The 60,948-nt window shown below is 33.4% G+C and overlaps 2 protein-coding genes and 1 long non-coding RNA gene across 4 annotated transcripts; 2 read left to right on the top strand and 1 right to left on the bottom strand.

The window, feature by feature from the left end:
* The first annotated feature begins 6,664 nt into the window (after nucleotides 1–6,664).
* On the top strand, nucleotides 6,665–15,049 carry LOC108483327 (AP-4 complex subunit epsilon-like). Its single transcript, XM_017786664.2, has 11 exons — nucleotides 6,665–7,524; nucleotides 8,216–8,401; nucleotides 8,502–8,717; nucleotides 8,847–8,957; nucleotides 10,285–10,482; nucleotides 10,559–10,690; nucleotides 11,314–11,370; nucleotides 11,476–11,592; nucleotides 11,755–11,832; nucleotides 12,710–12,853; nucleotides 13,513–15,049. The coding sequence occupies exons 1-11, from the start codon at nucleotides 6,958–6,960 to the stop codon at nucleotides 14,575–14,577; spliced, it is 2,871 nt and encodes a 956-aa protein (XP_017642153.1). The 5' UTR covers nucleotides 6,665–6,957; the 3' UTR covers nucleotides 14,578–15,049.
* A 277-nt stretch (nucleotides 15,050–15,326) lies between these two features.
* Nucleotides 15,327–17,570, top strand: LOC108483653 (uncharacterized). Of its 2 annotated transcripts, XR_008269613.1 has the most exons (5): nucleotides 15,330–15,646; nucleotides 15,767–15,834; nucleotides 16,037–16,129; nucleotides 16,635–16,755; nucleotides 17,342–17,570. It is a non-coding gene; the product is annotated as an uncharacterized LOC108483653 (long non-coding RNA). The 2 variants fall into 2 exon arrangements; XR_001871134.2 differs by having other exon boundaries at nucleotides 15,327–15,646; nucleotides 15,767–16,129.
* A 3,019-nt stretch (nucleotides 17,571–20,589) lies between these two features.
* LOC108483651 (abscisic acid 8'-hydroxylase CYP707A2) lies at nucleotides 20,590–23,150 on the bottom strand. The gene is made up of 7 exons (XM_017787161.2): nucleotides 22,888–23,150; nucleotides 22,476–22,794; nucleotides 21,980–22,366; nucleotides 21,717–21,891; nucleotides 21,398–21,504; nucleotides 21,162–21,280; nucleotides 20,590–21,032 (listed from the first exon to the last, which is right to left on the bottom strand). The coding sequence occupies exons 1-7, from the start codon at nucleotides 23,085–23,087 to the stop codon at nucleotides 20,939–20,941; spliced, it is 1,401 nt and encodes a 466-aa protein (XP_017642650.1). The 5' UTR covers nucleotides 23,088–23,150; the 3' UTR covers nucleotides 20,590–20,938.
* Between the last annotated feature and the right edge of the window lie 37,798 nt (nucleotides 23,151–60,948).

Below are 60,948 nucleotides of genomic sequence, written 5' to 3'. Positions count from 1 at the left end.
CATAATTTTGTAAAAGTATGAATTTTGGAATGAATTGAATAGAATGAATATTAAATGAGTTAATTTTGCTTATTTAGATCAAGTTAAGCTTCATATGGATCTAGATTGAAGGAAAGATAAAGTCTCGAACTAGTTGATTCTATTTTGTCGTCTTTGTATTCGAGGTAAGTTCGTATGTTTAAATAGCGTTTTAATGTTATTTGATTCAAATGCTATTATGCTATTCATCATATCATGTCACGACGAAAATCCAACGCCGTTACAACAACTATCGAGTCCTGTTTGAACTTTAAGAATATATAGGATATAAATGGCATGCCATTAGGGTTACCATGTTTTGGGTACTGGTCCTGAATGTCCTACCAATGGTTGAGTTTCAGAATTTGTTGTGGATACTTATCAGCTTGTGTGAGCAGCATCGTGTAGTTACATTTCGATCGTCAACTTGTGTGAGCAAACCCATTTATGACTCGAGTGAGCATCAATGTAAAGGAAACAAGTGGGATGTTATCCCTTGGGTAACAAATTACCCATATTTCAACATCTGGTGGCATATGTTGGAGCAATAGAATTTGAATAAGTTTAGAAGATTAGAAGTTCGTAAAGAAGGTATAAGTTGGAGTAACATTTGTTAAAAAAAAAAGCATAAACATTGATTTTTCATGTTAATATTTATTTGAAGCATTATATTTTTTGCATAATGTTTTTGTTTCTAACTTCTCTTGACAGATAATTTAGTCAAAAATGAGTGGACGAATTAGTGCTATTATTTATTACGATGGTGAGGTCTGAGACACCTAAAACGACGTGGCTTTTTTATATGAGAACATAATGCGACTGGTTTTTAACCAGAACATAGAGTTATCAGAGTTTCAGAAAAGAATTAGGCGAAAAATCATCAGATCTACGAAAATAAAAGTATCATCTATTAAGTATTGATTTTGTGCTTCGATCGATCCTATGAGATATGATACATTCAATAACAAAGGTGCTCGGGGCTTGAAGGCGATGGTGTAGATGCACCTTGACAGTGGATCACTGTTTCTTGAATTATATTTGGAATTTTCAAGGCCAGATGAAAAACTTGCAACTTCAACATCTCTTCCTGTTTGAGAGGCAAAAACAGTTGAAAATGTCGATAGGCCAACCATTTTGTTTCTCATTATATATTTTGGAATCATCAATAGGAAGACACTCATCTGTCTCGGCCTTAGATTTTAATCATGAGAGGTAGAACACTGAACTATCGGGTTTTGATGGTAGAACGGAATACACGACCTCTTTACGACACTCAGTTAGTGGATGGGATATAAACCTCGGTGGGTCGATGTCTAACAGTGGGAATACTTACTGGGGAATGGCAGCAACTTCCAGTGGTTGGCAATCGACATGTAATCTTGGACGTTACGACACGTACACGAGAATGGATGATGTATTCCTTACGACGTCTATTAGCGAGGGGACCTCTAATATGGCAGATGTTGGTGGGTCTGAGAATAAAGATGGCAATGAATCCCCTTGGGAACCCGGTGCCAGTGGTTCAAAAGTTGCATTATTTTTTTAACGAGAGCTTGTTCCAATTGAATCTGAAAATAGTGAAGGGGATGAAGATGAAGAAGAAGAAGAATATCCACGATTCATGGCGTACTTGCCTCTAGCCGACATACATAAGGTCGATCTATCGGTAAAGGATGAATTGGAGTTTGCAGAACTACCACACAAGAGGCTTGGCAATACAAGTCATTCATTGGATTCGGGTGATTTGGAAGAAGGCTGGGAGTTTTCTAATAAAGATTATTTTCTCGCTACATTGAGCAATATAACATTAAGAATGGGGTTAACTTCCACATGATTAAATCCAAATCTGAGAGGTTTGAGGCCAAGTGTGCAATGCGAGATGATAGATGCGCATGAAAAATCATGGCTTCTGTTAAGAAGAAGATGAGATTATGGACGATAAAAAAGTTCATCGGTCCGCATACTGTATTGCCTCTAGTAAAGTATCATGGGGTTTTAAGGTTTTATTAATTAGGATTTTACATACTCGTGTGGTTGTAAGTGCTTCATAGGATCATTCGAAGTTGGATTCAAATATGATCGCGGACATAATACTACCGATGGTGAAAGCAGATCCAAGGATTGTCGTGTCAGTTTTAATTGCAAATATTCAGAGCCAATTAAACTACACGTATTCGTACCGCAAAGTGTGGATAGCAAAGTAGAAGGCCTTGAAGAAGATGCACAGTGGGTAGGACACGTCATTCAATGAGGTATGGCAGTAGTGTCAGGTGCTGGAGAGGTACGTCTCAGGTTGTGTAACAAATCTTGAAATGGAGCCCGCCTACCACAATGATCACTTACTCCATAGATGCCGAGTCTTCTATTGTTTGTTTTGGACTTTCAAGTAATGCTTTCAAGCATTCCAATACTACAAGTACAAATAGACGGCACCTTTATGTATGGTAGATATACCCATCGGTTGTTGTTCGCTATGGTACAGGATGGTAATAGAAGAATCCTTCCAATTGCGTTTGCAATAACACCAAGGGAGAAAGCAGACAACTGGGATTTATTTCTGTCTAGGTTGATTTGGCATGTCTTCCCCTAACCTGATATATGCGTAATCTTGGATCAGGGAACTGGAATATTATCTACAATTGAACAACAAGGAAGCCTCTAGGACAACACACATCATCAGTATTGTCTAAGACACGTTGCGTCTAACTACTCCAGTAATATCCCTCTACCGTTGAGCAATCACAAGTGACTAATAGGGGTATGTAATCACCACCAATATTATTTGGTTTGTAATATTTCATTTGTTTTTTTATATTCTTTGCTATGTAATCGTTACTATCAACTTCTACTGGCAGGGTACGAGATCCATTTTTATGAGATATTGGAAATCTTACGGTTAACTAACTCAGCGGGGTACGGCACCTCTTTAACATACCCTTTGATCAGTAGATACAATCCTACGACAATGGTCTACAATATAGTCACATGACCTCAAACTTGGCGGGATACATCAATTCTATTTTAAAAAGAACGTGTCATTTGTCGATAACCTGGGTTGTCAAAGAGATATACTTTTGTTTGGTAGAACTATTACCAAAGCAGCGACAAGTTATGTTGGGAAATTGTAAGGAGGCCATGTATGGTGCCCAACAGTACCGGAACAAATTAAGAAGGGTAAGGCACGAGTAAACTACATGTCTTTAGTTTGTCACTCGCGTGATGATCTATGGTTTTGGGTAACGGAGTTCGATAGACCGAACCAAGGTATTGCCAGAGGATAATACCATGTACACTTGAGAAATAAGACTTGTGACTGTGGGAGATTTGACGCACTTCGTTTCCATGCGCTCATGTAATTGCAGCCTGTATCAATCTCCGTTTAGGTCCCATGAGTTTTGTCAACGAAGTGTACAAATTAGAAAAATTGTACAATGTATGGAGACATGATGCGGTCATTGAGAGCACCAAAAATATCCTATCTCTATAAAATAATAAAAATAATAATATAAGGGAAGTAGGGTTAAATCCTTAGGGACCGGATTTGCACAATTATTTGTTCCTCAGAAACCTGGTCAGAATCGTGCCCAAGAAAACCTACATACCTAGAAAAGAAATAAAAAAAATAGAATTAAAAGTTTTGATCTGGAAAAATAAAATAAAAATAGAATTAAAAGTTTTGATCAAAATTTTAAAAATTAAAAATAATAGAAATAAATAAATTGAGGAAAAGGTGTTCTTATAGAGAGATTCCAGCATCCGGTTGTCTCGATCCGCCTTAGGTTCTATCCTCAGCTTTTAGGTGATCCTTCTCAAACAGAATAAGTCAGTTATAGTGGAAGAGGACGCTTACGACCACCAGCTCCAAGAATTTAGACTTACAATTTAGTGAAACCTTGACTCTAGCCAATAATTGCTTCTGTGGGATCGTCTTATGCTATATCATCACTTCTCAATGGCGAATCCTATGCCATTTTGTCTCTTGGGCTCGCCAACCTCTGTGCAACCTTCCTAAAATATACAAAACGGTCGTCTTTGCACACGTTGAAAAGATCACCTTTTAAAGGACATGGATGAAAGCATCAGTCCCGTAATGCGGAGAAACGATGAATCTTCGTCGAGAAGGCTAAGTACAGATTCTAAGCCTTAAGAACCCTTTTTGGAGAATTTTGACAACCTTTGGCTAGATAGATTTAATGGCTCGTGATTTTTGGAGAAAAACAAATAAATATAATGGGAATGGAATTTTTATTGAAAGAAAATATGGAAAGAACAAAAAGGTTAAACTTTATGGAGGAGAGTGTGTTTACAGCAAAAGATGTTGTGAAACTTATGTTACTCCATCCCTTAGTTATAGTACTAGGAAAGATAATCTAGTCCTACTTAAATTCTAAAAGATAAATATAAATAATTAAAGATAAATAAAGATAAATAAAAATAAATCCTAAAATTGAATCTAAATAATTATCCTTAATAATTATCCTAATATAATTGGAATTAAAATAGAGTCTTGTGATATAAAATCTTTTATTTTGCACTTTAGCCCTTATGTCGTCCATGCTTGCATTTTTGGCACCATCTTTTTTTCTATGTTGCATGTTGGCCCATTTTATCTTCAAATTTCCTTTTTCCTCCAATTTAGTCCCTGAAAGATAAAAGACCATAAATAGCTCAAATTAGTAGGGTCATACTCAAAATACATATGCAATTAGCACATAAAAATATGTCGTTCTAGAGTATTATCAAGACACGTATTCCCACCAGTCCTAAATGAACGTAAGTGGCCGCCTATATTGCTTGCTCCATTTAAGTTGTTACTCAATAGAATATTACGTTGCAAACCAAAAGGTCGACCCACGTTGACTTGAATACACGACAACATGGATATTCGGGACAGGTCAAATCAACTGAGGTTATGCGAATGGTGTAAGAACCCAAGCCATACAATGCCACCATGTCCACATCGAAATAACTAAGCAAACTAGAAAACATATGTCAATTCCATTATAATATGTAAACGCACGGTTCAGTGGAATAATAACAAATATTAGACTTTCATGTTGTGAAATTATAACAAATTACAACGTTAATTAACTTTTGTTTACCTCATTTTACATTTTACTCACTTATGTTTGAAATGTTATGTTTTAGTTACTTATGTTAATGTGTTGTAACATTTTAGTCATTGAGCCGTTAATTATCGTTAACGGTGTAATGATAAGCTAATGTGGCACGTTAAATCATCATTTTAAACAAAAATTTTATGTTAAATTATACAATTGGTCCCCATATTTTTTAGTTTTGAGCAATTTAATTTTTTTCTTTTATATTCTTTTAATTTTTTTCTTTTTTCTTTTTCATTCTCTTCTGTTTCTCCCTTTCTTTGTCGATCTTCCCAATTTAAATTGTTGAAAAAAATAAAAGTATAAGGACTAGTTTAACAAATAGAAAATATAAAAAAAAAATTATGTTAAAAGAAATAGAAAATGGTGGAAAACAGAGGAGAAGGAGAAGGGAATGGAAAATAAAGAAAAAAAAGAGAGGAAAGTTCAAAGAAAATAAAAGAAAAAATAAATAGCTCAAAATGAAAAAAATATAGAGACCAATTGTATAATTTAACCTAAAATTTTCATTTGAAATAATGAGTTAATGTAACACGTCAGCTTATTGTTACATCGTTAACAACAATTAATGCTCAGTGACTAAAATGTTGCAACACGATAATGTAAGTGACTAAAATGCAATATTTCAAACATAAATGACAAAAATGTAACATGAGACAAATAAAAATGACAATTTTTATAGTTTACCCAAAGTTATTTTATTTTTCATCCATTCCCTTATCTTTATTCTTTAAAGTTATAATTATATCATATATTTGAATTAAAAATTAATTATTATAAGCACAAAAAACTAATTTAACTCAAGTTAAAAACTAATTTAACTCAAGCTAATTAATTAAATAGAATAAATATAAGAGATAAAAGTATTTTTTAATCCTTAAAATTGACAAAATTTTTCAACTTGATCTCTATTTTTTTCACATTAATCTTAAAACTAAACAATTTTTTCTTGATTTGATCCTTAAATTTTGATTATTCTAAGGTATGATGACATTAGAGTGTCACATCATCATGTGTAATTTTAAAAATTATATAAATCTAAAAGATACAAATATATATAAATTATAAAGAAATTATAAATTGTTAAAGAAAATTTTAAAATTTTTACAATTTCTAAGCACAACATCTTCACACTTATTATTGACCAAATTAGGAAAGATATGCTAAATTTCTAAATTAATGTGAAAACAAAAACATATTATTTTACCCTTAAACATAAATAAGGGATAAATATAAAATTACACAAATTTTTGTTTCATGTGCAATATTATATATTAATTTTAATTTTTGTAATTTTATATATGAAATTTTACTTTTGATATCAACATTATCTACGATACTTTTATATATTTCAGATACAAATAATTATATGAAATCAATATAAAATAAATAGAATTTATTTTTTAAAAGGTGTACAATCGAATAAAAATAAAATATAATGTTACATCAAATCCTTTAAAAATACATTAAATTAAAAATCAGAATTCAGTTTATATAATAAAAATAAAAATAAAAATTTTGGAAACTTATTAGGATTGAGCGAAACCAGAAAATGTTTATGTTGTTGGTTATTGCTGTTGTGGTTTAATAAATTAAAAATAAAAAGGCCTAATACTAAATATACTGTTAGTAAGAAAACAGGATTCTTTTTCCTCTCTAGGTCTCGTATTTGTATTGTCTGTAAAACATAAGAGAAACATTCCTCGATATTATCTGATTTCTGGGTGTAGATCTAATCTCAACGCCAAACGGAAAAAAGTGATCGAGGTACAGAGTTGCCAAGCTGGAGCAATTGAAGACGATTGGTAGGGAGCTCACCATGGGCTCCCAGGGCGGATTCTACCAATCCAAAGAATTTCTGGATCTGGTGAAGTCCATTGGCGAGGCTCGATCCAAGGCCGAAGAGGACCGAATTGTTCTCAGCGAGATCGAGACTCTCAAACGCCGCATCTCCGAGCCCGACACACCCAAGCGCAAGATGAAAGAGTACATCATCAGATTGGTTTACGTCGAGATGCTCGGTCACGACGCTTCCTTCGGTTACATTCACGCCGTTAAGATGACTCACGATGATAGCCTCCTCGTCAAACGGACCGGTTACTTGGCCGTTACGCTCTTCTTAAACGAAGATCATGATTTGATCATTTTGATTGTCAATACCATCCAGAAAGATTTGAAGTCTGACAATTACTTGGTGGTCTGCGTCGCCTTGAATGCCGTTTGCAAGTTGATCAATGAGGAGACAATTCCTGCCGTCTTGCCGCAGATTGTGGAGTTGCTCGCACATCCTAAGGAGGCTGTACGGAAGAAGGCCATCATGGCTCTCCATCGGTTTTATCAGAAATCCCCTTCTTCTGTTTCGCATCTCGTCTCCAATTTTCGCAAGGTAGGTCTTCCCATTTACCTTATTCCATTTCAATGCTTTAATCTATTTTTAATATTTTCACCATTCCAAATGAATGTGTTGATGCATTTTAATTTTAACCAGCTTTCAACCATGTCTATGAGTATTTACCCATGGGAAATGGGGAAAGCGTCTTGTTTCTGTGCATGCATGTTAGCGATGTGCTAAATGAATGCTACAATTTTCCAAAGTCGCGCCTTTTCTTCATTTTAATTTTAATCAGTGTACAACCATGTCTACGTGTTTTTATCCATGGGAAATGGGGAAAGCATCTTGTTTCTGTGCATGCATGTTAGTGATGTGCTAAATGAATGCTACAATTTTCCAAAGTTGCGCCTTTTCTTCTTCATTTAGGGTAGTGTTTTTTTAATGACCAACTTGTACGAGTTTCACAACTAAAACCATAAATTTCAGGTACCTTCTATCCTCGAATGACCTCCTTTGAAGGAAGAATTAGCACCACAATGGGGAACTAAGGTTTCCATTTTAATAGATATGCCTTGACTTGAGAAGTTGAAATGCTCATTCTAAAAATGTTGAATTTAATCTTGATATATTAGATATTTTGATGCGTCTCCCAAAATTTTTTACTCAGTGATGATTTATACAATGTGGCTTCACCGTACGTTATCTTATTTATCTATTTATGCAATGTGGCTTCCTTTTGTTTCAGAGACTTTGTGATAATGATCCTGGAGTTATGGGTGCAACCCTTTGCCCACTTTTTGATCTTATAACAAATGATGTTAATTCTTACAAAGATTTGGTCATCAGCTTTGTAAGCATTCTTAAACAAGTTGCTGAACGCAGACTACCTAAGGCTTATGATTACCATCAGATGCCAGCTCCATTTATTCAGGTATTGCTTATTTTTAGGTTTAACTTAAAAAGCTTTATTGGATGATTTTTTTTTTAATTGAAATTATAGGTCATATGAAAATCATAGTTGCATTCTGCAGATCAAATTGTTGAAAATTCTGGCATTGCTTGGAAGCGGTGACAAGCAAGCAAGTGAAATAATGTATACCGTAGTGGGAGACATATTCAGAAAATGTGATTCATCAAGTAATATAGGAAATGCTGTACTCTATGAGTGCATATGCTGTGTTTCCTCTATATATCCCAATCCCAAGTTATTAGCGTCTGCAGCGGATGCTATATCCAGATTTTTAAAGGTATATCACATGTAGCTGGTGTCTACTTTGTGGAAGTGCAGAGAGCTATTCTTCAAGAAGATTATTGAGTTTTTTTTCTTTCTTTTTTTTTTTTTTTTCTAATTTACCAACTCTTGTTTCTTGTTGCAGAGTGACAGTCATAACCTAAAATACATGGGCATTGATGCTCTTGGCCGATTAATAAAGATAAGTCCAGAGATTGCTGAGCAACATCAGTTGGCTGTTATTGATTGCTTAGAGGTAAGAAGTGTCTATGTTTATTTCACATTTTTACTTGAATGTTATTTGCTAACTAGCCTCAGGCTAGATTAACATAATATATATCCTGTGGGGGCTGGCAGTTATTTAGGTGTGAGCAAAACTCAATTCGACTCAAAAAATCGAAAAAATTTTCAAATTTCAAGTTAATCGAATCAGGTTATTTGGTTTTTTTGAGTCAACTTGAATAAGTAGTTCGAGTTTCAGTTTCGAGTCGAGTTGAATTTTACAATTTGAATAACTTGAATAATTCAAATAACTCAAATAAGATATTGGTGTAAATACCCATTTGGTCCCTTTCAATTTTGAAAATGAGCAAATTGGTCTATTACAAAAAATTCAAAATAATTAAAAATTTCAATTTTTTAAAATATAAAACTAAAATTCTAAAACATTCTAAAGAATATAAAAAGCTAAAAATTTTAAAACTTCTAAAATAATAATTTTGGACCTAAATAAGTAAATTAATGATTTTGAAAGAGTTTTCAAACATATATGGTTTCAAATTTATATACTTTGACATGGAATTAGTTATATTGGAACAAGATTTTAATTTGACATATTTAATTTTTAATTTAAATCAAAACAATTTCACTCGATTCCACTTGACTCGAATTTCATTTCACTCGATTCGATCTGAAAAAAAATTTCAAATCGAGTTAGGATGATAAAATGGGACTTGTACTTGACTAACTCGAAAAATTTTCATTTGATTCGATCAAACGCTCACTCCTAGAGATATTTATCTATTTTCATATAAATTGCTCTATATGGTCTAGTAGAATGTTTACTTGGTTCTTAAATGCGGAAGAGGGAAGAAGCAGTAGCGTTTAAGATTGATGGATGAGCTTTAGAGGAAAATAGGGAGAATGCTCTTTGTAAGTTGTAATGTAGGTTTCTCCCAGTGTCATAAAATGTTATACAGGGATCTGTTGCTAGAGAAGTGAGGAACAAGCAGTTTAAATCATTATAATCAAAAGTTTTTCTTGAATACTCTTTAATGATTTGATAATTTGAGAGTGGATTTACAAGACTCCAGTGGTCTAATCTAACACTACTGAGCACTCGGTCCTTATTTGTGGTTTAAGACTCGAGAGTGATTAGTTCAAAATGTCCTTTCAATACATACTTAAATGCGAATGATGCACTTATGCATGTTATAGCAGAGTTTAATCTAACACTACTGTAAATGCCTTTTTTGGTTTGGCTTCAAATTTCTTAGTGAATAATTATCCTTCTTAATTATGCTATCTTCCATGCAACTATCATTCTTTTTCTTGCAATTATTTAACTTGAGGGCACCAAACAGGACCCAGATGATACTCTGAAGAGAAAAACCTTTGAACTACTGTACAAAATGACCAAGTCTACAAATGTGGAGGTTATTGTTGATCGCATGATTGATTACATGATTAGCATTAATGACAATCATTATAAAACTGAAATAGCATCTCGATGCGTTGAACTTGCGGAGCAATTTGCACCGAGCAATCAATGGTTCATTCAGGTAATATTTTACCTTCCGCTGAGGAATTAGGTTCTTAGCTTAGAATGTAGCCATTCCTGATAATTTGACTTGGCAGACCATGAATAAAGTTTTTGAGCATGCGGGAGATCTGGTCAATATTAAGGTAGCTCACAATTTGATGCGGTTGATTGCTGAGGGATTTGGAGAGGATGATAATACTGCAGACAGTCAACTGAGATCATCTGCTGTAAGTTTTTTCACTTATTTTGATGATTGCCTTTCATGTGCGGTGCTTAGAGCCCATTATGTGTTGCTGCATGTCAAATTCAGGCATCATTTGAATTTATTACTTATTTACATATTGCATCTTGTTTAATAATCTTCTTTATCTATGTTTTAATTAATAGCGTCTCAATTCGAATCTGAATAAAGAAATTTTCTCCTGAAAGCTTGAAACCTTGAAACCTTGGATTTTGTGATACCTTGTGCTTTGTCTATTTTGTTAATGACATTAATTGAATTTCTTATTGATACATACAGTCACTTCAATTAATTTTGAAGTCAAGCTTAGCCCTTGAAAATCTTTTAATTTTATACAGGCAATTAGCAAAATACGACTGGCTTAAATGGTATTATTTGATGCTTAAAGATGAGATATAGCATGGGCGTAACATTTCTTTTTAATGGGATATGCCATGCATTAAGTTTTATGAACCTATAAGTATAATGGGATTTAATAATGAGTTTTAACATTATTCTGGAAATCATTTTACCTCCTAAAGAACTGATAATTTTATAGAAAAAGGCTGGAGCTTAAGGACTAGATCTGATAATGCACCAAAAGAGTGACTTTTTTTTGTTTTGATGCAGGTGGAGTCATACTTGTACATTCTTGGTGAACCAAAGCTGCCATCCGTTTTTCTTCAAGTATGTTTTGTGCTAGAGTAACCTTTGCATCTTTTTTTTATGCATGCAGGAAGTACTAAAATTTTGAGTATTATCTTAATTGTGACTTGTGAGTTTTGGTTGCAGGTAATTTGCTGGGTCTTAGGGGAATATGGAACAGCTGATGGAAAGTACTCTGCTTCTTATATTACTGGGAAGTTATGTGATGTGGCAGAGGCATATTCGAACGATGAGACTGTTAAGGTATCAATTAATATGGTTTAATGTTTCTTAAAGTTATTACTATATTTTTATGCAGTTGAACAACATGTTTGTATATTTCACTCTTATAGTTCTCTGAAAATCGATGCATGGTTCTTATATTCATTGTCTGAAAATGTGACTATCCTTCACATATTTTTGAAGGCATATGCAGTTACAGCCCTCATGAAAATATATGCATTTGAAATAGCAGCGGGGAGGATGGTAGATATGCTGCCTGAGGTTGGTTTCCAAGCACTTGATTACAAATTTATTCTATGCAAATGCATACTCATTGCTGTATTTGATGTGGTTGACTATTTAAATCTCTTGGTAATTTTATGTTAGATTGCATGTCTTTAGTGCAACATTGTGAAAATAATTTAAAACTAGCATGGTTAGCTTTTCATGCATCTGATTGATGCTGAACAACATAATTTGCAAATAGTTCTTACGGATTTGCATTATTTTCAAGAACTCAAGTTGGAGGTTTGTATTTTGTAAGTTTGATAATAATCTTATAGACTACATTTTAGAAAGGTTTGGTTTTGGGGTTGTTTGGTTGCCTAAAACAGAAAATGTTAGCACTATAATTCTCTCAACATTAGCTAGTAAGGCTGTGTTTGTTTCATTGAAAACAATTTTCTGAAAAATGATATTTGGAAAATGGATTAATTTTCTGGAAAAACTGATATTTTCTAGTGTTTAGATGATTTTATATAAAATATTTTTCGTTGTTTTAGTAAATTTTCATGAAATCATTTTTTGAAAGTTGTTTTCAGGGAAACAAACACAACATTAATTATATTTGTGACAAAATATTATAGGGATATCTTTTGACAACTACAATTTACTTTATGATACGATAATTAATATCTTATATAGACTTAATAATAATCAATGACTAATTAAAACATAATAGATTAATAAATATTTATTATTAAATATTTATAAATTGCAATATATTTATTATTAAAATAGTAATATAAATATTTTCAATAAATATTAAGAATATTATTTAATATTTAAAATTGTTATTAATGTTAAAATTTATTATTAAAATAAAATTGTGATTGTGACAAAATTTGTGGACTGAGTTCTCTGTCCTCTGTCGGTGCAGTGTCATTCTTTAATGGAAGAATTTTTGGCTTCTCACTCGACAGATTTGCAGCATCGCGCTTATGAATTGCAAGCTGTGATTGGCCTTGATGCTCATGCTGTTGAGAGTATTATGCCATCAGATGCAAGTTGTGAAGATATTGAGGTGCTTTATTTTGGATTTTATGTACATATTTTCACTTTATGAACTTTGAAACTCGGGGCCCTGTTTTAAAAATCTATTTCTTTATAGTTTGAGTTCCTAAATTCCTCAAAGTCTTATGTTCCATATTGAAGCTTCCATGGCCTAAAATTCAGTTTTATAGAGTGTTCAGGACTTAAAACCTATGATTGATGTGTTATTTAAATGCTTTGACATCTGCCCTTTAGTTTTTGGTAAGTGTTATCTCTCCTTGCTTTCTCAAATATTATGTGCTACATCTTTTAATTTTGAAATTTTCCTTGAGGAAAGAGTAATGCCATAGCCTCCTGCATCAGTCTTCCGTTATTGCATTGAATTGACCTACATGTATGCTGGATAATTCTTTTCAAACATGCCCAATACTGGAGCGTCACAAGATTGTGAATATATCTGTGCCAGATTAAGTGGTTGATGTTTAAAGCCCCTACATTTCTATGAAAACCATAGTCCAGATATGTTCAGGTTAAGATTGTTCAGCCATTAAACTATTTTTGGGTACTTAGGGCTATTTGTCATTTTAGTTCCTTGTTTGTTCTGTTAACTGCATCTTGGTGGAATATTGTTTGCTAAATATATATTTTATTTTCATGCAACAGTAGATCACTTTTAGTCCTCTCTTGCAGGTTGATAAAGCCCTTTCCTTCCTTAATGGTTATATCCAAGAGTCAATTGAAAAAGGTGCTCAGCCTTATATTCCTGAGAGTGAACGCTCTGGAATGTTAAATATCAGCAATTTTAGGAATCAAGATCACCATGAAGCTTCGTCACATGGTCTCAGGTTTGAGGCATATGAGCTTCCAAAGCAAACAGTGCAAGCAAGGATTCCTCCTGCATCACTTGCTTCAACTGAACTTGTTCCAGTGCCAGAGCCAGTGTATCCTAGGGAAAGCTACCAGACTACTACTGTGCCATCTGTATCATCAGATGCAGCATCAACAGAGCTCAAGCTACGACTAGATGGAGTCCAAAAAAAGTGGGGTAGGCAAACACACTTTCCCTCAACATCTACCTCAAATTCCACATCCCAGAAAACAGTTAATGGTATCACGCAAGTTGATGGGTCAAATACTGCAAATTCAAGAACACGTGAAACCTATGATTCTGGGAAACAAGTAGAAATTTCTCCAGAAAAGCAGAAACTGGCTGCTTCGCTGTTTGGAGGTCCATCAAAAACAGAAAAGAAGTCAGCTACTGGTCATAAGAGTTCAAAGCCAAGCAGCCACATGGTGAAGTCTCATGCGCCGAAGTCTAGTATGGAAGTTGCTTCAGAAAAGACATCTCCTGTTCAACAACCTCCGGACTTGCTTGATTTTGGAGAACCAACTGTCAAAAGTACTGCTCCTTCACCAGATCCATTTAAAGATCTGGAGGGTCTTCTTGAGCCAACAACTCAAGTTTCTTCAGCAGTGAATCATAGTTCAACTGCTGCTGTTACGAAGCCCCCTGATATAATGGGATTGTACACAGAGACACCTGCTGGCGCACACCATAAAGACAGTGATATTTTATCTGGCTTGTCAAATTCGCCAATGACAAATATGGTTGGTGGTACTACAACCATGCAAGTAGCTCAAAGTAGTAAGAGCCCCAACCTTAAAGATTCATTGGAAAAGGATGCACTGGTTAGGCAGATGGGTGTTACTCCATCGAGTCAGAATCCAAACTTGTTTAAAGATCTACTCGGGTGAAGTATATTGGGAAGGAAGGATTGACATGACTTACAGCAATGGGGTTTCATTATGGTTTTACTTCCATACAGCTAGCAACTGGGCAGTTGATAGGTGAACCATACGAGCAATGAGGTATCATGAGCACAGATATGCAGAGATTGTGGTATTAATTTGATTCAGCCGCCTCGAATGGGGTTTAATAGTCAGGTACGGGTCTGTAGTTGTTGGACAGTAAAGAGTTTTCTTTTTTTTTTTTGGAATATTATTTCTTTTTTTCCATTTTTGGGTCGTAGGCAAATAGCACAACACAGCGGTGTTCTTTGTAGTGAATTTGAGTTCTCGTGGCTGTTCCAACTGCAAGGATTTTTTTATATGGCTGGCTCAATCTGAAAAAGGAAAACGGGTTTTTGCATTGTATGATGTTGAGTCTTTGTTGTGATGACAAATAATAATGCTTCAAAGTGGTATAATAAGTATAAGTTTAGATGAACGGTGTGTTGTGAGATTAAATATTTTAACTTAGAGATAAAAAATCTGTTGGTGTGTTTGTTAAATATATATATATATATGCGCATATTTGCTTTGTATTAATATTATAGGTAATTTTACCAAATTTCATCAGATTATATTATTAAAATTTTAGTATTAATCTTTTCGTTGATAAAATTCTAGTATAATTTTTATGAGAAAATTTAGCTCAAATATATTAATAATTAACTTTCAGTGATATCATCTAATAAAATTAAAGAATTATATATATTTTATAAAATTTAATATTAAATTAGGTTACTCTGTAAATATCCGTACATGAACGGCTCCTAAATGTATCTCTACTGCTTGCTCGAGGCGAAATTGGAGAAATTCTAAATTTTAACGTTGAATTGATTGGGAAATAGGAAGCATACTCTGTACACTTCAATTTTGGGTTGTCTTTGGTTGTTTGTATTGTATTTTATCCAAAAAGAAGATGGGTAGCAGAAATGGCGGTGGAGCTCCTACGATGATAAAGAAGAAGACAATCCGATTTTAAAATGTCCTTCAACCTCGCTCTTCGCTCCCTTCTCACTACCTGTTCTAAAGAGGCTAGGTCACCTTTTTTTCCTTTTTATTCTTGAGATTTTTCTTTTTTTTTCTCTTGTAAGTTTTTCTCAAACCTGGATCACAATGTGCTTACTTTTAAATGGTTTTCTCTATTGTAATTATGAAGGATTTGAGTAAAGAATTTCCAAATTTTACAAGTACAGAGCAAGAACGTCTCTACCAGCATTTATTCGGGTTCATTCTTTTTTCCCCCTTCAATTGCCATATAAATAGTTCACTTTCGCATGCAATTCGTATTCCAGGAATATCTTCTTATTATTTATGTTCTCTCGATCCTTAATAGAAGTATTCCTACTTCTCAAAAATAATAAATCTAAAAGAGGAAAAAGTAATATATATTTCAACACTATCTGGAACGAGTTTTTTTTTTTCTTAGATTTTAACAGCGAGCTCCTTTTTGTCCAATCCTTTAACCAATGGCGCTACGGATCATATTCCGGTCATTACCACTTTGCATGGGAGTATAAAGGTATACCGTATATATTACCCTTTGCTTTCATAACTCTTAAATTACGTTTGTTAGTGTTCTAATTATCTGTCCCCTTTATCTCTTTAAATTAGTTACAACACTCGCACCTATCAAGTGTTTGTAGTTAAGTGGTTTGCTATATTATAAGAAAACTTTTCTCTACTCTGTTGCTTCCTTTGAATTGATTCTTAGGTTTTCTCTACTACTTTATGGAATTACGTAGCTGAATAGTATGAATCCTGATGGAAACAGAACAATCTCTAAATAGAAGTTATTGCAGCTTTCAGCGATAATTTAAGTAGCATCCGTATCACTACTTTTAGGTGCTACGCTGAGTAACAATGCAGCCAAGATGATTGCGTTATGTTCATCTGTTGTTCCACTTAGTTCTTCTAAACATTTTAGTATGAACCCTTTTATTACTGTTCTGGTTATTTCATTGATATCTGTTTATTAAACAACTGATCTATTTTGTTTTATCATTTGGATGTGTACACAAATCAAGGTAAAATATGGGGGAGGGATACGACCATTTAGATTCTGGAGGTCATATCATTCCTTGAGCTGTAATTATCTAGAAGTTTCACGAAGATTTTTGGATTAATAATGTGTCCTGAAAGACCCAGGTATAAATTATTGGCAAAAGATGAGTTTTTGAAAGCACTTATGTCAAGTCTATAACATTAACTAAGCCTAATTAGTTAAAGCTAGTCAGGGTATGTTTTAGCACCACTTGAGATGGGCAATTCCATTGAAAATAAAAAATGTGTTGGAAAAGGTTAGGGAAACGCCTCCCCAACTCTCCTCTGTCTTTTCCAAACTAATTAGCCTAAATGTTTTATTTGGAATCAATGAGTTTGTTCAGGCAATTCTGGGAGGTTTTGTTGAAACTTGAGTTTTTCAAAGAGGGTTAAATTAGATTCACAGGTTCATATCTGATACCACAATCTTATACCATGAGCGCAGTCTTGTACCATTCAGAAACAAACTAATTGTGTGGACAACAAAACGCCAAATGGAGATACTGATTTAGAGATAAAGCCACGATAAATCCCCAAATAAAACCAACTGGGACAACCCTCCGTAGCATACATGATTCTCTATATTGCATTCAAGTTGCTGACCATATTATTGCATTTAATTTGTGTCCAGCATCTATTGTATCAGTTCTGTACGCGTGACTTTGGATTTTTAAATTTCTGTGTTTTGCAGGTAGGAACTGCCCTTGATACTGTGGGACAGCTTGTGGAAGAACAATGTCTTGACCCTTTCTTTTCTGATAAGTAGGTATCTATCTGGTTTCTAACATTGTCTGAATGTTGGGTGCTTAACTGATAACAGTGGATAACATTTTTTTAGTTCAATCCTATTTCAACATTTGCTGTTTCAGATTGAATTGTCAAAGAACTGTTATATTAGCTTCTTATTCTGGATGTTAGAACTTAAATTCTGGTTTTGTGCCAATCTTCTATTGTCAAGTTGTGTCTTTTCTCCTTGAATCAAACATCCCAATAGTGTTCAAAGTTCAAATAAATTAATTTAGGTCTTATAAATAAGGACATTCTTTACTCTAAAAATATCTTGCACTCTAGGCTAATGAGTATAGGCTTAAGTAAATGAGCTGAGAGTGGAAAACATAAAGAATTTTATTTCTATTTGTTTGCAACCATTAAACGCCACAGATTTCTGTCAGTTGTTGCCTGTCTAAACAAGTACTTGCTTCTGCCGTGTCATGTATTTAACGCCTGTTGAGTTTTGGATCCACAGTTTGATATGAAGATTAGGGGAGCAAGCTGGTGCTGACTGATTTCACATAAGTTGGGAAATTGTTATTGGTTCTGTTGTTTACTGGAATGAACCTTGAGATCCAGAAGTGGTCCTAAACATGTATTTTAGTTTTTTTTTTCCTGGAAAGAAATGCTAAATGGAGACAAGTTAGATTTTTGTTTGCTTTTGGGCTGCAATAATATCCAAAAGCTGCAGAGAACCTCAGATTTCTGAAAGACTACGCTTTATACCAAAACAAGAATGCTTTACAGTGAACACGTTAAGTTATGCAGTGATTATTGTTCCTTCCTTTGTTTGAAATGCTGAGAATTGAATGTAGGACTAATGTAATGGATGCAGTGCACAATCTGTCTACAGCAAAGAAAGCTGAGATCCAGTATTTAAGGAACCTGCTAGAAAGGGTAGGAAATGAACTGGTGAAGTTTGTGTTGCAAAGTTGTCCTCGTCTCTTTATGCATGATTTTGCAATCATTTTTGAGCTTTAAAGTATGAACAGAGCTATGTAAGTGGTCAAAATAGTCATGAAAAAACTTTGAACTGTTCATAAAGAAGTAGAATTCTGTGTTCTTGGGATTTACAGACTTGATTTCCAGTTTGGCTGAAATTAGGTGTTAGGCGTCTACCCTATTGATTATGCTTTGTTCTAACTGATATACTGGGAAGTTATGGCAGTCATATTATTTCCAATTTGTTAATAGGCTGAAGAACAAAACCGCCTCATCCAAGCTCAGGTTGAGCTACATAAGAATAAAGAAGTCACGGGCATGAAAGATGTTGAGGTGTGTATTTCTGATTGTGAATATTTCCTCTCTTTTCCCAAACAATTTGGTTCATGAAAAATGAGTTTGATAGCTATTTTAAGTTGGGGAAATCTTAATCTCATTTGACTGATGCAACTTTTGCTGTTAATGGGCGACATTTTTAAGTTGCTGGGAGCATAAGATTTCTGGCTTTTAATAAACTGCATTTTGTGGGCTAATATGTGGTTCTTGACTGAATGGAATGAGTATTACCTTTTGAATCTGACGGACCGTTGTAAATCAGACTACTGGAGTTTGTCTGAAACAAAAAAGAGGAGCAGTTGGTTGTGAAATTGTCTTATTTTTCATAGGGACTAAGGTTGAACAGTGGTTCTTAAAGTCGTGAGTTGACAACCCTTTTATCCTTGGTAGGCAGGGCCAGGTGAGATTTGTATAACCAAACTTGTTCTTCGAAGGATGTGAAGATAATAATAGATTGGATAAGAAGACAAAGAATGAAGCAAAAAAATAAAATGAATTATAGGTGGCAGTGGCAGTGGTGAGTTGGATGGATATGACATCTTCGCCTGTCTTGTCTTTGTCTTTCTGTTGGTTGGATGATGTAGGCATAAATCACGATGACAATGTGGGAAGAATAACAATATAAATGAATGAATGAATAATTGAGATTGGGGACCTTTTTGTCTTGGGTTTGAATTTAAATGACTCTGTAAGGCCGGCGTTCCTTGCTATCGGCAGCAGGGGAAGTTAAATACTGGGGAGAAGGCACCCAAATATTTCAACTCTTTGGTTTTACTGTTTGTTAATAATAATAATAATAATAATTTAATTTCTCCAACTCATTCATCAGGAGGCGGCCGAAGCTAATAGTTACATTACATAAAATTCTTAACCTAATTTGTTGGACTTGGGCGATTCAAATGCAAATTAGTCAAATATTAATATCGGAGATCATAATTCATGAAAGAACGACACGTGGTTGAATTTTTTTACGAGAAACAGAGATCCCAAAGTCAAAAGATTTTTTCTTTTTCTTTTTCATTTTCATTTTCGCTTTCAAGTCATGAATGATAGGTGAGTCAAAAGGGGGAGGAGCTAGCTGTTGCCGCTTCTTCATTCTTGTAATTATATAATTGAAGTTGACTTTTTTGAAATTGTTAACAAAAAAGAAAAAAAAGAAAAAAAAAAGAAATTAGTGCCGTGATTATCTTAATTTCAGGGTTCTTCTTTCTTTATCAGAAAACCTGTTCAGGTTTGAATCCGCTTTGGTGTTGCTAAGTTGACAAGAAATTCTATTATTGTGAATGGAAGAAATGCAGAGTTGCACCTGCATGCAGCAGATAAAGCAAAACCCAGTAATCATTTTCTCCTTCTCTACTAACAACTAAAACAGAGATGCTTGAATTTATCAGTTTTTAGCGGATCAATAACCAAGAACAATCAATGGGTTTTTGTTAGTTTCATCATCACTAGTCCATGCAATGCATGCACGTAGAAGCACTTAAAAGTTCTTGTTTCCATTCATTTTCATTTTTTCTTTAAATTATAGCTGCTCCAAATAAACAACTAGCTTGGTTGGCAACGAGTAAAAGGAAAGGGAAGAGCTGAAAATTAGGTTATATATTTCATAGCTAGAGCAAATTAAGAGTTGATATAATATATAGGTATTGTGAACGATAGCTAGCTAGTTAGCTGTCTCGTTGAACCCAAACATTAACAGTGATTGAAGGCATAAACTATGAAACCAATTAATAAATGGATGATTGGAAAGAGATAAAAGAAACGTAGGGCAGGCCATTTGAAGAAGTTTCATTGATTAGTGAGGATTTATGTGCTCACATTGAAGTTTGAAGCATTCTTAATCTCAATCAAATTCATTGCTGGAAATATTCTGTCAATAAGTAATCAAAGTCAACCAAATCAACACGATGTATAAAATTTTCAATAATTCATATAAATATGAATAATATATATATATTTTGCCTTGCGGACTTCATTTAAATTAAGAAAACTTACAAAAGACACTCCCTTCCATTTTTTGTTATTCTTTGCTATGAGTTGGAGAAAGAATAAACAGGAAACTGTTTGCAGATTTTGCTTTTCTTTTCTGTACAGTTTGGGGACTTGGTTTTTTTTTCTTTCCATTTTTGTTATTTATGATCTCAAGTTTCTTCATTTGTCCAAAAAGCTCTTTGTTGGAACTGTCTTTGCCTTTGCATTCTTTGCTTCATACTCTAAAATTAAGAAATTGAGTGCATGCCTATGATTTTCTGATTAATCTGATGGGCAAACCATTCTGGGGAAGAGCAAAAGGACCATACTGAATTCCACTATTTGTACCCACCACAGACCACCTGCAAAAAAATCACATATTCATATGTCATGTTTTATTTTATATTTCTATTAATAGAAACAATCAGATCATAAAAATCCCACAAACTGAGAAAAAGAAAAAAGGAAGAGATTGAAAGGCTGTCGGTTACCTGTACTTCGTGGTCAGATGATGGAGAAGGACCATGATTTCCAGCTTGGCTAACTCATTCCCTGGACATGAATGTGTTCCATTGCCAAATGGCATAAATGTATTGGGTTTTGGAACAAACTGTTCAATCATTGAGCAAAAGTATGCTTTAGGTGATTGCTACTTACTCTCTCTCCTTTTTTTTTTTTAATTTAAAAGAAAAAAAATTGAAAACAACTAAACTCTGCATAAGTCTACCTCAAATCTTGAAGGATCAAACTTTTCAGGATCTGGGAAGATTTCTGGGCTGTGATGAATGTTTCTAAAAAGTGGTAAAACTTTCCATCCTTTTGGTATAAGATACCCTGTATAATATTTTTCACAACAAAAAGACAAGTTAGGCTATTTGAACCAAAAAGGCAAACGTAGTAGCATTATACTCTTAACAGTTATATAGATTGAATTATCTGTATTGAAATGTGGACCGATCAAGATTTCAAATCAAATGAAATCTTTTATCACTAAAGAGTGACTTAGTATGTGTATATATATTGACAGAGGTTGTGGTGCAACTGACCTTCATATTCAACATCAGCCACTGCTTCTCTGAAGGTAAAAGATAAAATCGAAGCAACCCTAAGTGTCTCCTGAATCACTCTTGAAGTTATGGGCATCTTCTTGGTATCTGCCCAGCTCAGAGTTTGCTCCTCACCGCATTTCTCTTTACCTTTCATTATGGCCTCTTGTTCATCCTGTAAAACACCACAAGAAACAACCAAGTCAGTGTGTCTATGGTGGAGTTTTCTTAGACTAGTCCCATAGGAGGAGCAATAAACTTACCGTGACAGCTTGAAGAACGCTGGGGTTTTCTCCAAGGTACTTAATTATCCAAGTGAGTACACTAGCGGTGGTGTCACGAGCAGCAAAGATTACACCAATGATGTTATCAGCGATTTGTTCATCGGTGAGGCCTTCTTTATCACCCATGAAAGAACCCAACAAGTCATTGTACTCCTGCTTCGTTTCTCTCCTGGTCGATATGATTTTGGCCAGGATCTGAGCTAGCTCTTTCCTTGCTTTCATCGATTTGTTGAAAAGTGTACCCGGAATGTTAATGGGCATCGAGTTATAACCTTTTTCTAATATGTAATAACACCTCTTCAGATCTTCTCTGTACTTCACTTCATCCTCTCCGAATATCGATAGCAGCGCAACATTGAATGTGTACTGCAAATATAAAAAATATATTTGATATCAACATATCATCAAACACAGGGTAAACAAAAACAGAGGAAACAACCCTGTTTTTTTTTCCCTCTCTGTTTTTTAGGCTTACCGTTTTCATTTCTTGGAAAGTGGTAATCAGCCTGCCTTCCAATGACTGGAGAGAATCTTTGGCAATGGATTCGATGTTGGAAACGAAGCTTTTGATGGCTTCAGGCACGAAGGCACGGAGCACAAGCTTCCTCAATTTGGCATGGTACTGTCCTTGGCTAAAGAAAATGGCTTGTTTGCCCAACATCCTCTCTTTACTGGCCGGAAACGTTGGCTTGAAGAGGTGAGACTTGGTGACAAGCACAAATTTCGCAGCTTCCGGGCTGGAAATCATCACACAGGGACACCCGAGTATATGGGTCTTGAATATGGAGCCGTACCTATATAAAAACAAACAAACACAAGCCACAGCCCATTGTAAGCATGCATTACATTACACTGCAAAGAACATGCCACAAAGAAAAATAACACACCTTTTCTGCTTGGAAGCAAAGAAGACATTTGGGTTTTGGGAGTAGAGCTGAAAGGTTTCACCGATGTACGGCCAACCCAGGGTGCCTGGCGGGAGGGGTAAGTCCCGGGATTTTTTGGATTTGAACAAATTAAGCAGAGAATTGAAGAGAAAAATAAAGAAAATGGAAGCAAATAAGGGAATCATGAAATAGAATGCCATGTTTAATAAATTATAAATAGGGTGGAAATCTTGGTAGCTGAATGGTGAAGAAGTTGTGTGAGGGAAACAAGTGAGCAGCAGGTATATATATAGGGGGGGGGGGGGGGGACTGGGGATTGGGTCGGGCTCGGTCGGGTCGGGTTAGAAATATGAAAAGGATATAGGAAGGGAAAAGGAAGGGGGTTTGAAATACAACTTGAATCCCCCACACGCGGAATCTCCCTCCAGCTCATTGCATGTTTTCTAGTTCTACTCATCTGTACTCTTTATCCGTGCTAATATATTTTCTGTGACTCAGTTCATTGTTACATATTCTATTTTTATTATTTTATTAATATTAAAATTTCATCTCACTATTTTTTTTATTTAATTACCGATGTTAACGTTATCAGTAAAGGTCAAAGCTTTAAACCTTGTGCTTTTATTTTCACTTTCAGTATGTGTAGTTATATTTTCCGGGTTTTAATTCGATTTGATAGGTTAATTTTAATCTTAATTATTTTGATTATTAATTTATTTTATGTTTTATCTTAGTTTAATTCTATTTTATAATTATTCGATTATATATCTATTTTTATGTGTGAGTTTTAATCTGTGGATTAATTTTAGTCTTGATTCTTAAATTATTTATATTTGATTTTGATTTGATTATAATTTGTCCTTACTTAAACTCATATTTGTGATTGTATTATAATCACAATGTTGTATAATTTTTATCTATTTCTTTTTTTCATATATTTTATTAATGACTGTGAATGTTTTTGTATTATTTTACAATAAAAACATAATTATTAATTATAATTTAATATATAGATTAAGTCTTAACTCGATTAATATTAAAACTATTATTAATGTAAGAAAATATGAATTCGCTGAAGTGAATTGTATTCTTATTTAAAAATTGACTAGTAACTGTAGATAATTTAAAATGATTAAATGTAAAAAAACTATAAATTAGTCATAAAATAAAAATAGCAAGCAGGTGGCAGGACTGAAAGAAAAGAAAGCAGAAAGAGCGCGTGAGTGTTTGACCAGAATCAAGAAAAGGTTGGGTTTTAAGACATGAAAGAAAACGTCCCTTAAGCAAGACAAAAGGAGAGTCGGAAGTTAGAAGTATGAGTCACTTTAACTAGCTCAATCCGTACTCACTTTTTCTTTGAACATCCAAATATTGAAGGGTAGAAACCCCATAATCTTTTACCATACCTCACTCTAAAAGTCTGCAATTTTTATACGCTTCACCAAAATCTGTGCCATATGTTTTAAATCTTAAACTAAAATAATTTGTCATTCAAAACCCCCATCTTTGAATTGGAGAAAGTTCAAAGCATGCCTTTTTATTTTCAAAGCAAAACCCCACTTTGAACAAGCTGCAATAAAAGCTTATACAATATATTTATCAATATATATAATAAGCAGCCAAAAGAGTGAGAGTGTTTAATAAATGTTGGGTTGGATTTGGGTGGTGTTTTGGTGAGTCAAAACCTTTGTCAAGCCCCAACCAAAAATAAAGACTTACATTTAATATACAAGAAACGAAGTCACCGTGTACTGCTTCAATAAAAATGTGATTTCTCATTTATACTCAAAATCACCATAATTGAATAATATTTTTGGTCTGTTATAGGTTTTATAGGTTTAGGAATTAGTCCAAAACCTCAATTTTTTTCCATCTTGGGTGGGGGGCTCTCAATCATCAATTTATCATCTCTTATGCTCATCAACATTCTATTCTTAACTATTTTAATATTTCATCTACATCATTAATTAGTGTAGCCATGATAAGATTTTTAATTATATGTGAATTTTAATGTTTAAATGCATTTAGCACTTTGATTTTATTTAAGTTATACTAATTTGAAAAAAAACAAATAAATCTATTTATTCTACATTAATTAGTAACTATAATTATACTAAAATAACATTATATATTAAAAAAAATCATGCTTTTTTCCTTTTCGAGTACATTTTCATCCAAAATAACTAGTAATGTACCAATGACTATGAACTTAGTAGCTTACCCTTTTTTTTTTTTAACTAAGCTACCGATACTGATATATTTTCTTTTATATGGTAACAAAAGGAATAAAATGAAGCGAAACTTGAAAGAAAAACAACAGGGATAGTAAAATGATTATATTACAATACCAATGTAGTATTTTCTTTCAGTAATGTGATGCACTTATAGTTAAAGACATATTCATATTATACATGTACATGCTATGTTTAAATAGAATTGTTTAAATAATGGTTTACCACTTACTTTTCCAAAATTTAAATTCGAATGGATTCTATAGATGAACAATCTTTGATCATCAAACCAATCACAAAAATTCAATACCGATATAATTAAAGTAAAAGTCACGAGTAATTGAGCATTTATAGTAGTTAAATAGTAGCTATTGGTGGCAAAAAAAAAAAACAGCAATACTAGTATTAATATATGGTGTGATATGTTCCACGGATTAATATTTGATATTGTTATTGTGTGTACTAGATGTTGATATATTATAAAAAGTTGAAATTAAATTTACCTAACTTTATTGTTGATGAGGTAATAAATTGATTCATCCATAAGCTATACAATTATATATTGTTAGTGCAACAAATATAAATTATATATAGAGTGATATTAATTATTTCTTCAATAATACCATTCAGAGTTAAAAGTAAAAAATTAAGCATTTTGTATTAGAGAGATGGAGATAAAATTATAAAATTTGAGAGGTAAAATTTAAAATTTTATATAAAAAAACCCTAATTTGAATTATTAGTTTTTAAAAAGAGGTTAAAATTTAATCAAACCAAAATCCCTACTTGCCTTTTGATCCGCATATATATTTGCAAATATTTTTGTTTCCATTTGTTTACGGTCTTTGGGTGTTTAGGATGGCAATGGAGAGGTAATTAACATTTTTTACTACATTTGGGTATTTAATTAATTTGATACTTCAGTATCTGAATGCTAAATAATTGGTTAAAATATGAGCAAATTGAGATTTTGTTTTTGTTTAAAAGAGTTAAAATTTAAGTGTTGTTATTTTTATTTTATTTTAAAAATCCTAATTCAATCATTAATGTTGTTAGTATTTTTTATCAAAATTTATAAAATTGACATGTCTATTTTCTTTCAACCATATGACACAAGTTAGTAAATTATGATTGAAAATACTAATTTCAATGATGAAACTAGATTTTAATTTTTTTAAAAAGATAAATTTTAAATATAAAAATAAATTACAAATTATGTCAAACTGCATGGACTAATCGACCTAAATAAATACATATGTCCAGACTAAAAAGAGAATAGATTTGTAAAATAAAAATGGAGGATATATTAATTATGTAAAAGAAAAAAAAAATAAAATGATGAGATTTGTGAGATGAAAATGGGAACTCTTAGCCAGGAGATCAATTATGATCAGAATGTTTCAATCTTTTTCAAAATTTTGGATTAGCTGAATAGTCCAATAATGATGCATGACATCTTAATGCATGTGTTGTGGCAATACATGTGGCTAAACCTAAAAAGAGTTGAGTTGTCAAAGTCAATTACCAAATACAAAACCATTTGTTTTTTGTTTTTTTATTTTATGCTTAATTATGTTGAGATGAAATTAATAATAGGCTTTACTAATATAGATATTCTGTCCCGATGGATGAGTTTGTGTAGTGAAGCCACCTGTTGTGATTTCTCCCATCCAAACCATATATGAAAATTAATTACTTGCTTATTTTAATGGCTGACTTTTTCCTTTGTATTATTATGGTTATGTTCAAAACACATGGTCTTGAAATCATACTCTTATCCCAATCTATATGCCAATATGGTTTGTACTAAAAATATTTAAAATTTTCATTTTATACATTATCACTCAATCACAACTTGGTTGACATTTAATAAAATAAAATAAAATAAAAAATTTATAAACAGAGTGGTCCTGCAAGTAGTCATGAAATCTACACTTTATATCTCTACAATATTTTACTTTCCGTGAAATATCCCATTTTTTAGTCATTCCACCCCTCGTCACCTTCTTCTTCAGTGTCAAGTGGGAAGTAACAAGTGGGCAATCATATTGTTATATTTCATCCAATGCACAAGTGGTCCTTTATTTTATTTCATTTTTTGTTTTTCTCCTTAATTTGTACAAAATGTTTATACCCCAATCATTTTCCTTTTTTGGGGGAAGATCTTGCATAATGCCAACAAGTTACCATTGCAATAACAAAACAAATTTATTATTCTCCATACCAGTTTTTTACATTTATTAGGAAATCCTCTGCCAATAACACAAAAGCCAAAATATTGCTTTTCTTACATGTTAATATTATTTCCAAAATTTAATTTATTTTTAACTTTTTATGCCCAGCTTTTTCATTTATAAATAGACTCTTCACCAAGTTTCTTCCATTGGAAAATGTTATAAGAGAATTTATAGTCAATTATACATATAATAATAATAAAGGAAATCAAAAATAAGAAAATAATAGTTATTGATAAAAGTAAAAAAAAGAAATCACTATTTTCAAATACAAAAGCCAAAACATTTATATATACGGCCAAAAAAAAAAAAAGGAAATGATGATAAATATGCCCAAAAGATACCACTAGGTCAATATACACCAAGATTTTATTAGACTAATTTATAAAGCATAAATGATGCTGATATAATAATTGGATTCTTTCCATTTTTCTCATAAACATGGTACGATGACAGGTTTGCAGAGACTGCATTTTTTGGGATTAGATTAATATCAACGAAAGGTACAATGTAACAATAACACTTCTTGTCTGCCCATTTATATATATACACCCACTTCCCTGTCTCTCTCATCTTCCGAATTTTATGAAAAGAATGCTTGATTCTGACAACCCGCTATGAGTCCCATAGCCATATGATCGTCACCACATTCATGCATGCTTATGGAAGGCGGATAATTAATTTTCACATAAAGTCACTGTGGATGCAATTTTCATCTTTATGTAGTAATTGAGAATATCCATGCATGCATCCTCCCATTTATCTATATTTGTATGTAAATGGACAATTGAAGTTGAAAGGTCCAAAAAGTCTAAGCTCAAAACTCTACATTGCTGCATTCATTAGATTTTGTCTTTCATAAACAGAAGCTATATATGCTTTCCATCTTTGAACAACCAAACCTTCATGCATCACTACTAACTTTGGCCTTACATTATATTCGTCTCATTATCCCACTCCATGCATTTTAACAATTTAGTTCCATCTCTAAATAAATCTACCTCCTGCTTCTTATCTCAACAATTAATTAATTGATATCTAATACTTAAAGATTTATGTGCGTCAAAAAATTATTGAGGGACTAGTCTCAAATCTTAACTAATATTATATGTATTGGGGTTATGTTATGGCTAGTGCTTTGCATTGCGCTAGCTGTCTTTAGCGAAAGCCAGCATCATTCCATTAGTTTAAATTAATAATTTAAAACCACATACGTCGAGTATGCTTCTCTTCTGCTCTGATGACTAATGGCGATTTCTCTATGGCTGGGCGACCCACGTCCCCAATACCTGCTAACGTTTAAATTTGTACGTATATGATCGTAGTATTATTAATTTAATAAATTAAACACAACCCATTGCAAAGATAAAAACAATTCATTGCTAAGAAATACGCTTCTAACTTTGTGGTTGGTAACACAACAACTGAATCAAATTTCATTTCACTTATATAATGTAATGTATATTCTCTAACCCCCAACTAATTATCTCTCTAACAATCACCTCCACTTTACATCCAACTAAAATTGCAACCTTTTCTTTTAATGAGTAAGTAAAATGGGTTCCAAAATTTCATCTAAAACTGATGTCAATTAAGATTTCAACACAAATTTTTTTTGTCACTCCAACACTAGTTTACTTTATGGATTGCTACAATTTCTTCTTTAACTAATATATTATGCACTCCTTTTGAAAAAAAAAAAAAAAAAAGGATGGCTGTATAAATAGCACAAGTTAAAAGGGTGCAGTATCGATTTTTTCCAATAAAAATAATTTTAGTTAAATGAATTTTTTTTTTCACAAAACTAAACCAAGTCTTAAATTCAATGCATTATTAACAAAAACAACATCCATGTAATAATTACAGGAAGTTTAAAACATTAACTATAAGGTACATTAGTCTTACACTTAACGAGTTTATCTTGTCTCTTATTGATCTTATCAATTAAAGATATAAATTAAAACCATTTTATAAGTTAAGAATACTTGTAAGTGTTAGACCCCACGAGCCTAAAGCTAAAACTCACGTCATTGGAATCACATCTTTGACATGGACAAAACACTTTTCAATAATATGTCACATATATCTATTAATTTCACATATATCTATTAATTTGACATGATATTCTGTACCTATAAAGAAAGGACATCCATAAATTAGAGTATAGGCTTTGGAGAGTATGTAACTAATTCAAGAATGACATATTATTTCTGGAGAAGAACCAAATGTGCCCCTTTTAAAACTCTCAAGCATCAAGAAATAGGGTTTTCTCTCTCTTTTTTCTCCACAGTCAAACTCTATGCCACCTTTCTTCTTCCTCCCACATTCTAATCTTTAACGGAACCTCATCAACCACCATCATCTCAATTGTATTTTAACAAACAAATTTAAGTTAACTTTACTTGATTATTTTAAAAAAAAATTAAAACAAATTAACTTCTAAATTTTCATAAAATGATATTATCTAATTTGTCAGTAACGTGAGTGTGTAAATTAATAATATAATCTATACTAGAAATTCAACGTATAAGTTTCAACGATAAGTCTCCTTCAATTTTACGACCAATACAAGTGTATGGAGGGGAGGGTAGATTGATGGTCAAAGCAACCACTTGGATTTCTCCGATTAGATTGCCAGAATGGTGAAATATTGTCAATTTCAGACATTGAATTAAATAGGGGTCCCTTATTTTGGTTGGAAAAATAGACCCAAATCTTATTGACCAAAAACTGTATGGTACCATATTAGGTGTTAGCGAGAATTTGTTACATCAACTCAGCAATTGCAAGTAATAAAATTTGTCAAAAATGCATAATACATTATCTGAATTTGAAACATTTGAAAATAGTATCATTAGACGACAAAAAACTATATACACCGATACAACGAGGAAATTGGTAGAAAAAATGCATGCACATTTACAAATACAATTAGGGCAGTCAGCTGCCTCTTAATTTTTCATTTATAATAAAAAACTTCATTTAAAAAATTTACGAATACATATCACAAATTATATATGTTGGATTACTAAAATTGTAATAAACTTAATACAAAATAAAATGAATTGACTTAAATTTAGAATAATTTAAAGAAAAATCCAGCACACTTAAATGCTAGTTAAATGCTTGAGAATTATAATAAAATTAAATCTTTGCTTATGTTCTTTCTATATAATTTGATGCTTTGCATGGTTGTAGACATCAATTCGAGTTTGTGTGCATTTTATGTCCTTTTACCTTTTTTTTTCTTTAAAACCTTTAGGTATTTGAAAAATTGCAATGATTTTGACTAAATTAAGAGAAATATGTATATTTATGTTAATTGATAAGTTAATATTAAATAATTTAATTTCTTTTGACATTAATTCTTATACAATATGATAAGTTTCTATTTAGGCGGGCTGACATTAAATTATTACTTCAATTTTATTATATTTTTTAATAGTGAGATGGAATATTACAAAATTAAATTGAACTTATCTGAACTTGAGCTCACCTAAAAGAATTTCTTTAAATTTTAAGTAGAAGAATGTCTATGAAAACCTCTAATCTCGGCCTCTCCTTGCCACCAATTTTGGCTTTGCCTTTGAATCTTATTTTTATTTATTAATAAAATTTAAACTTGGAAATCTTGTTTAAGGAACATAGAACCCTACTTTTAGACTTAATTATTTTTATTATACATTCATAATATGGATGAAAAATAATATATTTATTAAAATTTATGTTAAAATCAAATGAATTTTTAATTGAAATTATCAATATAAAAATATTTAAAAATAAAAATAAAACAAATTTTCTTAATAAAATATTTTAAATTATTTTCCATAAAAATGCTTTTGCTTTTTAATGCAAATAAATCCGACCTCTCTTGCCTTCAATGCCTTTCAACCGTACTTTATAGTCCCCGACCATCTTTTTCGCACCTCACTACCACGCGCCTGTTCATCTTATCCTTTATGTTTTTGAGTATTCTATATAGCCGACATAAAAACACAAAACCAATGCCTAAATTTCTATCTATTGCAAAATTTATGTGGTTAAATTGACACGTCCAATTCATTTTCTTTCTTTCTTCCTTTTTTTTTTTCCCTTAATCCATTATTTGATATATCTTTTAATGTAATACTTAAACTTTTGTCTAATTTAAAATTATTTTTGACAAAATTTATATTTTTAGTACTTAAAAGTAATAATGTTAACTTTTAGTATTTAATTTGAATTTTAGAGTTGAGTTGATAAAATTTATCATTTACTAATAATATTAGTAATTAACTTTTATCAAATCAATTCTAAAACTCGAAAAACATGGGTCATCATATAAAGCAAGTTTGAAGAATGCCCACCTCCTCTTCAAGTAACCTTAGATCTGAGCAAAATTCAAAGGGTAAACTATAAATCAAGTCCTTGTTTCTTTTACATGATTCCTAAATTGAATTTCACCAAAAACCAAATATCAATCATTCTTAATCAAACCTTGATTTGATTATAACCTAATTTTGAAACTAAAACTAGGTCTAACTAATCAATATAAAAAAGCATAGCCTTAATCAAATCTAAGCATAAATTGAAATATTTATATTCAAAACAATTCTTTTCCTTTTCCAAAATTTGACAAAAATCGTGTAGATTATTCCTTTCTTTTTCTTTTATTTTTTTGACGAATAAAATTAAGTAAACGATAAAATTGATCTAAACCTTCTTGGATACTCTCCCAATAAAGCTTTATTGGAAGCCGATCATGGATGAATCGAAGAGATAAAGGGAGCATGGAACCAAATTGGTTTGGGGAAGTTTCGTATGGTGGTCATTTTAGTCATTGAAAGTGTCGAGCTTGTTTGAAGCATTCGTGAAACAACGTAGTTTCGAGAGGGCGAGAATGTTGTAGGTAAGGTAGATAAGGTGGGCATGGGGATTGGTTAGGAGTTTGAGGGAATGAGCTCAGGAAATTTGTTGAAGGTAGACTGCCATAGGTCACGATTGGCGAGGTCTTCGAGTGAGGCAAGCTTGTGGACTAGGTTATTGAGAGATCCGAATTGGTCCGTCAAAGCGACAGTGGATGATGATGGTTTGTAACTATAGGGTAAGAATGGGGTGAGCATGTGTGAGGCAATTTTTATTTTGGTTTTAGCTTTCACCTTTTCTTGTTTTAGAAACATAAAAAAGTTATGTTAAAAGAAATGAAAAGCATAGAAAAACTATTTTAAAAGAAATGGAGAAGGGAGTAAAATAAAGGGAGAAGCAGAAGAGAATGAAAAAAAAAGGAAATTTAAAAGAACATAAAAGAAAAAAAATGCTCTATTATAATGCACGTCGATAATGGCAGTAGAACAATCGTAAAATAAAAAGAAAAAAAATAAGAACACACAGATTTTACGTGGAAACCCTTTCGGGAAAAAAAACCACAAGTAGAGGAGAATAAATTCACTAATGTTGAAAAATGAAAGATATAAGAGGAGTTTCAATTTATTTAAGGATTGAAAAACTCTGTTCTAATCAAAGTCAAGTAGTAGAAATATAGTTATATACGAACTCAACTTGTGCGGTATGGTCTGTACTGGGGGGATTTCGCCCCTACAAATCCCCTTATTTTGTCACTATATTTATTTCTTCAATAAGTGACGGGATTTGGGTCACACAATCTCTAACATGCTTAAAACGAAAAATTATAAAGAGGAATTGTATAATTTAACCTAAAATTTTCGTTTGAAATAATGATTTAACGTGTCACATTAACTTACTGTTACAGCGTTAATGATAATTAATGGCTCAGTGATAAAAATGTAACATAACGTAAGTGACTAAAGCGTAGCATTTCAAACATAAATTATCAAAATGTAATTTGAGGTAAATAAAAGTGACTATTTTGATAGTTTACCCAAATTTAAATAAAAAATATTTATTATTTATCTATTTATTTATTATTTAATTTATTCATTTCTTATTTTTAATTGCACAATAAAAAATTAATTACATAATGAAATATACTTTTCATAAAAAAATATATGATTTCAGTTAAAATTAAATATTTTAAATTTATGTCTAATTCATTAAATATTTTTCAAACAAGTGAATATTTTTATCAAAGTCTAAATAAGGTTTAAATAGTTTTCAAAAGAAGATAATGCTTCAGTAACACCTTGCTTTTACAGGTACCAAAAAGAATTAGCTATTTATTTTATGACTTATGTATAAAATTTATGACGTCCTCTTAATAATATCAACTCTAAAATTTTAATAAGTATTTTTTTTAAAATAAAATGTGAATAAATTAGTTGCATCCCAGACAACTACTAGCGGAATCTGTATTATATATAGGGGGTTTACACACACGCGCAGTCTTCTGCGTGTAGATATGAAATTGATTAAGTTGTTCCAATAACTTAGCCTGGGGTGTCGGGACTAGGAATCTATTGTAGATGATGACGTGGATGCAGGTGGACAAGGTTAAAAAACTCCATATAGTCCAAATACAATGAACCGTCATTCTGCATTAAAATCAAAGCCGTTTTGGTTTGTGATTTATACGACACCAATATGACTACGACATATCTGCCCAACAACTTATATTACCAAGTAAATCCATTGCTTTTTCACATTTTCCTATTTATTTTCCTTTTTTTTAATGTAGTTTTTCATTTTTAGTGGCGATTTTTATAATAATATAAAAATTAAGAAATTATCAATCTATAAAGTTTTTTACAATGTTATTAGTTACTTTATTATTATTTATTAATATATGTTTTTGGGAGTTATCTTTTGAAATATCTTTTTAAAGATGTTTCGATATTTACAAGTATTAAGTTTAGTGTACATGGTATCACTGTCAATGCATTCACATCGTATTGTAATCAGAGTAATTATTTTGATATGATTACAACAACTCAATAACTTAAGTGTTGAGTTCATGGTATAATTTTAAAAATTATACTGTAATAGTATAATTTAATTTTAAAATCAATGTGGATAAGCCTAAACCTTAAACTCAACATCCATAGGTCTCGAGTTATTAACAACATTTAAAATGACACATAGTGTAATTTTACTTAATTTTAACGAAAAACTAAGTTAAATTCAACACATGTGGGTGTCAAATTTATCATGTAAACCTTTCCTCAAATTGTAAATTTAAAACTTATAAATAAGGTTTAAGGATTTTAGTTTTTCAAAAGCATCCAAAACAAATAGTTTACTACGTTTTACCTAAAACCTTGCATAGCTAAGTGCCATCAAGTTAAAATTTCCAAAGGTATTGTAATGGCAACCAACATAATGAGAACCGAAGGAGCATATTTTTCCAAGGAGACAAAATTATTGCAACACTCTCTTATGGCTTACCTTCACAACAATATAAGTGTAGGTGCACTCAGACGAGAGAATCATCCCCCAATTATAGGATGTTGATTTCTATCACACTAGCCATATTGTGAGAGTTACATATGTTTCAACATGACTATCTGCTCTAATTGAACACTAAAGACTAGAGACCCATATGTTTCATTCATGGTAAAGCATGCAGAGATCAAAAACACGAGGCTCACTTTGCCCCTTCCATATCTCATCTTTCCAATTTCTCTCAAGCAAAAGTCATTTATTAATGAAAAAGATGAGGTCTATGGAACTAAAGTATTTCTCAAAGTGAAAAAAGGGAAAGCATGTTGTTGAAGATATTAAGGTGGATACTCTAACTAATGAAGATGATGAGCCTGTACCAGTTGTTGCCCAAATTGCAATTGGCTTAACATCCGTTAGTGTTTTGTGTACTGCACAAGCTAGATATACTAAGCATTTGGATAAAGAAGTTGCCTAACTCATAAATAATATTTAGTATTATGAACTCCAATTGAAGCTTTTTTAACATCAAAAGACCCCAGCTTAAAATCAATGCATTTTCCATTTCTTACCATCACATATACTACCCCATTCCATACTCATTTTACCATTTAAATATCAAACACAAAGATACATAAGTTACCAAAACATACACTATTGCATATATGAACATTAGTTTTCCAAAATCAAACATTAACAAAGGTGTAAACCAAACCATAATTCAAATAAACACCTATGTACGTGCAGCATAATCAAGCTTAAAATGAGCAAAAGTCTGTCGAATCGATAGGTGGATAGTGTGAGCTCCGAGGTGATCCAATCGACGCGTTCTGCAAAATGACCACTACGGAAACAAAAAATGAAACATAGTAAGCATATTTAACACTTAGTAAGTTCATAATAAATGAACTTAACTTACCTTGTCATTTTAACAATTCAAGTAATTGAAACACAAAGGCAACATGGCATATCCTTGGCATCCTTATTTATATATATTCATAAGCCATTCCACAAGACAACCTGTAGGTTAATACCTCACATAATAAGATCATGGCATCTAAATTCACATACATGTACAACCAAATTATTTTACATCATACTATTCAACCTTGTTCGATACTAAAACAAATCAACGGAATTCACATTCAATCATTTCATTACCATTTAATTTTCATTTTCTGTCCAGAGAACAATAGCAATTTAAATTCGGATACATGAGATTAATTTACTTCCACAAACTGTAAAGTTGATTTACTTATACAAGCTTTTTTCGATGCTACTCACTCAAGCTATCAAGAATCCGCAACATGTGTTAGATCTCATCCATCGATAAAGAATATAATTTGATTTTCTCACACAAGATGTGATATTTGGGTTGCTCACACAAGCTGTAGATCAGGGTTGCTTATATAGACTTTATTCGATGTTGCTTACTCAAGCTATTGAGAATTCGCAACACATGCTCAATCTCAGCCATCGATAAAGAAATCTCTGACTATCACCCGATTTCTTTTTGAACCTTAATGGCATACCATTCATATCCTAATTGTTTATTAAGTTCGACCGGCATCATTACCAGTTTTATATCATTACAAACCCTAAAATTGTACACTCACTTTTCACATTTCAAATAACAATCCATATACTTTTTTAAGCCTATAACATCATCATATACATTCTACTCGATCATATATCAATTTCACATTTAATCATTATCATGTATATATTTGTGTTAGTCATTTATTTCATGTTTAAGATTTAGTCCCTTTGTTGCCATAAGACATTATTTACCTAACAATTTAAACTAAAAAGTAAAAAAATTAAATACAAAGATAACATGAATTAATAAAATAAGTCCCGTATGAACTTACTTGAAAAAAACAACAACAAAAGAAACATCAAGGTCTAATTCACAATTTTGCCTTTTATTCAATTATCTTCCGATTGATTCAAATCCTGATATATAATAATTTATTACAAATTAGAAATTCTAAACATTTTTTAATTGCCTATTATAACCATAAGTCAGTTCAATTTCACATTTTGAAATTTTCTTAAATTTTTTCATTTTATTCAATTTAGTCCCTAAAACTGAAATTGCTATAACTTTCAAATTTGAGCCTTGATTTCAAAATTGATCTCAATCTCATCCTTCTATAGCCTTATATTGTCCATCATTATAGAATTTTAACATCAATTTTGAAATTAATGCTCTTTAGTCCTTATGTTAAAAAATTTGCAATTAAACTTTAGAAACTAGACATTTTCATTTCTAAGCTTAAAATCTAAAAATTTAACACCAATTTCATCAAGTATTCATCAATGAAAACTATTGAAAACTTTAACAGCTGTGAAAATGATGCTCGGATTAGCTAACTCGGGCTTCTACGATCTTAAAAGCATAAAATTTATGAAAAATGAACTTTAATTGGCTTACCATACAAATGGACGAATGTTGAGCTTTGAAAATGACGTCTCTAGTTTACTTTAATGGACATTCGATGAAAATGATGGAAAAATAAAAATGATACCTTTTTTTTTAACTTTCATATTATTATTATAAGTTAACTAATTAAAACTTAATTAAGTAAGTTCTTAAACAAATTTAATAAAATTTAGTGGAGTTTAAATCCACCCATCACCGTTTGTCCATTTAAGAATTGTAAAATAACTCAATTGGTCCTTCAATTAATGAAAAATCTATAGCGATTAATTTTTACCACTTTTACAATTTAGTTCTTATACCTTAATTAGTCACTAATTTGGCAAAATTACCTATCTAAAATCTAATTTACTTGTGCAATAACTCCATCAATATTTAATAAAAATATTTACGGTATCAATTTACGAAAATGAGGTCCCGATACCTCAATTTCCAACACCATTAACTTTAGGCTTGTACCTTTTTTAACTATCAAATTAACAAAATTAAAGAACCAAACTCTAATTAAACTTCATACTAACCTTGTAAATATTATTATACAGACTTGAATATCAAAATTAAGGTTCCGAAACCACCATTTTCAACACCACTGAAAATTGGGATGTTATAGACTTTCTACTATCTATTTTTAAAAAGATTAACATAAAGTTCAAATTCTTTAAACTTTAGTCCTTATGTTCAAAACTAACAGTTTTCATTTTATAAATTAGTCCTTTTTCATATCTAAGCTAAAAAACCTATTAATTTAATACCAAAAGCTTCAAAATTAATCAATGGTAACATTTGTAAGCTTTAAAAGTTTTGCAAAGTAATCCCTGGGCTAGCTAAATCAAGCTCCCGGGATCTTAAAAACATAAAAATTACAAGAAACGATCTTAAAATCACTTACCAATTAAAATTTGAAAGTTTGAAATTCCAAACCCTATGTTCCTTGTTCTTGGACAGCAATAGAGGTGTAAATGGATGAAGATGATTTTTTTCCTTTTAACTTTAACTTATATAGTTTGGTAAAAATGTAAATAACTTAATCTTTTTAATTAACTAATAATTAAACATGCCATTAATCATGTTTAAGTCCTTTAATGTGGATGATAACATTATCATCAACCAAACATATAAAAAAACATTGGTCCAATTACTTAATTGGACCTTTGGAATTTAGAAAATCTATAGTGATTAACTTTTACGATTTTTACGATTTAATCCTTATACCTCAATTAGCTATCAATTTACTAAAATTCCTATACCAAACTTTAATATATTACTAAAATAGACTAGTAAATATTAATTAATAATATTTTTACGTACACACTCATTGAATGGGGTTTCGAAACAACCATTTTTGACACCACTGAAAAATGGGTTATTACAACTCTCCCCTCTTAGAAATTTCTCTCCTTGAAATTTTTACTTCAGAATAGATTTGAGTATCGATATTTCATTTGTTCTTCTGGTTCCCACGTAGCTTCCTTAATACCATGTTAGTGCCATAACACTTTGACCAACAATACTCATTTATTCCGTACTTCTTTCACTTCTCTAGCTAAAATTTTCACTGGTTCTTCACTGTACAACAAATCGAGTTACAACTCTATTTCATCTATACAAATCACATAATATGAATAAAAATGGTAACAATGTGGCATCGATACATTAAAAACATTATGAATCTTCTTTAGTTCCAATGGCAACACTAATCTTAAGACTAGTAGGCCAATTCTCTCGATGATCTTGCATGGTCCTATTTATCTTGGATTGAGCTTTCCTTTTCTATCGAACCACAATATCTTTTTGCAGGGAGGAACCTTCAGAAAACTCTATCACTAGTTTGAAATGTGATATCTTTTCTTTTCAAATCAATATATGATTTTTGATGATCAGAAACGACTTTCAAATTGTCTCGTATGATTCTAAATCTTTCTTCAGTCTTACAGATCAAATCAGTCATTGCGAGCTTGCTTTCACTCAATTTGGACCAATACAACGAGGTTATATACTTATGTCCATATAAAACCTCGTACAGTTCCATTTTGATACTTTTCTGATAACTATTATTATAAGCAAACTCAACTAATAGTAGAAATTTCTCCTAGCCACCTTCAAACTCAATGATACAACATCATAACATATCTTTCAGAATCTGTATTACTTGTTTTGATTGTTTGTCTGTCTGAGGTTGAAAAACCTACTGAAGTTCAATTTAGTCGAGTTTCATGTAACTTACCCCAAAATCTAGAGGCAAACCTCGGGTTACGATCAGAAATAATGGACCACGACACACCGTGTAATCTAACAATCTTGGTAAACCTCTGGAATCATCATCAGTTGTAGCAAACCAAAAGGAACCTGATGCTCGGCTTTCACCTGCTTACATACTAAACACTGACATAAACTTAGAAATTTCTTGTTTCATTCTCGGCCACCAGTAAGTATGTTTTAGATCGTTATACATTTTATTGCTACTTGGATGAATAGAATAAGTATTCCTATGTGCCTCATGCAAAATGTCATGCCCTAATCTGGAGGGTTAAAATGTTACAAGAAGAATTGTTGTCTGGAAAATTTATTTGCTGTTGTTCAGGCTTCTGTCTATGGTCTAGTCTGCTTTGTGCTTTTGGAAACTCAAGGGTTGTCTAAAATCTTGAAGTGATGTAGTTTTTTAAGAGACTGTTAATACTTTAAAACGTTACGAGTTCAATTTTGATTAGCGCTACATATTTTCTTAATACCTTTCTTTTGCTTCTATCCAACCTGTACATGCCTGTGGTTAAATGTTAGTAAAATCATTCTTGTGACTCGAGTTTGATTCCTCTCGCTCGCAAATTCTTTTTCTTTTAAAGCCTATGTCGACCACCCTAAGCAAATTGTTAGATTTTAGTCTGACTCAAACACTAAAAAATCTAATTTACTTGGATACTCAAGACTTTATCTGAATTATCAAAGGGCTATCAGTTTTTTTAAAAGATTAAACTAATTTTTATGTTGAGTTTTTTCATCTTTTTCCTATTATTTTCCCTTATTGTTGTCCCATTGCCTTCTATTTTCTCTCAAATTTCCTTCATTTTCTCCATTTTTCTTCCCTTATTTTCTCTTCACCCGTGTGCCGCCCCTTTGTGTTCTATTCTTCTTAGTTTCTTCTTGTCGAATTATTGATTACTTTGGCTAAATTCATCTGTAGTGCTCAGATTTTTTTTTGGTTCTTTGAATCTATCATTCCGGTAGACTAAGTAGTTTTTCTTATGATCAAATCTTATCTCGTTTCCTTCTTCCTTTATTTTTTACTTGAAAAATGTTACTGGAGCCATAGCCGGATATTTTATACTAAATTTTGAGTGTTATTTTAATTGAAGTATCTAATCTGAATGTCATGGATCAACAATGACATTGGAACTCGTTTGGTCTTCATTATATATGGTTAATACATCTAATTCGTGCAAGTCAGGTGTGTTCTGACCTATGTGTGTATTAGTGTTTAAAAAATGGTATACTTTATGCATGTTGATTTTGGACTTGGCTGAATGACTTGGTGACAATTAAAAGGTATGCAATGATTTGTAAGTAATAAGAGGTAATGGCGAAATATTAGGGCCTAAAATTGTAACTGGTTATGTGATATTTGAGTTGTATAATGTGTACTATTAAAACATGTTACTGATTGACATTGTCTATTGTTTGCTTATAAAAAAAATGCTATATGTTAAGATTGTTAATATCGAAAGCATAAAAGTATTTCACCATTACCAGTAAATTTAATGCATGTAAGCATGCCACCGAATTGAGATTGATATCGAAAAGTGTGATTTGTCTCATTGAAAGTATGCCATATTGCACTATGGGGCTTGGGTATTGATTGGGTGACGAAGGAGTTCTGTGGAGTATCGATGGTTTATCCTCAACATTGGTTAGTTAGTTTACTGCACCCCAGAGTATTGTGGAGTACTAGCGACTTATTGCATCTTACTGGCAACTTGTTTGCATATTACTAGCAGTTTTAACTACATACTGTTGTTGGTGGTTTAAACCACATCGAGCTTCGGCTCTTATTATTTTGGTGTTCGGATATGGGTTTTAGAGAACTTGTGGTGTGTAGCGGATGGATGGGTAGGACTATTGCACAGTATCATTGAGTATACCATATACATATGTTGATAAGCCATGATAAATTTTATGAACTGTACATTAATTGTATGCGTCATCGATTAATTGTATTTTGGGTATCAGAAAGTGTATTTTGGGTATCTGTTTTTAGAAAATGGATTTGTAAATATTTAATAAAAATATTTACGAAGTTAGTTGTGTGGTTAATTAGATTTTGATTAGGTGAATTTGCTTAATTTAAGAGTAATTAGGTGTAAGGACTAGATTGCATATAGGGAGAAAGTTAAATTATAGATTAGAGAAAAGTGAAAGGACTATATAAGCAATTAAACCTTAAATTAACAAGTGTCTGGTCTTGGTAATGACATGTGTAACATTTAAATACATATATTTATAATAATTATTACTTATTTATTATTTAAGTAAATATTATTATATTATTATATTATTATATTATATTAGTATAATTAAATAAATAAGTAAAACAAATAAAAGAAATGAAATAGAAAGAAACATTTGAAACGAAACATAGAAGGAAAAAGGAGAAAGAAAAGAGAAAGAAAAGAAAAAAATTAGGGTTTCAAGTTCAAAGTTTAATTGGTAAGCCAATTTAGTCTATTTTCTTCTAATTTTTATGTTTTAGAATCCTAGTATTAAATGCTACTTAACCTATGTTAAAATTTTAGAAAATATTGAATTTTTAGATGTTGTTCATGTTGAATAATTTAAGTATTTGGGATTAAATTGATAGAATTTTAAGTTAGAATTGAAAAAGGATTGAATTTGTAAAATAAATTATAAGTTTTGAGTATTAGGGACTAAATTGTAAAAAATAAAAATTTAGGATTTGAGTAAAATTAGAGAGTTGAATTTAGTATAAAGTGGAAATTGAATAAAAATATGGAATTAGTCTTGAAGAAATAAAGTTAGTCTCGGTTTAGGACTAAATTGGAATTTTGGCAAAAGTTGAATAAAAATTGAAATATTCAATGTGAAATTGTATTGTATTGATGAATTTCAATTGTTTCAATTCCGTAGCTAACGTTGTGCCGGAAACCTTGGCTAAGAGGAAAAGATAAAGTCGACGAAGAGTAGCTCAGAAATTTTGGTTTGCATTTCTATAATCTGAATCTAGTAATTATTATTTTTTGTTTTTTGATTAAATGTTATGGTAAGTAAATGAGGTGAGTAATTATCATTATGACATTGAACTGAAAGTATGTGATTTTGTGATAGTTGAATATTGGATGAATGTGAATTTGAAAAGTGAAATTGAAACCCTATTAGCTGTATCGTGCTGAGTTGGATATAGATGGCATGCCATAGTATTGGAAGAGTTCAGGGATTACTTTGACTTCGAGTCGATGAGACATTGGGTGTCAAATTGTTACTTCAAATAAATTCGATGAGGTACTGGGTACCAATTCTTCGACATAGCCGATGAGATAGTGGGTGCAATTTATTACTTTGAATTATCCAATGAGGCACTGGGTGCCAAACTGGTGTGTTTTGGTTGGGTCCGTGTATCCGTTCAAATCCGAGTCTTGTTAATAGGGGTAAATAAATGAAGTAATATTATGAAAGGTATTTGAAAATACCGAATGTGAAACTAGAAATGAGACATATGAATTGTGTGATATTGAGAAATGCTAATTGAGATAGCAATTGATGAGAATTGAATGTATTATGAATAATTTGTTCAATTGAATGACTATTGTTAATATATGATTAAATGTGTATGTTATATTATTTTATTTTTAAGCATTCGGATTATAGGAATACCACTGAGTTTTTACTCAGCATACGGTTTGTTTTCCGTGCGCAGGTTAGGTACTTAAAAGTTGATTGTCGATTCAGCATCCATCAACGATCCTGAACTCAAAACATGGTGAAGTATATTTCTTTTTGTGTCGGCCTATACCTAGGGTGTTTAAATGTTAAGTATTATATGAATTGACTGTAAATAAGATTTATAAGTTGATATTGGTTGGTTTTATACTTATGAGTATATGTTATGTTAAAACTATAAGATGACATGTTTTATATTAGAGTATGAATGTTCATGAATAAGGTAAAATTTGATTGAAATTAGTATGCTTATAATTTGGATTAAATTCAAGTTTTGATGTTATGTTTTGATAATATAAATATGGAATTTATGGAGAAACATTAATAGACATCTATGTTGAGTAATTTGACATGTTTTAAATGTATTTGATTGTGTTTTGGATTGGTTGAGTAAATGGTTTTTGAGTTTCTTGGTGTTCAAAATTTTAGGATATGATAAACTTGATATTTAAGGTTCATTTTGAGTCCACATGGCCAGACACAGGGCGTGTGACTGGACCGCGTAAGACACATGGCTAACACATGGGCGTGTGTCCCTTAATTCTATGAAAAAAATTGATGTTTTCGGATTTTTTTCTAAATACCTAGTTTTGTCCCAATTTATTTCTAGCACATATTTTAGGCCTCGAAGGCTCATAAAAGGGGCAATATGATTTATCTACAATATTTTTTGTTAAATGGTATGAAATATTCGTATATGATCTAAAAAGTCTGGTAATGCTCCGTAATCCTGTTCCGACACTGGATAAGGGCTAGAGAGTGTTACATTTATTGGTATCAAAGCTTTGTAGGTTTAGCAGATTCTCGGACTAAATCGAGCTCGATATTAAGTCTAGAGGTACATACCTTAATTGAGTAAGGATTTGGATGCTGATATATTAGTTTTTGTTTTATAGTTGAAAATGTCGAATGATTATGATGATTATGTTGATGATAAATGTTACGTTATATGTGTGTATATATAAGCGTCAAATTTTGAGGCTTTACGATATTCACCCTTTCACCTGTACAGTATTATACATCGAAATTTATAAGATTTATATTCATTAAGCTTGCAAGTGTGAAATTGAAGAGTTCAATAGTTGAATGAGTAATAACGTGGCTAGAGCCGAGGATGAGTTAGGAAATAAAGAGAGTTCTAGAAGAGATATCAAATTTTTTTGAAGATTATTCGAGATACGCAATGTCATTATTAAGGAAGAAGTTATTCACAAGTAATCGACTTATTCAGGTATGACATTTAAAGAACGGGTTAACCATAATTTCTTTTAAATTGATTTCTTTAGTGATTGGGATAATGTGGGATTATTGATAATTGTAGTAGTCAATAGGATAGTGTTGAAATTGTAAAGATATCTGAATGCAATTGTTATAGTATAGTATCTTGTAGTGATCTCTTCTAGGTATTCTATATGTTCATTTATTCTCAGAGGTGTATGTAATAATTCATTATCTTGAAGTGGTGCTAGAAAGGGAAATGATGTTGTTACTCAACAGTCAGAGCCTAGAATGCCAGTTCGAGCTTATGTTTTCTGGACTTGTGAGGATGGTGATGCATGTAACGCCCTGACTTATTTATTCCTGTTTCTGTGAATTCTGACACAAGTATTTATTTGCTTTAGTGGCTAAGTGTTCTGGTGTGTGTATGAGGTCTAGGGTTCAAGTCCCATGTTTACAAATTTCGTTATTTTTGATATAAGCCTTACCCTTGTTCAGTAGACTCATATAAAATTTTCTACTAATCCATAGCAGAATAAGCCTGCTGGTTCGAGTGGTAGGGGGTTGATGTGTTGAAGGTCTTGTATTCGAATCCCTGTGTGAGCGAAGGAGTTTATTTTTGCTCAGTTAAATGATATAGTTACGGTGGAGTTAAAATTCTGTATTGGCTGAGATTGAGGGGTTAGTGGGATAGATTTGAGGGATTCCTGATGACAGATTTGATTAGTATTATCTATTTCTTTTTTTTTTCAAAGTTTCCTCTATTCCAAAATTCCCAAAAGAACTCTGACGTTAATTTTCTGCCTATTCTCTGTCATTGTTCTTCTTCCTTTTTCCCTTTCCTGTGTTTCTACTGCCAGTCTTTTTATCTACTGTTGCTGTCTTGTATCTTGATATTTGGGTGTTTTTGTTGCAATTGGTAAGTGGTGTAAGTATGGTATTTGCTTCGTTTAGTGACTCTTTTGGTTGACGGAGTTTGATTTGTGATTTAGGAGAATATCAAAGGGCTGGGGGCTACTAATCGACAGTCCAGTAGTGTGAAATCATCGTTCTTCATTCGAAGGTAAGGGTTTTGGTAAATTAAAGGGTTTCTTATTTCGATGTGGTTCGATTTAGTCATGTTTTTAAACGACTAATAAGATGAATTTATTGGACAATTATAGGTTCTGGTGGTCCTGGGATCGCGTTTATTGCAAAAACGTACTAGGTGTGTACCTGAAATACGAAAAATTGAGTTTCAGCAAAAGCCGAAAATGGCCACTGTCGACGCCACACGGGCGTGTGGCCGGCCGTGTGGTCGATGTAGGCATGGCCGTACGTAAGACACGGCCGTGTGGTGGCTTGAGTGTGGCCGTGTGACTATCGATGATTAGATGATTGGTTGATTTAGATGTGGTTTACCGATTATTGGACAAAGGACTTAAATTACTGAGTGACTCCATTGTATATTCTGATATCAATTTTACTAATTTAAACGAATCAGTTATGTTTTATCTACTAATCCATTGGTTAATTCTGGACTAAGGAACGGGTGCACAACAAGATTACCTTCCGGTCTCATTTGCTTAGATATTCCCTTAGGGGTGTGATCTCCTCCGAATGTACTAACGTTCAGAGTGTGAATATTGAAACTAAAGATGTAGAATTGAGGTAGTTTCCGCAAGTATACGAGTCAGGTTGTAGTATGGTTATAACGAAGTAAGTGAGTACTCCGAGGATCGTACCTAAGGGAGGCGAGTACTAGATTAAATCTAACCTAAACGCCAATAGATCTTATTAGTATTTTAAGTAAAATATATTATGAATAAACATAAATAAAAAGTTTTTGGTTTTTATAATTAAAGAACTAAAAAGAACATCAATAAAAGGAGTCTTTGTAAAACTAGACCAAAAGTAAACATGGGTGATTAGCTTGCTTAGGTAGTCATAATCAACTATCGTATCGGGTTTTCTTATTCAATCAACTAGTCAATACTCCAACAGGATCTTTCGATATGTCTATTGAAAAATTGAATCGACAAGAATGACTTACCTTCTGATCTAACAGTCCAGTACGATTGAAGGTTAAGGTGTTTACGGATAGGCCATATCAAATTTAGGAGAATTCCTATCTTAATGAATTCCTAAGATGTTCAGGCCTAGGGTTTAGGTTCTTCCTTTCCTGAACAACTGATCTGTTAAAAGATCCCTACAAAATAGTTAATTATTCATACCTTCACTCTCTAATCCCCTATAAGAGAATTAGTTCCTCACAGAATCAATAAACATCATAAACTTGATATTTAATATATGCATAAAGAATAGAACAAGAATAGAGTTTAGAGAATCTTGTTTTTATTTGATATATGAATTGTTGAAATCCTCAAACGTTTGATTGCATTTACAAATCAATTTCCCCAAAGAACATGAATGAAAAGAACTGAAAAGTAAGTCTGAGCCATAAGAGAAAAATAATTGAAAACTAAATTTTACAAAGGAAACTAATAATATGTAAATCTGCCCTTTAACAAGTGTTTAAGAGCCTATTTATAGAGTTAGGCTTGTCATTGTCCTCAACCCTAGCCCAGCTAACGCTATCATATTTAACTTTTGATTGAGTTGGCCAAAATGCCTCTGGCTCATAAGTGTTTCCAGTATAGGATTGATGTCGCGACACCCTAATGCCTATGTCGTGACATCGAAGGTAATATGCTTAGGTTCATGGTAGCTTCAAGGGTGTGTCACGGCATCCAATGGTTGTGTTGTGCCACCAAAGGCAGTCTTGAGATTCTTGCATTCTTCTCCCTATTTTGTGACATCGAACTTCTCATGTTGCAACACTTACTAAGGACATTAGCTCACCTTTAGGCCTCATTCGCCCTCTAATGTCAGTAAAAGACTCCAAATACACTTTTTATTGGATTTAAATTAAACTATAAAAAATTGAATAAAACATAATGAAAATGCTTATATTCAGGCTCCTCAAGTGCGAAAACTAGTTTAATCTGCTACACTGAATTATGACAAATCAGGGTGTCACTTCTTAAGTTTTTAGTTTTATTTGATTTAGTCTAATTTATTACAATTTAGTCATTGGTCCAAAAATAATATTACCCACATCTCCATCAACCAAACCCCTTTTATATGTTTAGCTACTCATGCTGAAAATAAAGAGGATGAACATGGAAATGGAACTAAAATTAGCCATTAAAGTAAAGCTCTAGAAAATTATAAAAGTTTGAATTTTTATACTAGAAAACTTAGAGAACTTGAAACTAAAGGCAGTTAACAAGAAAAAATAAAGAAAAAAACATAAAAGGAACAAACTTTAACAAATCTAAAGTGAACGAAACTGAAATACATTAAACTAAAGCTAACATAGTCTTACATCCAAAATACAGGGATGGAAAGTGTAAATAACCCTAAGCTATAGTGGTAACTAACTTAACTAACACTAAGAACAACAAGAGCAAGAAGTAAATGTAGATAAATAAACTTTAAACTAAGGTAGAAGAAGAAAAAAAGAAAACCTTGAAAAAATGCAGAAAAAACTAAGAGAAAACCTAGAGAAATCTAAACCTAAAACTATGCTAATGTATGTTTATCTCCTCCTCAACCAATTTTGGTTGTTTTAGACTGTCTTCTAATGAGTTTTTGTTGCAAAAAAAGTTCCTACATGGGCCTTGGGTGATTGGTGGACTGGGTGGACAAAGAATACATTCTTTGTCCAAGTTTATCTCCTTAACAAAGGCAGTGTTGCGATACCTAGAAGCCAATATCGTGATACCTCAGGCAGTTTCGAGCCTTGGGGTCCTCTTTGAAAGGTGGATATTGGGAAAACCAAAGAGGATATCAAAATACCATTGAAAGGTTTCTCCAATCTTCTATCCTGTTGGAGGTATCACAATTCCAATGGGTAAGTATCGTGATACCTTTTCCTTTGGTGTCGTTCTAGCTCATTTTCGACCTTCAACATGTCCTTACACCACTCAATTACACATTTGGCCTCCCAATGGCACTATTGGCCAAATTGGGTTACAAAATTGGCAAAAATGAGACATTTTTACTTATTAACTTAAAATTGAAAAATAGTAAAAAAATTTCAAAAGACGCTATTTTGCTCGAGAATAAGCTCCTTAAGTATGCCAGGAAAGCCTAAATTGCCACATCAATTTGTGGAAAATCAAGTCCCCCTACTTAACTTTTTGCTTGTTCTCAAGCAAACACACCAAACATGCCAAAGAAATGACGACTCTTGGACTAAATTAGGTAATTAAGTTACATAGTGATGAAACATCAACTCGTATGAGAACTACCTAGCATGGAACTTAAGAGTGATATCTATCTAATTTATTTATTCTTAATGCAAACACAATTAGTTTACTAAGTTAAAATGTCAATAAATGTAGAGGCAATGTAAATGAATATATGTACAAGTGTATCCATCAAAATAAAATATGCCGGATCGCTCATAGATATTTAAAAATAATTGGTCATGTTGGTTCAAACAAATGCAGGCTATTTATAAATTATTGTGTTTGTGATTCATTCAGGTCCCAAAGGTCTTTTAGGCTTGTAATATTTTGAGGCTTAGGACGGTTTAGAATTCAAACAATGGATACTCAAAATAGGTTCAAACATTAGAAACAGTTAAGCATATATCATTGTTTCCTACTCGTCCCTAATTTGTTTACAAGCTCATCCCCTTATTTCTCCTTCTCTCGTCTACCATATTTCTTTGAAATGTTAAAAGGTATTACGTGAACTTAGTATTGGCAAAATTTTTAATTGTGGACCAACAGATTTTAATTTTTAGCTTAATTTTTATTTAGCTCTCTCTCTGATGCGAACCCGGTTGCATCATGTTACGACGCAACTCGACGCCATCGAGATTGGCCAAAACGCGAGGGGCCCAAGTGCAAAATGAAATCTAATTTTAGTTTGTTAATTTATGTGCAAGTTTTAATTGATAGAATTTGGGGTGGAAACCATTGCTGGAATAATCGAACAATCAAAGAAGTCCGATTCAAGTGTCCCATACAATTTAGTACAAGTTGAATTTTAATTTTTATTGAACTCATGTTAGTTATTAATTGAGTTGCTAGAATAAATGCTTATCTTAGTTAATTGAATAGCGAGAATAAATGCTTATCTTAGTTAATTTAGTTGCTAGAATAATTTATTGTTACATGTGTTTAATGTGTTTGTTAAATGGATGCTTGTAGGTGACTATTCAGCTGGAATCGATTACAAACAAGGGGCGGTTACAAAGTGTTAAATGCGACTATTTAGTTGGAATTAGTTATATACAAGGGGCTGTTACAACATTTAAAGAGGAGCATTATTTACCATTTAAATTCGGCAGCCTATTCCTCTTCTCCAAGGAGCTATTCAAGAACAGCAATTGACAAAGATGTGATTACACATTCCATAACTGATTGCCTCTTATTGATCATAACATGTCTGTTTAAGTGCCCAAAATGTTATCTATATTGCTGATGTCTATTTGGTTACTCAAGTCTTCAAGTTCAATTAAATCAGCTGAATTGGAACATTAAATCATGTTGATAGTTGTTGTTACTTAGTCTTAGAGATTTCAAGAGTTTGTGCTTAGTGATTAAGTTTCATTTCAGCTCATAACCGCTCATTAAAACTGAATTCAAGTGACTTTTCAGCTAGGTCCCTTGTAGCACTATAAATATTTTGTAATCAGCTTATTTAAAGGACCTTTTTTTTTGTTGCTGAATTTACGTTAAATTTGAAACTTGTGAGATTTCCAATTTTCCTTGTTCTTTCGAGACTGAATTGACTTATCAAGTATTCTTGTGACGTCAATCTGTTCTTTGTTAAACCGAACTTATCACATTTGGTGTGGCGTTCATATAACTTTGGTTCCTATCTCATTTGATAGCGGGTTAAGGTTTTGTGTTGTTTTCACTAAACCGAATTCACCTAAGACCTACTTTGAGTTTCGGGTCAACAATTACATTATTGTTGGTTCATTCTCAGGCCTTAATCGAATTACGTATCTTTGGTTAACCATTGTGCAACCTTGTTTTAAGCCTCTTTTTTTTCCTCATCAATTTATTTTGATTAAATCTAATTCATTTCGAAAACGATTCAACTCTTACTCAAACTTACGATTGGGCAACAAATACAACTCGAGACATCTACAACTGAGTTCGTATCCTTTGGTATCAGAGCTAGTGGAATTAGAGTAAGAATTAGTGTTCTCGATACAATGGTATTGTAGATTCGATAAAAAAAATTTGTGAATTTAAAATTATTTACTGTAACTAGCATATTGTAAGTGGAAAAAAAAATTATTTCGAAATTAAAAAAAAAGTATACAAGTTCTTCATTGTCAATTTTTTTTGAAAATTTTGCTTACTGCCAGGAAACATCCATTCATCATCCTACCATTCGGCCACACCCAACCCTTTCCAATTCTTTGTTTCAAGCCTACCTTCTTTTTCCTACAACATTCCTACCAAAAGCGTACATGAATTTTGCCAACCGACCCAAAATGGCTGCTTCTAAGTCTAACTAGTCCCTTTAAGAACTTAGAGAGGCAGAGTGAGCGGAAAAAGGCACGAGGGTTGTAAGTCTATTCGAGTGAAGAAAAGCCAAGTAAGTGAATTTTTTTTGGAAAGAAATAGTGAGGTTTTTTTTTTGTGTGAACTTAAGATGTCAATAAGTCCGAAAAGAAACCCAAACAAGGGAATTTGTTTTCAACCTATAAGGAATGTTGGTGGAGGCATGCCAGATTTTACACTCCAAGTCTTCACGCATGAAATGGAGCGTCTATTTGATTAAAGGCTCAAACCCATCAAGGAATGATTAGACCGAGTCAAGGAACGAGACCAACAGGAACGACTGCCTTTAAGTCGAAAGACAGAGTCAAGATCATCATAGAGACAAACATCTAATGACTATTCGAGAAGAGATCTATACCGTGATTCCTACTCATCGAGGCATTCGAGTAGAAAGAAAGAAAGCTTCGAGTTTGAGGTCTTTCAAGATGAAAAACGAGAAGGTAGATATATCTCTTCAAGAGCATCAAAATACTCATCCATGGAGATTCAATCACGAAGAGGTGATCGTGTTTCGTATGTAAATCAATCTATTCATACCCAGCTAATGTCTTCGTGTTCAGATTCTTTCATCTCATCTCTATATTGTAATGAAAGAATGAGAGAAAAAGAAATTAGAAGAAAAGAGAGGCAAAAAATGTTAATGCGAGAAAATGAGCAGATCTTAAACAAAATCAAGAGAAGAAAAAGAGATGAAAGAAAAAGAAATTGAAAAGGAAAAAAAGAATGAGAGAGAGAAAAAAGATTGAGATTGAAAAAGAGTGTGAGCAAGAAACACAAGTTGAAAAAGAAAGTGAGACTGAAGAAAGAAAAGAAATTGTGAAAGAAACGAGTGTCGTTGAGTTCTTAAAAAAAGAGACCGAGGTAAAAGAGAGAGAATTTGAAAATGAGTTAGAAAAAGAAACTAGTGAAAAAGACGAGAGAGAACAAGAAAAAGTGAGGAATGTCTTTACTAACCAACATATGAGTTTTCCTCATATTGTTTCTTCTTTTCAGGTTTCTAGAAATTCAAATGACAAGTTTCAACTTCATTACCTTTCCGATGAGAGAATATTCTGATTGGTCGAGAAAGGTAAGATCGTAGTTGACGATAATCCACAAGTGCCTAAAAGTAATCTAGGTAAAGGTTCTACTATATTTGAATCTTCCCAATCTCGTTTGATTCTTGATGACAAGATTACCAAAGACTTAGTTTGTGAAAGAGCTCCTTATCTTGATTTGGTTGAAAATCATAATCTGATTGTTGATGATTTCGTTTTACATAGTGATACGAAGCGTTTTTCTACTCATGAGTCTAACATTGGCAAGATTGTTCAAGAAATAAGTCCAGATCAGCCCGAAAAAAATTTTGGTTTTTGTGATAAAAGGTTGACATATCACACGCCTAATCTGCTTGTGTGTGAAGATAATTTGAATTTGTTGATTTGTTGTGTAAATTCCGCATATTTGTGTAAGTTTGTTCAAATGAAATTTGAGATATATGATTGTTTGAATGTTTGTATGCTCACATCTTCTTTGACTAGCATATGTGGTAAAGAGTTCTCGTGTAAGACATTTAATCTGTTTGATTGTGAAGTTCATGAGAAATCACTAAAACCTTGTGCGAAATTTTCATTCCTTTGTTTGCCTATTCGACTAAGATTTGAGAAGCTTGAAAGTTTGCATGTTTTCCTGCCTAAATATGGTTTGCTTAGCATGTGTGATTTCCTTCTGAAAAAAAAATTCTTACTGCATTATGGAACGAGTAACCAAAAATATGTTTTTAAACCAGGATCAAGTTGTCCTGTAACGGCCTAATTTTCAGTGGTGTCGGAAATGGTGATTTGAGATCACTAAATTCGACAAATAAGATTGAACAAGATAGTAATTTAATATTTATGAGTCAAGTAAGAATTTAGAAGAATTTGTGAAATGGTGAAATTAGTGAATTAAAAGAATTTATTAGGTCAAAGCGGGTCAAAAATGAGGTATCGAGACCTCAAAGTTGAAAATCGAGCTATAAATATTTTTATAAATATTTATGGAGTGTCATTGAGTTAGTATTAAAGTTCCGTTAGAAAATTTTAACGTTTGGATGGCTAATTAATTAAAAGGACTAAATTGAAAATAGCGCAAAATTTGTTAAATTGTGAGTAAATAGCTTAAGTATTTAAAAGATGGATTTAAAGAGCAATTAGACCCAAAGGTTAATTGCTGGACGGTTTGGGTATGAAATAAGCAAGAAAACAATGTGAACAAGGGCAAAATTGGAAATAGCATAAAAGTTAATAGTTAAATAATGATGTAATTGAAAAATCTAGACATTTCTTCATATTTTCTCAGCTAAAACGCCATAGAAGGTCTGGAGAAAGCTGGTTTTCATATTTTACATCATGTGAGTTTAATTCTTACTTTTCTTGATAATTTTTATGTTTTTATGACTTTTACAATTAGGTCCACTTGTAGAATTCATTAGTTTTTGATTTTATGGGTGAAATTGGAAGTTACCCTGGATGGATAAGGGAATTTTATGATGAATTATTATGAAATTTAAGTTCTAATTTTATATTAAGGTGGTTTTATTAAGTGATTTTGATAGGAAATGATATTTAGGACCTAATTGTGAAAAAGTTGTGAATTGAAGGTTTCTGTTGAAATTAAGAATATAAAAGGTTTTGAAATAGTTTATAATGATAAAATAAAGTGTTAATTGAGAAAAATTAGTTCAATTGATGGGTGAATTGAGAAGGGACTAAATTGTGAAAATTGTAAATTTTGGGGTAAAAGTGCTGTGACAGCCCAAAATTGACCCTAGTCGGGATGTGGTTTCGGGACCACAAAACCGAGGCATAAAAATAATTTAAAATTTATTTTGATGCCTATGATATGTGTTAATTTGTGTGTGACATTTTTGATGTTTCGATTTAGTGTTATAAATGCGAATTTCACTAGAAAGGACCTAGTAGTGAACTTTGAAAGTATGATGGGGAAATGTGTGATGACTAGTTGCTCATGCATGCAAAAATAAGGGATTTGCATGTCAAATTTCCCCCCCAACATGAAGTGGCCGGCCATGGCAAGAGAGGATGGGCAAAACATGTCATGAAACATGTTTTGTTGGTGCATTAGGGAGAAATAATAAACAAAGGTGTATGGGTAAGAAAAGAATGAAAAAAAAATGTGTGTGAGTGTGGTATTCCCCCCCCATTGCCGTGAGTTGTAGAGGAAGAAAGAAAAATTTTGTTCATCCTTTCTTTGAGCCAAAACTAAGGAAGAAGGAGGATTTTTGCTTCATGCTTGGTTTGGAAGAGATCTAGAAGGAGATTTGGCTAAGTTTGCATCAAGATTAAGGTATGTATGAGGTTGTGTTAGGAGTTTCATGCATGTTTTGGTTGCTAACTTGATGTGCATGTTAGCCATGGCTCAAATCTTTGTTATGCCATGGAAATGGTATTTGGCCAAAGTTGTTATGGTGATAAAGCCATTGCATGCTAAGTGTGAAGCTTGATGATGATGCATGCAATGATGGATTGTCTACTTTTGAGTAAGATTTTGAGTTTTCTTTTGTTTAATCATGATTGAAGTTGAAAAGGGCATGATTGTCATATTCGCCATGATGCATTCATGAGCATGGTTCATGCTTCTTGCATGTTAGTTAAAATTTGTGTTTTGGATGGCTATGGACACCTTGACATTCGGCCATGCTCATATATGTATATATATGTTTGCACATGATGTTTTGGTTATGAACTAAGTGATGAATATGGTTGTTTAAAGAAGAAGATGTTGAAGAATGATTGTGAAATTGCAAGCACATTCGGCCTAGCACACATATGAGTGCTTGATGCTATATTATAAGTTTTGAGCTACAATATGCAAAGCATTAACTAGTAAAATGCATGCTGTTTTGTGAGGTATTAAGTGCATAATTGGCCTCAACATGTACATGAATATTCGGCCTTGGGTAGCCTATTGAAGGCCTTAGCTTTTCCTTGATGCTCGAATAAATTGTATTGAATTGCTTGATGTAGTATAAAATGTGCATGACCATTGTGTATTCAAGCTAAAGAGTGGCCATATGACCATTTAAACTCCTTGTCATATTCGGCCATAAGCTAGCACAATGAGGTTTTAATAAATTGAATTTGTTTGAATTAGCTCAAGAGCTAAGAGGGCCACAATTGGACAAGGGGAAGGAAAAAGTGATCGAATAGCCGTAAAAGCCGTTCGACAACATCCGAGGTAAGTCCTCAAGAAGTGACCTTACTTGAATTATGTGGAATGAAATATGGATGTATTGATTATTGATTTATGTGTGTATGAGTATTCGAATAATACCCGGGCTAAGTCCCGAAGGCGATTATGCTAGTGATTATAATTGTGTTTGAGCCTTAGTAACGAGAATGAAATATGTATGTCCAATGATTATTGATGTATGTGTGCATGAGAAATTGAATGATATCCGGGCTAAGCCCCGAAGACAATTATGCTGGAAATTATATCCGGGTTAAGACCCGAAGGCAATTGTGCTAGTGGCTACATCCGGGCTAAGACCCGAAGGCATTCGTGCGAGACATTCTATCCGGGCTAAGACCCGAAGGCATTTGTGCACGTGGTTATAGCCGGTTATATTCCGAAGAATCTTGGGCTGGAGGTGAGTGTTGGTTGCTGTAATAAATTCAATTAGTACACTCGAGAAGCCCAAAGAATAAGGTACGTTTATATGTGCATTGGAAAGTCGACATGTTTGAGCAACATTCGCTCAATCGAGTAATGAATTTCAGTTATTGAATTGATTGATACTTTGTGAAAGTATATAATGATGAAGTGTGAAGTAAGAATGTGTATTAATGAAATGATGCATTTGGCTATGTGAATGTATTGCTGTAATTAGAGTTGATTATATTCCTTGAGACTTACTAAGCATAAAAATGCTTACCCCGTTGCTTTGGCTCTCTGTTTTATAGATTTCGCTCGATAGCAATCGGATTCGGGATCAATAAAGTCGAAGTCATCCACACTATCAACGCCTCTATTTTGGTATAAATTTTGTTTGAACTTTGAAATGGCATGTATAGGACTACCCCTTGTTGGTTTAAAATGTGGTGATGTATATGTATACGGCCATGCGAAAATGGCTCGTAAAAGGAAGCATGAACTTAGACTATTTGTGGTTTGTATGTATATATATGGTGTCATGATGTGATTATGGATTGGAAATGGGAGTGTTGGTCACATGATCAGCCATTGGTATGGTTAAAATGATCATATATGAACCTATGTATGGCAAGACTAGTTGGTTCATGGAGACTACAAAATAGGTAAGACCTACCTTAAAACAGATGCTGCCAGCTGCAGTGACGTGAATGTGAAAAATCACCAAAATTTGTAGGAATGGTATTAAATAGTGAATAAGCTATGTAAATGAACCTTGATGAGTCTATTTTCATATGGAAGAAACGAAATGGTCATAGGAGTTACATGTTAAGAGATATCAAAGCTATTGTGAGACAGGGCCAGAACGGTTTCTGGGTCCCCTGTCGCAACTTTAAAATTTACTATAAATTATCCAGAAAGAATTAGGAGTCATGCCTTATATGTACAGATTCCATTTTGAGTCTAGTTTCATTAGAAACAAACAGTACCAGTATTAAAGCCCTGTACAGAGAGATATTCAAGTTATAACGTGCGAAGGTCAGAGCAGTCGATCCCTGTAACATGGGTGACTTTAACTAATAAACTGTACCAATTGGCCCGACCAAAATTCTAGAAATAAATCCATGGATGGATATATGAGTCTATATTCAGGAAAATTTACGAAACCAGTTTCTGAGTTTTGAAACTCGAGATATGATTTTTAAGGCGACGGTGACGCAGTTTTCCAGCCTGACTGGAAATGTCAAATTGGTGGGCAAAACATGTGAACTTGGCTTGTTAACCCTCGTGTCCGACACGGCGATGGTCTCGGGTTCAGGGTGTTACAATTTTATTGGTATCGAGCCACGGTTTAGTCGATTCTAGGACTACCGTGATGTGTTTGGTGTCTAGCTATACATGCCATTAAATGATGACTCGATAGTGTGGTGATTTCGACAATTTGACTTTGTGTTTGTTTATAGCAATGGATCCCGATCCCAACCGAAGCGATAGCTGATGATGTGGAGAGTGTGGCGCTGCTCCGCGCAAGGGACAGCGCCGGCGGACTCTCAACCTATGGCCAACAATCCGAATGACGAGGCTAGGCAAGCCTTTTATAGTGTGATGAGCGAATGGTTTAATCAATACATTCGAACTAACACTACTGTTCCACAACCTCCATTCCCGACAAATGCAACCCCGCACCTACAATACCTCCGTGACTGACCAAATAAGGTCAAGTAAGCCCCATCGATAGGATTCGAAAACATGGGGCCACTGAATTTAAGGCTACGGATGATGATGATGCCGAAGCGAGCTGAATTTTGGTTGGATAACACTATCCGGGTGCTCGATGAGCTATCTGTACACCGATGAGTGCTTAAAGTGTAGCATCTCCTTGCTACGTGAGTCCGCCTACTATTGGTGGAGTACTCGACTTCGTGGTACCTAGAGAGCAAGTGACTTGGGAATTCTTTCAAACCGAGTTCGAAAAAAGTATATCGATCGAGATTCATCGACCAAAAGTGAAGGAATTCCTTGACCTTAAGCAAGGTTCTATGTCGCCATGACTACGAACGAAAATTTGTGAGGCTTAGCAGATGCAGCGAGAATGCATTTCGTCCAAGCCATTATGTGTAAATGCTTCGAGGATGGGCTGAATGATGATATAAGGATGTTCGTTGGTATTCTCGAGATACGAGAGTTCGTAGTACTTGTTGAGCGAGCTTGTAAAGCGAAGAGCTTAGAAAGGAGAAACAAAAAGCTGATGTGGGAGCTGGAGAATTCGAAAGAGGTCCTCGGAAAGTCTCTTCAACAAGCATCAAAGAGATTTCGAGATGATGCGAGCGGTCTAGAGGCGTTTGGGCTTTTCTAGACGAGGACGCGATCGACCCCTGTGACCACGAGTCACTTCGATCGCCGATGGTGGAAATGATCACGAGAGAGGCGGAGTGTCCACATTGTGGCAAATGGCATTCGGGAGCTGTTGGTTTCGTGATCGCTCCTGCTATAAGTGTGGGTCGGCCGACCACTTTATGAAGGATTGCCCGAGGATGCATGAGCAGAATGTAAGTCGAGTGGAAACCGGGTGCTACCATTGCCGAGGTAGGCCACCTAGAAATATGGGCAATGTCGATTGGCGGTCGAGAGGATCTAGAGATGCTACCATCGGATCCGAGGCTCGTGCTCTGCAAGGACTTATGCCATCTGCCGCACGTGAGGATCTGCCTCTCCGGATGTCATTACGGTACTTTCACTCTTTTCAATACAAATGTGATTGCTTTGATTGACCTGGTTCTACTCATTCATATATGTGAAACCTTAGCATCCAAAGAAGACTTTGCCTATTGAGTCTCTCGAGTTTGTAATTCGGTGTCAAACCCTTGGGTCATTACGTGCTTGTCAACAAAGTGTGCAAGAAAAGTCCCCTAGTGTTCAGAGGTTCTTGTTTTCCGGCAGACTTGATGCTTTTGCCGTTCGATGAGTTCGACGTTATTCTTGGTTTGGATTGGTTGACCATGCACGATGCGGTTGTAAATTGCAAGAGCAAGACTATCGATTTGAGGGTGCGAATAATGAAATAATTCGAGTTGAGTCTACGAACTTAAGGGGTTGCCGGTGTAATATCGGCGATGTTGGCCCGAAAATATGTAAGAAAAGGGTGCGGCGTACCTTGCATCGTGCTCGATGACAAGGAATCGAAAAGAAACCCGAATCGTGTCGTTGGTTTGTGAATACCGGATGTTTTCCACGAAGAATTGCGGGTTTACCACTGTTCGGAAATAGAATTTGGCATCGAATTGGTACTGGTACCACTCAATTTCGATAGCTCCGTATCGTATGGCACCAACGGAATTAAAGGAGTTGAAAGCTCGGTTGCAAGAATTGGTGGATAGAGGTTTTGCTCGCCCGAGTTGTTCGCCGCAGGGTGCGCCGGTGTTGTTTGTGAAAAGAAGGATGGAACTATGCGGTGTGCATCGACTATCGTCGACTTAATAAAGCGATGATAAAGAACAAATATCCGTTACCACGTATCGATGACTTGTTCGATCAACTGAAGGAAGCCTCGGTGTTCTCAAAAATAGATTTGAGATCGGGCTATTATCAATTGCGAATCCGAGATTCGGACGTACCCAAGGCGCCTTGAGCGAGATATGGTCACTATGAGTTCCTAGTGATGCCGTTTGGGCTCACTAATGCCCTGCGGTATTTATGGATTTAATGAATCGGATCTTCGACCATATTTGGATCGATTCGTAGTCGTGTTCATTGATGACATCTTGGTCTATTCAAGAAATGAGACCGAACATGCTGAACACTGCGGTTAGTCTTTGCAAATCTTACGGGTAAGCAATTATATGCTAAGTTCAGCAAGTGTGAGTTACGGTTAAGAGAGGTTAGCTTCTTGGGTCATGTGGTATCTGCATCGGGTATTCGAGTCGACCGAATAAAATTTCAGCCATACTTAATTGGAAGCCTCAGAAATATTCTTGAGGTTGGAGCTTTTGGGGCTTTCCTAGGTTATTACCGACGATTTGTAAAGGCTTCTCAATGATAGCCACCGATGATGGCTACTCCAAATGGATGTTAAGTTCGAATGGACGGAGAAATGCCAAAAAGTTTCGATCAATGAAAACTTATTTGGTGAAGCCCCAATTCTAGTGCAACCCGAGTCCAAGCAAAGAGTTTGTCATCTATAGCGACGCCTCCTACTTGGGTTAGGTTGTGTATTGATGCAAGAAGGTCGAGTTGTGGCCTATCGTCGAGGCAATTAAAGCCACACGAGAAAAATTATCCGACCCATGATCTTGAATTGGCCGCCATCGTATTCGCCTTAAAGATTTGGCGACATTACTTATTTGGTGAAAGGTGCCATGTGTACTCGGATCACAAAAGTCTCAAATATTTGATGACCCAAAGAGACTTAAATCTGCGACAAAGACGTTGGCTCGAGCTGTTAAAGGATTATGAGCTGGTCATTGACTATCATCCGGGAAAGGCGAATGTGGTTGCGGATGCCTTGAGTCGTAAATCATTATTCGCTTCTGAGCGATGAGCGTGCACTTGTCATTCGATCCGATAATGTGTTAGTAGCTGAATTGAAAGCCAAACCACTATTGATACATCAAATTCGAGAAGCTCAAAAAGTCGACGACGAGTTGGGCGCAAAAGCGGGTGAGTGTGTTCGAACAAGGACTCGAATTTCAAATCGACGATGACGATTGTTTGAGGTTCAAAAGTCGTCTGTGTGTTCCAAAGAATTGAACTCATTTCGATAATTCGAATGAAGCCCATTGTAGCGAATGGCAATCCACCCGGGAGTACGAAGATGTACAATGATTTGAAAGCGTCGGTTTTGGTGGCATGGTATGAAGCGAGACATCTCCGACTTTGTTTGAGATGTTTAATATGTCAACAAGTGAAAGCGGAACATCGGTGCCTTGAGATTACTTGACCAATCACGATACCCGAGTGGAAATGGGATCGAGTCACAATAGACTTTGTATCCGGACCGCCATTGTCGCAAGTAAGACGGATGCGGTTTGGGTCGTGGTAGATAGATTGACTAAGTCGGCCCACTTTGTCCCCGACGTCTGAATTTTTCAATGGACAAATTAGCCGAATTGTACGTTTCTCAGTTGTGAGATTACACGGGTGCCTATTTCCATCGTGTCGGATAGAGATCCGAGATTTACCTCACGATTTTGGAAAAAGTTGCAAGAAGCTTTGGGTACCAAGTTGCATTTCAGACCGCCTTTCACCCCCAAACCGATGGTCAATCCGAGCGGATAATTCGAGATACTTGAGGATATGTTAAGATGTTGCGTCCTCGAGTTTAGTGGTTCATGGGAGCGGTATTTGCCGTTGATTGAATTCGCTTACAACAACGACTTTCAATCAAGTATTAAGATGGCACCCTACGAGGCCTTGTACGGTCGTAAATGCCGTACACCATTGTTTTGGTGAGC

The sequence above is a fragment of the Gossypium arboreum genome, chromosome 8 (genome assembly GCF_025698485.1).
Source record: "Gossypium arboreum isolate Shixiya-1 chromosome 8, ASM2569848v2, whole genome shotgun sequence".
In the NCBI taxonomy this organism is placed as follows: Eukaryota; Viridiplantae; Streptophyta; class Magnoliopsida; order Malvales; family Malvaceae; genus Gossypium; species Gossypium arboreum.
Note: the sequence above shows the minus strand (reverse complement) of the source record. Positions and strands in the feature narration are given on the sequence as shown.

Excerpts from the sequence above, each read along its gene's own strand:
- LOC108483651 (XM_017787161.2), bottom strand. The coding sequence starts at position 23,087 with ATGGCATTCTATTTCATGATTCCCTTATTTGCTTCCATTTTCTTTATT. Across the intron at positions 22,795-22,887 it reads TTTGCTTCCAAGCAGAAAAG|GTACGGCTCCATATTCAAGA; the intron begins GTGTGTTATTTT and ends GTTTTTATATAG. Across the intron at positions 21,033-21,161 it reads CATCTGACCACGAAGTACAG|GTGGTCTGTGGTGGGTACAA; the intron begins GTAACCGACAGC and ends ATTTTTTTGCAG.
- LOC108483327 (XM_017786664.2), top strand. The coding sequence starts at position 6,958 with ATGGGCTCCCAGGGCGGATTCTACCAATCCAAAGAATTTCTGGATCTG. Across the intron at positions 8,402-8,501 it reads TGCCAGCTCCATTTATTCAG|ATCAAATTGTTGAAAATTCT; the intron begins GTATTGCTTATT and ends TGCATTCTGCAG. Across the intron at positions 11,593-11,754 it reads CGAACGATGAGACTGTTAAG|GCATATGCAGTTACAGCCCT; the intron begins GTATCAATTAAT and ends ATATTTTTGAAG.